We start from the raw sequence: 72,089 nt of genomic DNA, 5'->3' as shown, positions 1-72,089 counted from the left end.
TAACGCCTCGGGTTTGGAATCGGCTTCGGTTTTAACCCAAGATTTACCTATTTTATTGAACAACTTTCTTGTTATCGTCCTGGGATTTGGCTTGGCTTTTGGATTGGGATTTTGTCACTACCAAATATGCATAGGCAAAGCATCATATCTATCTTTTTCCAGAACTTTGGTAATCGAATCTAGCTATGTTTGGACACTCTTGGTCAAAAAATTCCTAATCTATTACTCAAACCCACAGCAGCTGAGTCAAGGTAAACAACTCAACTTGTCTTTTAGCTATATATGTTCTAAATTTTACAGGAAAACCAGCCAAATCCCATTATCCATCAAGCTCATCACTTAGCATATGCACGCATCACCACAAGAGACAGTGAAAGTTCATCAAGGTGCAACAAGCTATTTCACTAGCCACCTGAACAACATAGTACTTGTAACTCAGTTTCAACATAAAAATTGGATAATATATCTTAACTACTTGAAAAACAACAAAAGAGTCTGATGGCACCAGAAAGTGGATAGCAACAGCAAACTGCAAAACACACCCGTGATACATTTTCAAATTAAATCCTGCAGCATTTCCCCCCAACCCAAAAGCTGGAATACTCACCCCATTATATCCAGTGGACAACACCCAATTTTCCTCCTCCTCATCTCCAAAATTAGATATCTTTCAAATATGGCTTCTTCCTAAAACACCACCACCCCTACCATCGAAAATATTGTTTCAAAGATGAAAACAGCCCTCACTATCCCTGAGGATCTCTTTCCTAAAGTCTTCATCAACCCTGAAAATGTCAGAACCAAACAACCCCTTGACTGGAAATGGTGCTTCATTGATAAACTTTGCAATAATATTTGTTTTCAAACATCAAGAGTCAGTAACTTCATCAACAATTATTGGGAACTTCAAAGCAGAGTTGAAATGGAAATATGGAACAGAAAGAGGAATTACTATGTTCTCAGGCTTACTCATGAGGAAAACGACTCTACTCTGAGAAATGGAGGAACAAGAGGAGTCTTTGACAAACTAATGATTTTAGTTGGAGTTACTACAGGAGGTCCAGATTTGATCCATGAAGAACTGTTCTCAAAGGTGATGATTTGGCTTCTCATCAAAAGAATCCCAACCCCTCATTATCCCTGATATTCAAAACATCCTCTGACCTGTTCGAGTCTACCAAACTGCAAAAAAAACTTATAGGACATATAGATATGAAAATAACTTGGAAGTAAAACTAACAATTGATGTTACCAGACCACTCAAGTTTGGAACAACCTCTCACTGGCTGGAATTTGCTTATGCTCTAAATGGAATAAAGTTCTGTAAAGTTTGTAGAGTGTTGGATAATCCAATCCCCCCCTTCCTCACACCTTCAACTCCATCTCAATCCCACTACAATCATCTTCCAACCCCCCAACCAATTCCCCCACCACAAACCCCCCAACAAAAAGGTGTGCAAGATGGAAGGAAGGTCATCCACAGATCCTATTCATATGTTGATGCTGCAGCTAAATTTGAAATCAAAATGAAAAATGCAAAGAAGCTGGAACTAGAAAAAGCAATAGCCAACATTGCTTCCACCTCAAATGATCCTATAACCTTTGGTGCCTCCGCTGCTGTGGAGGATGACTCTTCTCACCCTGATGTTATAGCTTGTCAAGTAAGAAACAGAAAACTTGAACTATCAAAAAAAGTTGCCAACAATTTAAAGAAAAACCTGCCAAAGATGAAAGCTGTTGCAAGATCCAAACATACTAGTGTTTGAGGGTGAAAACTGTTTCTGCCGGTTTTGGTAATTTCGTGTGTGTGGATGAGAAACGAGTCTAGATCCTAAACAATGCACTGCACGGGAGTACTTTTGATTCGAGAGATCAATCTGTACAATCCTGGCCTAAACTAAGAAATGGTCGTTCCAGGCTTGCTTCGGTCACAAAGTGAAGGAGAAGGGTTGGTCTTAGGGATGGAAGCGAATAGAGTGTTGAGACCAGAATCGTTGATTCTGAAGGTGTGGTTGTTTATGACTTGTATCTGAAAGTGGAACTGGATAGCAGAATGGAAAGCTACCATGTGATTTCTTGATATTGTATTATTGTCGACCAAAACTTGTTCTTTGGTGAAAATAGGTTAAGCCTATTTATACAAGTCATAGTGAAACGTACTCTGGTCTCGTAGAAAGTGGAAACGATTGAGTGGTGGAAGAATAGAGTAATGTGTAACTGTCGGTCATTATGCTTCCATGATGAAGGAAGTGAATTCGTGTAACCGTCAGACATTATGCTTCCATGATGAAGGAAGTGAATTTGTTTACACCGTTACTTTTCACCACCACTAATTATCCCGCTTTATGACACTTTCTTATAACGGGCGCATTGCACGCCGCACGCTGTAAACCGCCAGACCAATACCCTGATGAGCATCCTCCAGTTTATGACATGTTTGATGTCTCGAGTGTTTTCGTGGAAAACATGTAGCACTTTGCTACGTGTGGCAAGTCAAAGTCAAGGGACTTACCGCAGGAAAATAACATGTAATGCTATTAGGCTCGTTTTGGATAGTCTCCTAAAACTTTCCACAGGTTTGTCAGTTCGGTGGCGGACTTCGATGGCTGAGATCGCATCTCATGAAGGAGGGTAGCCGTTGATTATGGCTACCTTATGTTGGCGCCTGATAATGGAGAGGTGGCGTTTTGGTGTACGCCAGTGGAAATGCGGCATGGATGGCATGGTTCGTGCATGCCAGTGGCACGATGGTGCAGGTGGCGCCTGGCGTAGCCATGGCCACTAGATTTAGGCAGCTGGTCTCCTGAAACTTTCCACAAGTCTTTCAGTTCAGTGGCGAACTTGGATGGCTGAGACTATAATTCAGGAGAGAGAGTGGCCGTTGATTATAGCCACATTCTGTTGGCACCTGTTAATGGCATAACGGCATAGCCGCGCCTGTGACGTTGTGGCATGGCCAAAGCTAGGATTTGGCTCCGTCGCCAAAATTAGGGATTGGTGGCGTGGCCAATGCTAGGATTTGGCGCCATGGCCAAAATTAGGGATTGGCGGCATGTCCAAGGCTAGGATTTGACGTTGTGGCCAAATTTAGGGCTTGGCGGATTGTCCAAGGCTAGGATTTAGCGTCGTGGCCAAAATTAGGGCTTGGTGGCGTGTCATAGGCTAGGATTTGGTGTCGTGGCCAAAGTTAGGGCTTGGCGGCGTGGCCAAGGCTAGGATTTGGCGGCGTGGCCAAAATTAGGGATTGACGCCGTGGCCAAGGTTAGGATTTGGCGATGTGGCCAAAATTAAGGCTTGGCCGCATGGTCAAGGCTAGGATTTGGTGTCGTGGCCAAAGTTATGGCTTGGCGGCGTGGCCAAGGATAAAGTGGCTCGTGGCATGTTACTGCGGCATAGTGGCATGTTACTGCGGCATAGTGGCATGTTGGCATGCCGATTAATATGTTAATGTGGCAAGGCTCTTTTGGCTTGCCAGTTAGTATGGTGGCGCGGCAGGGTGCGTTTGGCCTTTCATGTATGGTGGCGAGTTTAGAGCGACTTGATTGGTCAAGAAAAGGGTCCGGCCAAACACGAGTGGCCACACTTCTAATGTGAGTGTGGCAAGTTTAGAGCGACCTGATTGGTCTAAAAAGAGAGGGTCATCCAAGCATGGGCGTGGCTACACTTCTAATGTGAATGTGGTAGTTTTAAAGCAACCTGATTGGTCGATGGAAAGGGGGACGACAAGCATCATGGAGACGGACTCATTCTAAATGCATGTGGCGCGTTTAGAGCGACCTGATTGGTCGATGGAAAGGGGGCCGACAAGCAAGGGCGTGGCCACACTTCCAGTGCACCGTGGCGGGTTTAATGCGACTTGATTGGTAGATGGAAATAGGGCCGTTTGGGCATGGGTCGTGGCCAATGGAAAATGGCGTCGGTTTGGCCTAAGGCATGGCCACGCGTCCCTTTTTTGTTGTTCTTATTCCGCGGCTCCTTGTTTTCCGATTCTGGGCAAGATGTTGCACCTGATAATACATGGCGGATTAATTACCTAGTTTCCCTAGGTTTAATTTCGACAAGCAAGGTTTATATACTGCACAAGGCGCAAATACCTAACTTTTGCAAATTAGTCAGAGTAATTGATTGAATTCTATGTGTTGACACAGATTTCTTTAAGTTCATTGCCAGAGAGCAGCATGCTTTCTAATTGAATACCTTGTGCAAAGACCTTATCCTTGATATTTGGAAATTCGTGCTACTCTGTTGCGAGTGAACACAAATTTTCATGCCATATCAACGTTAAGGGTTTCAGTCGGGGAATATTATCTTTGATACTTGGAAATTCGTGCTACTCTGCTGCGAGTGAACACAAATCGTCATGTCATATCAACATTAAGGGTTCAGCCTGGGAACATAGCACATAAAGCATTCAAAGAAACTTATATTAATTGAATGTAGGAAAGGTGCCAAAATTTACAGAATACCTGGGATGGTTGCTACATGCACCAATATGGATAAATTTCGTGTAAGTATATTGAATGGCTCAATAAGTGTGCTAGTGAAGAGGTTAACACTCATGGCTCCGTTTCCTTACAGAGTGACGTCACATCAGATGCAAGGTTTTACAATTGTAACCCTAAGATAAAAACCACCATCAACATTAAGTCCCCTGCTTAGCATGTAACAGTGGCGTTGTTGCGGGGTAAGCATGAGATGGTGACAGACAAGAGTAAAATCGAAAGGGAAAGACGTGAAGAGATCGCCAGGGAAATTCGACTAACCTTTGGTGGAAGGCATGAGGAATCCGTGATCCTTGTATTGACGATTTTGCATAAATTCGGCTTGTCCATGGGGTATTGGCATCATTGCTGCAGCTTTGGCTATTGATAGGCATAGGTGACATTGCAACTTGGTACGCGGAAAGGGCGCTGGTTGGCTAGGAAAGGTAGATGGCGTTGTTGGCTTTGAATGATGGATGAATGATGGACGGCTGCTTGCTTGGCTACATCCATGGAATGGTGCTGCTGGCTAGATCCGCGGAGCAGCATTGTTGGCTAGGTCCGTGGAGCGGTGCCGTTGGCTAGGTCCGTGAAGCGGTGGATGGCACTTGGCTGGATAGATCACAGAGAAGCAGAGATGGCACGTCTGGCTCCTGATTCGTGGAACGGTGGATAGCGCTGCTTTGAACGTCCAAGATGGTGCTTCTTTGGATGGTGGAGATGCCGCTGCTTTGAACGGCTAAGATGGCGCTAGCTAGGTCATGGAATGGTGGAAAATGGCTTCAGTCCGTGGAATGGTGAAACTGGCTTCAGTCCGTGGAATGGTGAAAATATGGTGCCAGAACTTTGGCTACCAAACGGTGATGATGACACTGGAACTTTGGCTACCAAGCGGTGATGATAGCGCTGGAAATTTGGCTTCAAGTGGTGATGATGGCACTGATGGCTTCAGTCCATGGAACGGTGGAAATGACACTTGGAAGGCTTGCTGGATGGATCACGGAATGCTGGAGCGCTGGCGCTAACTTAACCATAGAGTGATGGAGTCATGGAGAGTTGTCTTGACCACAGAGTGCTGGAGCCATGGAGAGTTGGCTTGACCACGGAGTGCTGGAGCCATGGAGAGTTTAATTGACCACGGAGTGCTAGAGCCATAGAGCTTTTGTAGGTTGAGCGACTGGTGTTCCTCGTGTTGGCGTGCTGCTGGTTCGGTCATGGAGCGGAGATATTGGCACACTACTTGTTCGACTATGGAGCATGAGTGTCGTGTGCCTAGTCACCTATTCCCGTTCATGGAGAAATAAGGAATCCTTATTCTGTTCAAACTCTAGAAACTGCATTCGTATGAAAAGGGGTATCGACCCTCTTCTGTTTTTTTTGTTCGTCCGTCTCAGTGCTTTCATGTAGCATATGGCTCCTCTTCGTCATTTGTTAGCGGTGGTAGAGCGAGCATTAATGGCAACAAAGCAATCTCCAATAGTGATAATCAACGGCAAGGAAATCCAAGAGAACTCAAGGTATGTGCTCTCGCATGTATCCACCAAACAGTACCATCGATCTTCTCCAGAATGTGTAATAAGGCTCTGACTCCAGAAGAATGAGTATCTAACATCTCTAGTGGGTTTCAAAATTTACCAAAATCCATTGCGATCTTGGGATAAATGGATGAAATATATGCTCGGCAATGATCATGTCAGGGATAATCTTGGAGATTGTGGTTGCGTTGTTGGTTCATCCTTGATTTTAGGTTATTTGGTGCATGGACTTTCTGATTGCGATGATGATATGATGTGGATGCTTGCATGGTCGAAATCTTCTGGAGCCATTAGGTGAAGTAGACGAGCTGAGAGCGTTCCGTTTCCGATGTACTGCTATCAAGTCTTTAAGGACTTCGTTCCAAGCGACATCCTTTGAACCATCTTCTGAATATTGGCCTATTGCATGGAACGGGATGCGGTGAGCAGTCCCCAATTATACTTCTGTTAGATCTGAAGGCATGTCCGGATATGTGAATGTATCTTTGTGGCGTACTTTTGGGGTCTTTGATGCGCGTGTATGGCTTCATGTTGAGAAATTCTTGCGGCTCGTAAAACTTCGACAGTGATGATGTTGAAATCGTAAATAACCTGGTTGAGGGCAGTGAAGGCATCCCATTATGGTAGTCCCCATGTGTAATTATCCTGAACCTATTTTCTCGTGGAAGATGTGCTTCTGCTGCATTCACTGGTAAGGTGGTGACTGCGTTTAATATTCTAAACATGAAAGAGGCTTCAGTCCCCAAGTGTAGCCTACTTTAGTTGCATCTCCTTGAATCCACACCAATGAGATTTGATACAATCTTATCATACTCTCCTGGATGTGATGCTGGGATATTAAAATATCACATGGACAAAACATTCTGGATAACGAATAGGTAGAAGTGAGGGAGTTATGTCGTTAATCGTGGCTCCCTGTCTCTTTAAGAAAAATGTTTCAGCAGCGTCTCTGGAGTTATCTCATAAATGCTTGATTTTTGTCGGGGATGGACCGTGATGATCAGTCCCCAGTCGCACTTCTCTTTGGTTACTGAAGTTGTTTTCTCTGAGTAGGCTTGGGATCCTCCGCGGCCTCGTAAAGAGTTGCAGGTACCTTCTAGATAGAGAGCTGATGATATTCTTACGTTACACCTTTGAAGGGCGGATGACCTTGTCGTGGATATGATTTTTGGTTGTCCGTGTATTATGAGCTTTGACAGTGAATGGATCCCGTGTAGAGCCTCAGTCCCCAAGTGTGGTTTACATGTTTCTATCTTGTATGGTCGTTGAGTTGACCATGATAAAGACACCATCTTGCATCCATACTGGTGACTCTATTACTTCTTCCACGTGAAACTAAAACGTGGAAAAGTATGAATTACCTTTGTAGTGGTTGTTGCTATGGTAAAGCTCTGAAAAACGAGCAACAACAGTTCTTGGAAGCAGATGTGATCGGAAGAAACTACATCGTTGTGGGAACCAAAATAGGTTGGCTGAAATTGCATGGGCGTCCATGGAAACAAAGGGATTGGCTGGATGTGTAAGCGAGTAAACTTCCCACGGCCACGAGGTTTGGCGGGATGGATCAAAAAGTGGCCACAACTACGAACCTTGGCTGGCTGTGATCACGATCCTTGACAGGGAGGAGCGTCAACTTCTGGAGAAAATATTGAAGCGGAGCGGATCTTGGAGAGAAACGTTGATCAGGAGCAGCTTCTGGAGGTGAGACGATGAATCGGCTCCTGGAGCAAAAAGTTGAAGAGGAGCGGCTTCTGGAGGTGGGACGTCGAAGCGGCTCTTGGAGCGAAACGTTGAAGCTGAGCGGCTTCTGGAGAAAACGTTGAAGCGGAGCGTCTTTTGGAGCGAAAAGTAGAAGCGGCTCCTGAAGCAAAGTTCGAAGCGCCAACGCAACACGGCTGAGAGCTTGAAAATATATCTCGGCGCTACACCTTGGAGAAATAAAAAGTTTCACACACATCCCCCGTCATAGATTACATGGTTTTGTGAACAGAGTCCCCAGAAAGCATTAATGCATAACTCCAACAATCGATGTTCGGTCACATTTGGTTTATGAAAATCCAGCGCCTGAATTCTGAATCCCTTGACTAGTCATTCAGATGTTCATTGTTTCGCTCCTTTTGAGTTGTGGCCATGTCTGTCTGAGCCTTAGAAAAACTTCTTGTATTTCCATCAAATCAGTAATGGTAATAAGGGATCGACTTCCTTTGGCTCCCCCAGTCTCTCGTCCTGATGGTGGAGTAGCAGCGGCTCTGGTGACTGTTGGAGGTGTCATACTTGAAGAAGCGTTGGGGGTGGCGGTAGCGATAGCGGCTCTGGTGACTGGAGGTGTAACGCCTGAAGGAACATTTTACGCGCCGCTGTTGTTGACAGGTGGCGTATTAATTCCACTGGATGAAACGTTAATACCAAGTGTAATCTCAATGCTAGTGTTTTCAAGGCTTGTTGTTGATCCGTACCTTAGTTCTACCATCTTGAGATTGGGATTGAAAAATGAAATTGGAAATTGGTATTGCAACCGAGAGATTAATCTCCCGGTGTGGTCGCCAATTGTTTGAGGGTGAAAACGGTTTCTGGCGGTTTTGGTAATTTCGTGTGTGTGGATGAGAAACTAGTCTATACCCTAAACAATGCACTTCACAGGAGTACTTTTGATTCAAGAGATCAATCTTTACAATCCTGTACTAAACCAAGAAATGGTTGTTCCAGGATTGCTTCGGTCACAAAGTGAAAGAGAAGGGTTGGTCTTAGGGAGGGAAGCGAATAGAGTGTTGAGACCAGAATCGTTGATTCTGAAGGTGTGGTTATTTATGTCTTGTATCTGAAAGTGGAACTACATAGCAGAATGGAAAGTTACCAGGTGATTTCTAGATATTGTATTGTTGCCGACCAAAAATTGTTCTTTGGTGAAAATAGGTGAAGCCTATTTATACAAGTCATATTGAAACGTACCCTGGTCTCGTAGGAAGTGGAAACGATTGAGTTGTGAAGAATAGAGTAACGTGTAACCGTCGGTCATTATGCTTCCATGACGAAGGAAGTGAATTCGTGTAACCATCAGACATTATACTTCCATGATGAAGGAAGTGAATTCGTTTACACAGTTACTTTTCACCACCACTAATTGTCCTGCTTTATGACACTTTCTTGTAACAGGCGCATTGCACGCCGCGCGCTATAAACCGCCAGACCAATACCCTGATGCGCATCCCCCAGTTTGTGACATGTCTGATGTCTTGAGTGTTTTCGTGGAAAACATGTAGCACTTTTTTACGTGTGGCAAGTCAAAGTCAAGGGACTTAACGCAGGAAAATAGCATGTAATGTTATTAGGATCGTTTTGGCTGGTCGCCTAAAACTTGCCACAGGTTTGTCAGTTCGGTTGCGAACTTCGATTGTGTTGGCGCCTGATAATGGCGCGGTGGCGTTTTGGTGTACGCCAGTGGCAATGCGGCATGGATGGAATGGCTCGTGCATTCCAGTGGTACGGTGGTGCAAGTGGCGCCTGACATAACCATGGACACTATATTTAGGCAGCTGGTCTCCTGAAACTTGCCACAAGGCTAGGATTTAGCGCCGCGGCCAAAATTAGGGCTTGGCGGCGTGGCCAAAGTTAGGGCTTGGCACCGTGGCCAAGGCTAGGATTTGGCGTCGTGGCCAAAGTTAGGGCTTGGTTGCGTGGCCAAGGCTAGGATTTGGCGATGTGGCTAAAGTTAGGGCTTGGCGGCGTGGCCAAGGCTAGGATTTGGCGTCGTGGCTAAAATTAGGTCTTGGCGGCGTGGCCAAGGCTAGGATTTGGCGTCGTGGCCAAAATTAGGGCTTGGCGGCGTGGCCAATGCTAGGATTTGGCGTCGTGGCCAAAATTAGGGCTTGGCGGCATGGCCAAGGCTAGGATTTGGAGCCGTGGTCAAAGTTATGGCTTGGCGGCGTGGCCAAGGATTAAGTGGCTCGTGGCATGTTACTGCGGAAAAGTGTCATGTTGGCATGCCTATTAATATGTTGTTGTGGCAAGCCGCTTTTGTCTTGCCAGTTAGTATGGTGGCGCGGCAGGGTGCGTTTGGCCTTTCATGTATGGTGGCGAGAAAAGGGGCCGACCAAACACGAGTTGCCACACTTCTGATGTGAGTGTGGAAAGTTTAGAGCGATCTGATTGGTCGAAAAAGAGAGGGCCAGCCAAGCATAGGCGTGGCTACACTTCTAGTGTGAGTATGGCGGTTTTAGAGCAACCTGATTGGTCGATGGAAAGGGAGCCGGCAAGCATCATGGGGCTAGTCTCATTCTAAATGCATGTGGCGCATTTAGAGCGAAGTGATTGGTCGATGGAAAGGGGGGCGGAAAGCAAGGGCGTGGCCTCACTTCCAGTGCACCGTTGTGGGTTTAATGCGACCTGATTGGTCAAGGGAAATTGGGACGGTTAGGCGTGGGGCGTGGCCGATGGCAAATGGCGTCGGTTTGGCCTAAGGCATGGCCACGCCTCCCTTTGTTGTTGTTCTTATTCTGCGGCTCCTTGTTTTCCGATTCTGGGCAAGCTGTTGCACCTGCTAATCCATGGCGGATTAATTACCTAGTTTTCCTAGGTTTTATTTCGACAAGCAAGGTCTATATACTGCACAAGGCGCAAAAACCTAACTTTTGCAAATTAGTCAGAGTAATTGATTGAATTCTATGTGTTGACACAGAGTTCTTTAAGTTCATTGCCAGAGAGCAGCATGCTTTTTGATTGAATACCTTGTGCAAAGACTTTATCCTTTATATTTGGAAATTCGTGTTACTCTGCTGCGAGTGAACATAAATTGTCATGCCATATCAACGTTAAGGGTTTCAGTTGGGGAACATTATCTTTGATACTTGGAAATTCGTGCTACTCTGCTGCGAGTGAACACAAATCGTCATGCCATATCAACATTAAGGGTTCAGAATGGGAACATAGCACAGAAATCATTTAAAGAAACTTGTATTAATTGAATGTAGGCAAGGTGCCAAAATTTACAGAATATCTGGGATGATTGCTACATGCACCAGTCTGGATAAATTTCATGTAAGTATATTGAACGGCTCAATAAGTGTGCCAGTGAAGAGGTTAACACTCATGGCTCAGTTTCCTTACAGAGTGACGTCACATCAGATGCAAGGTTACAATTTTAACCCTAATCTAAAAATCACCATCAACAACTAGATTCTGTAACAAGGATCAGACTCAAGCTGTTGATCCTACTGGTATTTTCCCATCCATCCCTCCTCAAAGTCTATCCCATTCAACACCCTACCAACCCTTGCAAAAATTAAGGAAAGGATGGAAGATGAAATAGCAAATAAAAAGAGGGAAGCTTGGCATGCCAAGAACAAGAGTCATGTCTTTGAGGAACCAAGCTCTCCCTCTCTTGAGGCCAATAAAACAGAACCAAAGAGAAAGAAACCTGCTCCTGCTGAAGATTCTATGGATACTACCCCAATTGATTCTGACTGCCTCAAAAGATTCAAGGATCATGAAGATCTCTATGCAGAACCACTAGACTCAAGCATCCCCCTAATGGCTAACGGTGATTCTGGCAATATCTCTACTGATTCTGAGGTAAATTTCTATATTCTCTCCAATTTTATCACTTTCACTTTGATTGTCTTAAACCATCATATTAGATCAATGTCTTACTTTGACCCTATTGTTAGAAGACCCACATCCAAATATCCCTTTGTATCTTATTTCTGGCAATTATTTACCTCTCTGGCATGGAATTGCCAAGGATTGGGTACAAAGAAATCCAAAAATTATCTCAATGATATGTTAAATAAACTTAGCCCTGACATCTGCTTCATATCTGAAACAAAACAGAAACAAGAGAAACTTAGAAAAACTATGCAAGATATCAATGTCCAGAATTATTGGTTTGTCAACCCTGGAGGGGCTAGTGGTACCGCCGAAGGATTAGTTTTGATATGGAAAAGCAATCTTGAAGTTAATATTCTAGACTGCTCTTAAACCATATTAATGCCATAATCAAACCTACCAGTGGTGCCTCTTGGTTCTTTACTGGCTAATATGGTAGTCCTTATGATACTAAGAGCAAAATTGATTCCTGGAAAGTCTTAGAACAAACTGCTATTACTCATTCGTTCCCTTGGTTGATTATTGGAGATCTTAATATCATCCTGCATGATACTGAGAAATACAGTACTCAACCATTGGATATCAATGAGGCAAACATCTTTAACACTAAATTTTCTGATTTAGATTTAATTGATCTGGGAAATATTGGCTGCCCTTTCACTTGGTCTAACAAGAGAAGTGGTCCTGCTCTCACTGAACAAAGGTTGGATAGAGGATTAGACACTGAAAGATGACTGCTCCTATATCCAAACACTACTATCACTAATATGCTAGCCATTGGGTCAGATCACCATCCCATTCTACTTAATTCCAATCCAAGCTGGCAAACTGGTAAAATCCCTTTCAAATTCTTTGGTCCTTGGCTAGACCATAAGGATTGCAAGGAAATCATTGTTGAATGCTGGAAGAGAAATCTCTCTGGTTCTAGTGCTTTTCTTATAACCAGGAAACTCAAGGATATCAAGCTGCAACTCAGGATTCGGAATAAAGAGATTTATGGCAATATCAAAACCAACATAGAAGAATGTAAACAATATCTCTCTTGGTTGCATGACAATTACTTTAGAGTTGATAGAAGCGTTGTTGTCAGCTTAGCCAGGCAAAAATTAATTGAATGGCAAGATATTAAAGAAAAATTCTGGTAGAGTAAAAGCAGGGATCAGTTTATCAAGTTAGGTGACAAAAATACCAATTACTTCCATAGAGCCACAAAATGTAGAACAATGAGAAATAAGATAGACACAATTCAGGACAGTGAAGGCAATTGGATCTCTGACTATGAAGAATTGAAGACCTGCTTTACAGAACATTTCACTAAGATGTCAACAAAAGAAACACCTACCATAAACTCTGAAATAATCAATCTCATACCTACTACAATCACTAATACTGACAATACCAATCTAAATAGACCACCTGATTCCAGTGAAATCAAAGTTATACTCTTTAGTATGGCAAAAGACAAAGCACCAGGGCCAGATGGTTTTCCACCAAACTTCTTTCAAGCCAATTGGGACATTGTTGGAGATGACATAGTAAAGATAGTGAAACATTATTTCATATATGGTCACTTACTCAAAGAGATGAACTCTACTTTCATTACCTTGATCCCCAAGATTGATAACCCAACCTCCCCAAGCCACTTCAGACCCATAAGCCTATGCAACACTACTTACAAAATCATATCCAAGTCGTTAGCACAAAGAATGAAACCTTATCTGAACAAAATCATTTCACCCTACCAATAAGCCTTTATCCATGGAAGACAGATCTCTGATAATATTGTTATAGCACATGAGCTCATCCATTCAATGAGATCAAAAAGAGGAGTCAAAGTTGAAAAGGGAAGCATGGAAATAAAAATTGATATGGAAAAAGCTTTTGACATAGTAGACTGGAACTTCCTCGATATCATTATGTCAAAGATGGGATTTAATACTTCTTGGTGCCAAAACATAATGCAATGCATATCTACCACCACCTCAGTTGTTCTGATCAATGGTTCCCCTCACTACTTCTTCACTCCTTCTAGAATCCTTAGACAAGGAGACCCTCTATCTCCTTATTTGTTCCTGCTATGCATGGAAGCTCTCTCAAGAACCCTTATTGATGCTGAAGATATTGGCATAATCACTGGCATAAATATATGAAAGGGAGCACCCTATATCAATCACCTCCTGTTTGCTGATGATTGCATGGTCTTCTGCAAAGCCAATAAAACTGAAGCACATAACCTCAAGGATATTCTCAATTTTTTTGGAGATACTTCTGGCCAACTAATCAATTTCAACAAATCTGGTGTTTTTTTCAACAAAAATACTGACCCATCTCTTAATCCTATTATCAGCAACATAATGGGAGTTCAAAACTTATAGATGGATGATAAGTACTTAGGATCCCCCATGTTTACTCATAGAAGAGAGATAAAGTCTTTCAGACCTGGAGTTGACAAGATGAAACTGAGACTCTCAAGTTGGAAAAATACTCCACTAAATTCTGCTGGCAGGGAGATTCTCATCAAAACTAGCACTTTAACAACCAGTATCTATCAAATGAATTGCTTCAGAATTCCTAACAAACTTGTCAAGACTTAAACAGACTTCAAATAGACTTCTTCTGGGGCAAAAATTTGGAAAATCCCACTGGTTACTACCCAAAAGCCTGGACAGCCATTTGCAAACCAAAGGATCTTGGGGGTTTAGGCTTCATGAACATGGAACTCTTCAACAACTCCATGATTACCAAAATAGGCTGGAGATTGGAGAAGGACAAGGACTCTCTATGGTATCAACTAATGGATGCAAAATATTTACTGGGAAAAAATGTCCTAAACATGGATGCAAAAGCCAAAGATGGAGACTCTTGGATCTGGAAAGGTGTTCTTGAAGGAATACAAAATATACAACAATTTTGCTCCTGGAGAATAAGCAAGGGGAACAGAATAAGGGTTTGGGAGGACTTATGGATTCCTAACTCAACTGACAAACTACTAAAACCAATACATTTTCCACAGCATCGTGAGTTGCTCTCTCAGCTCATGACACCACAAGGGGAATGGAATGTTCAGCTAGTCCATCAGATATTCTGCTCAAACACTGCTCAAATAGTATTGTCCTTGGAAACTCATCCAGGGGAAGAACACAGCATGCACTGGAACTTAAATAATACTGGAAAATTCTCTGTGAAATCCATGTACAAGGTAAAGATAGACAACTTATACAAGAATGATACCACAACAAGAAACTGGGAAGCCATTTGGAGGATGAATGTGGCTCCAGTCATAAAAATATTCATTTGGAAATGTGCACATGAAATTCTCCTACAAATGCAAAGGCAACAAGTATTCTACACTATATTGACCTTATATGCCCAATTTGCAAAAGTGGGGAGGAAAATGTGACACGTATGTTCCTAAAATGTCCTGCAGCTACTGAAGTATGGCATGAAGTCCTTGGAGAATCCCATGGAAAGTTTGATCATACAACAAACTTCATGGACTGGTTCAATTCCTGGTTCATTTATATAAGCAATTCTAAAAGATATAACACTTATCCTACCATTTGTTGGTACATTTGAAAGGATAGATGTGATTTAGTTTTCCAGAGCATAAAGCCTAATGCAAAGAAAACATCTCTTAGCATTAAACAACATCCCTGTGACTTAACAGAGTTCATCATAACACTTATGCTAAAACCGCGACATTTGAAGCATTAGATTTCTTCATTATCTTTTGATACAACATCTTTCATTTTGAGTGAAGGGTATTGTGTATATGATGATTTGTTAAAGATCTGCTTATCTCTCCTTTTTAGAAGATCTTTAACTCATTGCGTTAGAAGAGCAATTGTTGAATCAAGCTCATCTTCAACAAGTGACTTTTGCAACATTCCCCAGCCCAACATATATTGATTTCTCTGAAGATTGATCATTATTATTTGAGGCATTATATCCAACAGTCTTGTCTTTTATCAAACTCTTGATCAAAGATCTTTAACTTTCCAACAAGGGAGCTTCGAGAAAGTGCAGAAAGATCATTTGCTTCCATGATAACATGTTTCTTAGACTCTTATCTGAATGGTAACGATTATAGAATCTTGCACATTATATCCTTTTAAGAAATAACCTTTCCAAGAGAGAAAGAGACATTGACAATCTCAGAGAATTTTACATTAAACTCCTCAAAAGAATCGTTATCATCCATTCAAAGGTTTTCTCACTCATATGTGAGAGATTGGAGTCTAATTTCCTTTTCTGATATGTTACCTTCAAATACAGTCTCAATAGTATTCCAGGCTTCCTTGAAAGTTTCACACGTGGAGACATGATGCTAAAGATGTCGACTCACTACATGAATTATGACATTCAAACCATCTGAATTCTGCTTGGCGAGAGTCTTTTCTTCAATTGTATAGAATAATAAGCGTTTATACTCAGTTTCTGAATTTTCCATTTTCGGACGTTTATACCCTTCAATGACTAATAACCGAGTATTAAAGTCGCGCGACTGAAGAAAAGATCTCGTAATATATTTCCACCACAAATATTTAATACCATTAAATCTTGGAGGTACGTTAACATAAATTGATTCGTGTGAACTCGAGTTCATGTCTTATAGGTTGGATCGCACCAAACATAGATTGTTAGACCTTTTCGTGTTTTCCCTGCTCTGATACCAATTGAAATGACGCGGGTACCAAGTACACCACAATTTTTTTGATATCAACATATAAGTCTGATACCTTGTGTGGCCATATATGGACAAAGTCGAGACATTACAACAACAAGGTGGTCACTTTATAATAGTTATTGTACAAGACCGATATATTATAGGATCAATATCAAATGCTTTGGATTAATGTACAGTGTATTTACTTTTACCTATAAATAAACCAACAATTATAATTTCGGAAAGTAAAAGTAAAGAAACAAAAATATTTGGTTAAAGAAGACATCGTAAATGCAGAAAAACCCCCGGACCTAGTCCAGTTTTGAATACTCTCAGAATTAAGCCGCTATTTAAAAAACACTACCAACTTTGTATAGTTGAGACCAAGTAAACTATCCCTAGTTACCTATTGTACTTAGTATCCCTGCACCTACAACCAATCTATCCCACGTACGTGAATCCTAAGATAGAGTCCACTATCTTAAGTTGTTTCAGTCTCTCTGAAGACTTTAAGCACTCAAACCTTTGGATCATCTTTCAAACATTGTTAGGGCATAGCACGGTTGAACCCACCAAGCGTTGGTATATCAAGTTTGGTTGTCATATTTTAGTATCAAAACTCATCTAGAGTCGCTTGATTAAATACTAGAGTCAACTTCGTTTAGGTTATACTAGAAAGTCTAGGAATGTTGAGACATACAAGTATTACTCTGAAGACCTGAAGAATGAGAAGAAGTAACGACTACAACGAAGAAAACATCCTTCCACTTGAGGTTAGTAATATTGATTCATCTTGTTTCCATTCCTAAAGTTTCTTTCAAGTCGTGCTATATTGAAAAACATAACATATGAAGCTGTATATAGTTGTATATGATACTCTAGTGATGACACTTGGTCATAACAGTATGGTCAAAGTATCAAGGAAACATATTACGGAGTATAAACGCTTACCTTATGGAACTTCGTAAATGTGACATTGATAGACACATTTTTGTGTCCGATTTGTCTCGATTCTATATATTTTTAGGGCTCATTTTTGTACTTATTATGGTGTTTTATTTATTTGTAGGTATTTTTGGCCAATAAACATTTTTGGAAAAACTTGGCTCGAAAAGTTGTCGGAAAGCACCCGGAGGACACTTGCTATTCGGACCCCAGGTTTGGATAAGGGGCACCCCCAGGACACCCCCAAGGCATCTGTTATTCGCACCCCCACTCTGGATAGGGGCGACCACCTTTTTTCCCAAACTCAAATTTCAAATTGGCGGGAAAATAGTGCAGACGCATGCAGATTTAGGATTGGAGTTTTGAGCGATTTCTATGGAGATTCAATGGCTTATTTTCGTTGGAATGGACCTGTTAGAGCTTGACAGGGTTGGTGTGTATGTTTGGATCGAGTATTTTGGGCTGGAGAACCGTGTTGGAGTGAAACATAGTAGGTGGAAGTTTATTGAAGTTCTGTTGATGACTAGGAGCAGATTTAGTCGGAGTTTGACGTGGATATTTGTTGGGATTCACTAGATTCATCAAAACAGGGATGGTAATCCCTCTAGATTCGAAAATAGAGGAGGAAATCATCGAGTTGTCTAAAACAGGGAGGTGAAGATTTTCACGGGATTTTGGTTGATATATGGAAACTATCAGGTAGATAAGGAAATAAGATTCTCTGTTGAAGTTAAGACTATCTTTGAGAGAGTCTGGGACGTTGGATTATACTTGGAAGACGCGTGAGAAGCAAAACAGGGAGTGTTTGAAGCCGCGTATGAGGATATGGAAAGAATAGATAAAACCCGTAACTTTCTCAAAAAGAAAAAGGAGATTTCTTGGAGATTAAATCGACCTGTGGGCTATAAAAGGAGTTGGGATAACTCATAGAAGGACGACGAAGCCTTTCAGAGAAGTTTAGAACACCACAGGTCTCTAGAGATCGAGTTGCAGAAAAATACAATATTCTGCTGTTGCTGCTGAAGAGGAAGAACACGAAGAACATTGACGCACAAGTATCTGTCGCAGAACACTATCGTTATTCAACAGCAGAACCCATCTATCGTTTATCAACAGTAATTGCATTTTGTAACAGAGATTCTGCAACACCTTCACACTGTTGCGAATCGGCTGTGTTATCATTTTTTCACCTCCTTGTACACTTTTGAGCTATAAAAACATATTTTGAGAACATGGTTAATATGAGGAGCTAAACCCCATTGCTGAGGCGATAGAGGAAGCTATTTTTCCAACAAAAAGTGGTATATTCTTATTTATTTATTTATCGCAATTATTTTTATGATTGTTTTGCCTTGAGTGAAAATTGTTTGAATGATTCTTGCTAAGCAATTGTTATTTCTTTTGATAGAGCATGCTTGGACCTAGGTTTTTGATGTTCTATGCTTCGGATTTACACTTGTTATTTTGAAAATCTACTTGTTGCAATAGTTTAGAATCAAATTGAACGAAAAATTGCGTGAATATAAATATTGGATTAAATCACTTTGAACTTGGAAAATACTGGAATCTTAGCATCAGTGTTCTTTTAATATTGATATCAACTCTGATTGAGTTTGCTATAATTTTTAATGAGTTTTCTATTTTAATATTAGAATTTAAGTCTAATTAATATCCTTCACAAGTCTGAGAATCGAACCACTTTTACCACTATCTACAAATCACATCAATTTTTGGCGCCGCCGACGCGGACTTGTTTTTAGGGTTTTAGATTTATTTTATTTTTATTTTTTATTATTTTTGTTCTTTTTTATGTTTTTGGGTATTTATCTTGTGTCTACAGGTTCTGGATCATAAAGAAAATTGAGCCAAAGAGTTTGGTGATTTCATAAAGACTTGGAGCTAAAGATTAAAGCAAAAAGAACAGAAAAGAAGACAATTTTATTTTAGACAATTTTAGTTTAGGGTTTGTTTATTTTCTTTAAAAAAAAAATTGTATTAGGGTTTATTATTTTTGTAATTTTTCTTTACTTGGACTTTTGGACTTTGGGACATTATTTTTTTTATTACCCTACGGAAGGGTATTTTAAATATAAACTGTTTGCAGAGAAGGAGGACAATTACGATATTGTATCTGCACCTTGGATTCGTACACTAGACATCGGATCCCCCGTCTGGAACGGGAGGTAAGATTCTAAACACTCGTGAATCCCCTGTCAGCGAGTTACTGGACTCCTTCGTATGCATCTATGTTGAGGACTGAATACGGACATTTATTTTTCTAGTAAAGGGAAAGGCATGGCCATACAAGATAAGGGTTCGGATTTCATCACCGTTCTCTTCTTGCCCGCTTTAGGAACACGTAACCTACGCGAACCTAAGCCTAAAATTTTGACTAGAACGAGACCGATAGGGTAACGAGCTTAACAAGAAAGTCATTCGAAAAATATTGGTTACTCTTTTAAGCATACTTTGAAGTTCTTGACGGTTTCTGTAAGTTGAATGCATGACTGCGCCGCCTTGTAATACCGGTGAGGCCTTGGGTATCAAAGCTCCACCGAGCTTCCCTCGCCTCTATTCAACTTACGTTAACTCGGATTGATTCCAGAGGGGTTTGCTTAAATTGTAACGAATTCCCGTTCGAAGGATTAGAAGCTGGTCTAGAAACAATCTAAGTGGATCCATCATGATTTTTGTTTGCTAGAAATCAATAGGTTTGATTTGGTTGAGTCGGCCTTGATCTGTGTTTTCTTACCCTTCCAATTTATAAAATTTTATTGTATGCCTGAACGTAAAAGAGACGCACTAGGTAGATTTGTTAAAGAGAAACCTAGTAGTTCGAAGCGTCTCGATTACCTTAATATAGAGAGTTCGACTTTTGAAGAGTCTGTTTTTGAACGTCCTTTGACTGAGGAGAGAATCCATGTTACTCCGATAGCACCAGAAATGGAAACTTTGAAAGCTTTGTTGAATCCAACTAGGACTACTCGTCCTTCTTGTATTAAGTTAGCTGAAACGGAGGCACCCTATGAACTGAAACCTGGGACCTTACAGATGCTCCCAATCTTTTTAGGAAAGAAAATGAAAACCCTTATTACCATGTTAGGGATTTTGAGGAAATTTGTAGTACTCTAAGAATTAGAGGCTTAGATGATGATGCTTTGAAACTTAGGTTATTCCCATTTTACCTGAAAGATAAGGCCAAGTCGTGGATATATAGTTTGGACTCCGAGTCAATTGAAACATATGAACAACTTACATCTGCCTTTTTCAATAAGTTTTTCCCTAGGCACAAAACATCGTCTATTAGTACGCAAATATGCACATTTTCACAACAAGATGGAGAATCTTTATATAGGTATCTGGAAAGGTTCAATGATTTATTATCCCAGTGTCCTCATCATGGTTTAGAAAAGGTTAGGCTAGTTCAGATCCTTTATGAGGGTTTAGATTATTCCACAACGATCATGGTTGAGTCTCTATGCACTAGTGGATTTGAAAACCAAACTGTTGATGTGGCGATGGAATTTTTTAATGAAATCGCCCAAAAAACCCAGCAATGGGAAAATAGTAGGGCACCCCAGAAAACAATTCTTTTAATTAGAGGAAACGTTAATAGGGTAGAAGGAGGCTATGAATCAGATGCCAAAATTGCTGCTATAGCAAAAAGGTTAGAAGCCTTAGAAGTGGGCCAGACTAGTGGTAGAGTGGAGCCTTTTTGGGAAGGCCAGAATATTGAAGAGCAGCCAATGCTCTTTATAATAACACTAGATTTGATAACCGTCAAAAGATTGACCCATATTCAGAAACCTATAATCCTGGTTGGAGAAACCATCCGAACCTTTCGTGGTCTAAGGGCCAAAGTCAAGGTCAGTTTAGTAATTCTAATGCTCCCCCAGGTTTTGGCTATACTAAGAATCCTTCAGGACTAGCTCAGTTTCAGAATCAGTCAGATAAGAAAATCCTAAGTTTAGAGGAATCTCTCGCCTTGTTAACTCAGCAAACTGCAAAATTTCAGTTATCCGTAGAACAAGTCTACAAGCTAGTAACAGGATAGGACAAGAAAATAGTCAGGCTATTTCCGAGTTAAAAACCCAGGTTGGTCTGATAAGTGATTCTTTGAGAGAAAAAGGTAAGTTTCCTAGTCAAACACAACCCAACCCTAGAGGAGTTCATGAATTAGGTGCAAAACCATCGAATCAATTGAATGCTGTTAGAACCCTTAGAGTGGTAGAGTTGTAGACAATAAGGTAACCATGCCCGATAGTGAACATACTGTAGTTCACCCCTCAGAATCTCACCTCTCAGGACCAGTAGCTGAGGAGACTGATAAAGTTTCTGATGATGTGAATTCGGTTCCTGAAAGGTGATTTTATGCCTAGAGCCCCATTTCCTCAGCTATTAGTACCAACAAAGAAGGAATCGAACTTTAATGACATAGTGGAGGTTTTTAAGCAAGTTACCATAAACCTTCCTTTATTAGATGCAATTAGGCAAATTCCTGCTTATGCCAAGTTCCTTAAGGATATGTGTACGCGAAAGCGAAAACTTAGCGTCCATAAGAAAGCCTTTTTAGCTAGTCACGTAAGTTCAATCATTCAGAACACCACAACTCCAAAGTACAAAGACCCAGGTTCTCCTACCATTGCTTGCACAATAGGTAACTTCCGGGTAGAAAAAGCTTTACTTGACTTAGGAGCCAGTGTGAACTTACTGCCATTCCATGTATACTTACAGCTAGGACTTGGTGAAATGAAACCTACTCAGATGACACTGCAGTTAGCTGATAGGTCTGTTAAAATCCCTCGAGGTGTTATCGAGGATGTTCTTATTGAGGTCGACAAGTTTATTTATCCAGTGGATTTCGTGGTCCTAGATACCCAACCTGTCCCTGACCCAGAGAACCAGATACCTGTGATTTTAGGTCGCCCATTTTTAGCTACGTCTAATGCGATCATTAACTGTCGAAATGGTGTGATGAGTTTATCTTTTGGTAATATGACTATGGAGATGAACATTTTTAATGTCAGTAAGCAACCTCATGAGCTAGATGACACATGTGTTGAAGAGGTGAACATGATAGAAGCCTTAGTTCAGGAGTCATTACCAAACATTTTGTCTGAAGACCCATTAGAAAGTTGTCTATCCCATTTTGGTTTAGATTTTGACGACGATAGCACTATTGAACAGGTGAATGCTCTATTAGATTCTACCCCTGTGTTAGACACTGATAGATGGAAAGCTAGGTTCGAACCGTTACCAGTTTCTGAGACTACCCTAATTCCTTCTTTAGAAGAGCCCCCAAAGTTGGACCTTAAACCACTACCCGATACTCTAAAGTATGTGTTTTTAGGCCCATCTGAGACTTTACCTGTGATTGTAGCTTCCGATTTGGATAGTGATCAGGAAAGTAGGCTAGTAAATGTACTTCAAGACAATAAGGAAGCTTTAGGGTGGACTATAGCAGACATTAAGGGTATAAGTCCTACTGTGTGTATGCATCAGATTCATTTAGAGGAAGACTCCAAACCTTCTAGGGAGATGCAACGTCGACTGAACCCTAACATGAAAGAGGTAGTTCGAAAAGAGGTGCTTAAGTTGTTAGATGCGGGTATTATTTACCCAATTTCAGACAGTAAGTGGGTCAGCCCTGTTCAGGTTGTCCCCAAGAAATCAGGTATCACTGTAGTCCAGAATGATAATAATGAATTAATCCCAACCCGAGTGACCACGGGATGGCGTGTGTGTATTGACTATAGGAAATTGAACAAGGTCACAAGGAAGGATCACTTTCCCCTTCCTTTTATCGACCAAATGCTAGAGCGATTAGCTGGACATAGTCACTATTGCTTCTTAGATGGCTACTCCGGTTATAATCAGATCGTTATTGCCCCAGAAGACCAAGAGAAAACCACTTTTACCTGTCCCTTTGGTACCTTTGCGTATAGACGCATGCCTTTCGGGCTATGTAATGCCCCTGCAACTTTTCAGCGTTGTATGATGAGCATATTTTCTGATATGGTAGAACGGTTCTTAGAGGTCTTTATGGATGATTTTTCAGTGTTTGGTTCATCTTTCGATGAGTGCTTGCATCATTTGACATTAGTGTTGACTAGGTGTAAGGAAAAAAATTTAGTGCTTAATTGGGAAAAATGCCATTTCATGGTTAAATCAGGAATTGTGTTAGGGCACATCGTTCTTCAAAGGGTATAGAGGTAGACAAAGCCAAAGTTGACCTTATTAAGACTTTACAGGTCCCAAAAACCGTAAAAGATATTAGGTCATTCCTAGGGCATGCAGGTTTTTACCGTCGATTCATTAAGGATTTTAGCTTGATTTCTAGACCTCTTTGCAATTTGCTTGCAAAAGATGTTAAGTTTGTCTTTGATGATGCTTGTTTAGAGGCTTTTGAGAAGCTTAAAACTTTACTCACTACTGCCCCGATAGTCCAGGCACCTAACTGGAACCTACCCTTTGAAATTATGTGTGATTCTTATGCTATAGCGGTGCTAGGTCAGCGAGAAAACAAATTACTCCATGTGATTTACTATGCTAGCAAAACTCTGAATGATGCCCAAATGAACTATACAACTACCGAGAAGGAATTGCTAGCCATCGTGTTTGCCTTGGATAAGTTTAGATCCTATTTATTAGGTTCTAAGATCGTAATCTATACTGATCATGCTGCTTTGAAATACCTTTTGTCTAAGAAGGATACCAAACCTAGATTGATTAGATGGATCCTTTTGTTACAAGAATTTTTCCAGACATTAGAGACAAAAGGGTGCAGAGAATGTAGTAGCAGACCACTTGTCTAGGCTAGTTGTTAGTTCCCCTAATTCCCTTCCTATAAGGGACATTTTCCTGATGAACAATTGTTCTCTGTTTCCCAATCACCTTGGTATGCAAATATAGTGAATTATCTTGTTACTGGTCGAATGCCTCAACATTGGGGTAAGCAAGATCGTTCTAGGTTTTTAGCCGAGGTTAAGCATTTCTTTTGGGACGATCCTTATCTGTTTAAGTATTGTCCGGACCAGATTATTAGGAGATGTGTATGAGAGTGACCAGTCTAGTATTATCTCCTTTTGTCATGAACATGCATGTGGGGGTCATTTTAGTGCTAAGAAGACTGCTGCTAAGATTTTGCAGTGTGGATTTTACTGGCCTTCGTTGTTTAAAGATTCCCATAGTCATTGTGTTTCTTGTGAGCGTTGCCAGAAGTTAGGAACCATTTCCCGTAGAAATATGATGCCTTTGAACCCTATTTTAGTGATTGAGGTCTTTGATGTGTGGGGCATTGATTTTATGGGTCCATTTCCTATTTCGTTTGGTTATCTTTACATACTTGTCGCTGTAGACTATGTGTCTAAGTGGGTTGAGGCGGTTCCGTGTAAAACGAATGACCACAGGGTCGTAGTCCAGTTTTTGAAAGAGAATATACTTACACGTTTTGGTACGCCGCGAGCTATAATTAGTGATGGAGGTTCACACTTTTGTAATAGACCGTTTGCTCTTTTAATGAAACAATACGGTATTACCCATAAAGTAGCAACCCCATATCACCCTCAGACTAGTGGTCAGGTAGAGGTTTCCAATAGGGAAATTAAACGTATTCTAGAGAAAACAGTTAATCCAAATAGGAAAGACTGGTCGTCGAGGCTTACTGATGCCTTATGGGCTTACCGTACTGCGTTTAAGACACCCATTGGAATGTCACCTTATCGTTTAGTGTTTGGCAAGGCATGTCACCTGCCTGTTGAGTTAGAGCATCGAGCCTATTGGGCTATTAAGAACTTAAACTTTTCACTTGACAAGGCAGGAGCTCAAAGAAAGCTCCAGCTCAATGAGTTGGACGAGATTCGTAGAGATGCATACGATAGTGCTAAGGAGTATAAGAACAAAATGAAACTTGTGCATGATAGGAATATTTTACGAAAGTCATTTTCTCCAGGTCAAAAAGTTCTTCTGTATGACACTCGTTTGCATCTATTCCCCGGGAAGTTGCGCTCTCGGTGGACCGGTCCTTTTGTGGTCCGTACTGTTTTTCCTCATGGCGCTGTTGAGATTGAGACACCAGATGGTAGTAGTTCTTCGAAGGTTAACGGTCAGCGATTGAAGCCCTTTTTAGAGCCTTTTCCTACAGGTGATGTTGAGGAGGTCCCTCTGGAGGACCCTGTTTACCTTGATTGACCATCGAGGCGATTTTGTATGTTGTATAATATTTTTGTAGGTTTTTGGTTACACTTCACCCAGGTACTATCTTTCCGACTTCTCTCTTTACTATTTCCTCATGTTACTTATATTTTTGGTACTGTTCTTTAATTAGAAACATTGAGGACAATGTTAGATTTAAGTTTGGGGGTGGGGTAGAACTTTTTGTTACCTTTTCGTTGCAATAATAAACTCCAGAGCCTAGAAATTTATCCCTATTAAGGATGGCACTAACCAATCTAAGTGGATGGAAGCATTTTGGTTGTAGGAGTTGAGGAACCAATCTGACTAGATGGCAACATCTAAAGAGTCTATTCATAAAAGCACAGAGCTCAGGTGTTAGAAATAACATGATAGTTTCACCATATCTCGTTGAGTCCTTTTCACTTCTGTTTTTATTTTGTTTTGTTTTTAAACTATGTTTCTCTAAGTGATTAGGTGGGGCTCACGATTCAAGTTGTTACCAATGCTAGGGTGAATTAGAGTGATTGAGATACAAAAAAAAAAAAAAAAAAAAAAAAAGAAACTGAGACCAGACCATCAGACCAACCGGAATAAATTCAATAAAGTCGACCACTGGAACCCTTGTTTATGCCAGTTGTGTTGACCTAGAGTTAGGATTATCAATCACTGGTTCCTTTTTATATGCCAGTGTATTGATATTAGTCAGACTAGTATCTCAGTCCATTAGGATAGGTTCATTTTGGTGGAGGCCTTCAGATAGATATGAGAAACACTGTTCACCTAGTAAACATCAAAACCATCTATGTTTTTCTCTATATCCATCTTCTTGATCTACCCATGTGATTAGTTTTGACTCCGGATATTGATGTCCATAGTGCGACTATCTGAGTAGAGCTCTGTCACTTATATATGAATTTTAGTATGCTTGAGTGCAAACTCGTGTACAACAATTGGAATTTCGCATCAGGGTACTTCCTCCAGTAGTCAATAAGTATGCCAACCAAGGAGATTTTTAGTGCCTTCCAAGGTTCTGTGTAGATAGTTAGAGTCTGGAGTATAAAGGTTTTGTGGGTATACCTCTGGTAAGCCCTCCGGAGACAACACTCCGCCACTAGAGACACCTAGGGGTTTAAAGGCTTATTGCATACGCTAAATGCAATCGACGATGCCTGCGACATCGAGTTAGGATTTTATTTCTATTTTATTTTTTCTCGAGGACTAGCAAATAATAGGTTTGGGGGTATTTGATAGACACATTTTTGTGTCCGATTTGTCTCGATTCTATATATTGTTAGGGCTCATTTTTGTACTTATTATGGTGTTTTATTTATTTGTAGGTATTTTTGGCCAATAAACATTTTTGGAAAAAATTGGCTCGAAAAGTTGTCGGAAAGCACCCGGAGGACACTTGCTATTCGGACCCCCGGTTTGGATAAGGGGCACCCTCAAGGCATCTGTTATTCGCACCCCCACTCTGGATAGGGGGCGACCACCTTTCTTCCCAAACTCAAATTTCAAATTGGCGGGAAAATAGTGCAGACGCATGCAGATTTAGGGTTGGAGTTTTGAGCGATTTCTATGGAGATTCAATGGCTTATTTTCGTTGGAATGGACCTGTTAGAGCCTGACAGGGTTGGTGTGTATGTTTGGATCGAGTATTTTGGGCTGGACAACCGTGTTGGAGTGAAACATAGGAGGTGGAAGTTTATTGAAGTTCTGTTGATGACTAAGAGAATATTTAGTCGGAGTTTGACGTGGATATTTGTTGGGATTCACTAGATTCATCAAAACAGGGATGGTAATCCCTCTAGATTCGAAAATAGAGGAGGAAATCATCGAGTTGTCTAAAACAGGGAGGTGAAGATTTTCACGGGATTTTGGTTGATATATGGAAACTATCAGGTAGATAAGGAAATAAGATTCTCTGTTGAAGTTAAGACTATCTTTGAGAGAGTCTGGGACGTTGGATTATACTTAGAAGACGCGTGAGAAGCAAAACAGGGAGTGTTTGAAGCCGCGTATGAGGATATGGAAAGAATAGATAAAACCCGTAACTTTCGCAAAAAGAAAAAGGAGATTTCTTTGAGATTAAATCGACCTGTGGGCTATAAAAGGAGTTGGGATAACTCATAGAAGGACGACGAAGCCTTTCAGAGAAGTTTAGAACACCACAGGTCTCTAGAGATCGAGTTGCAGAAAAATACAATATTCTGCTGCTGCTGCTGCTGCTGAATAGGAAGAACACGAAGAACATTGACGCACAAGTATCTGTCGCAGAACACTATCGTTATTCAACAGCAGAACCCATCTATCGTTTATCAACAGTAATTGCATTTTGTAACAGAGATTCTGCAACACCTTCACACTGTTGCGAATCGGCTGTGTTATCATTTTTTCACCTCCTTGTACACTTTTGAGCTATAAAAACATATTCTGAGAACATGGTTAATATGAGGAGCTAAACCCCATTGCTGAGGCGATAGAGGAAGCTATTTTTCCAACAAAAAGTGGTATATTCTTATTTATTTATTTATCGCAATTATTTTTATGATTGTTTTGCCTTGAGTGAAAATTGTTTGAATGATTCTTGTTAAGCAATTGTTATTTCTTTTGATAGAGCATGCTTGGACCTAGGTTTTTGATGTTCTATGCTTCGGATTTACACTTGTTATTTTGAGAATCTACTTGTTGCAATAGTTTAGAATCAAATTGAACGAAAAAATTGCATGAATATAAATATTGGATTAATCACTTTGAACTTGGAAAATACTGGTATCTTAGCCTCAGTGTTCTTTTAATATTGATATCAACTTTGATTGAGTTTGCTATAATTTTTAGTGAGTTTTCTATTTTAATATTAGAATTTAAGTCTAATTAATATCCTTCACAAGTCTGAGAATCGAACCACTTTTACCACTATCTACAAATCACATCAGACATCGATATAATCTATTGTATTTAGTTACTTGATTATGTGTGCATTATATAGGTGTGATTTCATCCTAGAAAACTATGTATTATTACATTAGTTTAAGGAAGTAGATGTATGAACTTGTTTTCATAATCAAAAGGAAAATCATGATTGGTCTTGTTCTTTATTGAATATCTTTTAGAAGACCAATGGAAGATGACAATGGTAGAACCTATTCCACAAAAGACAAAGTCCACCGTAAAAATCTGCAGCGTCAATAACAATAAAGCGAGAGTACCCCAAAGATTCAATAATACTAGAACCATGTTCTGAAGTAACACGAGTCTCAACAATGACAAGGATAGTAGGATGATAAGTACGAATTAAATCCTTATCCACTCTGGTAAAGGATGCTTTAGCAGCACTCATATAGTTCCACTGCAGTATAATCATTAGGAAGGCTTTTGTCATCCCTAGTAGCTGAGGCAAGCACGTCTGGGATAGGTAATTTTGGTGTATCCTTTGTATGATGGAGTGCAGGTGTATTTTTAATGTTGTTGTCCATGTTAGTAGTTTGTACTTGTACTGAGTAGTTTTTGGGGAGATCCGATGGTGGTAGCGAAGGATCTCTATCCTCAATAGATTGCTTGGGATTCTTAGGATTGATAGACTACTCACCATTAAAAGACCATTGCGTTGTCCGCGAACTATATTCTTGATTCGCATCTGATTCTGTGATTTAGCCATGCCGCCGGTAGAAAAGGACCTTATTGGAAGTGAAGCCAAGTTCTTTGAGGTTGATGAAGGTAGGGGCTCCTTCTGAGAAGCAGTTGCATAATTTCCTTGGTCTAAAAGTCGTTCACAATCCATATTTGCACCAAGGGTGATGGTGAGACGCTCAAAAAGGGGACAAGGGGAAGAACTTGATTCACCATAATGATGACGAGATGAGAAGTTAGGAGTCTGGGAAGAAAATTGAAAAGTACTTCCATCCTTGTCATGTCTATAACTATCACTAAATTTAGTTCATGTACTGGATGGCATCAATTTCTTGGGTTTGTTATATTTACCAGTCGTAACTCGTCGTCATTGACTAGTATTCCTTTTGTTCAGAGACACCTCAGTGCTTGAGGTTGGTTCATCATAATGAATAAGAGACTTTTCCTCTCTTGAAACTTGAGAAGTATCAAAAGAAGGTTGACTCTAACACCATGTTTGTTTACTCTTGACTCATCTGAGTCGTCTGGATCTGAGTGAAATCACCTGACTCATCTGGATCTAACTCAATATATTTGTTTTGAGTCAGATATGACTCAATTGACTCAAAAATATGTGAGTCAGTGGTTTAGTCCCATGAGTCAGGGGTATTTTATTACCTGACTCAAACGGGTCCGAGTCAGAGATAAGGTCTGAGTCATAGGTCGAGTCGGATCTGACTCATAATAGAAAAAAAACTATCTGACTGCTGAGTCATGGGTTTCCTTAGACCCAAACGCCGAGTCAGCTGCAAACAAACAAGTTGTTAGTGTTTCTGCTGACATTTGATTCAAAGTCTTTGGTATTGTCCAACACTTGAAATTTATTTTTAGAAGGGGTAACAAAAGAATTCGACATCCTCTGATGAGTTCGGGAACCGCTGTGACTCACATTCCCCTGTTGAACGTCTCGGAAACGTAGGCTAGAAGAATCATTCCGACGTGATTGCCGACCAAATGCTATCATCCATGGACCGGAACCAGACGAATTCATTGGGGGGAGAATGTTGTGACCAATGGAAACATTGATAGGAATAGCGGAAGCAGTACTTGGATTCTGATTCATAGGAAAATTTGACTCCCGGTGATTCATCATGCCACATTTAAAATAGATACTAGTAATATTTTCATATTCAAAACGGTGTAAAGATATGCCCACTCGAATAATAGGTTTCAGAGTCTGGTTGGTAGGTCTGTAAACAAGCCTACGACTATGTCTAACTGCAAGTGCACAACGCCTATAGTAGACAAAGCAAATACAGGTCGATCCCACGGAGACTAGGGCGATGTAAAGTTGAGTTCTAAGTATTTATATACTGATTCAAATAAGAAGTAACCAAAAGGGATTTTGTGTGTGTCGATACGACAAGATATTGGCAGTGATTGAAATATTAAAGGAGAATGTAAAACAAGATGCAAGAAAGATTGTAAACAAAGGGTTAGAGAGTACTAGGGCAGTTGAATCCACCTCCTAATCTTATGCTAAGGAAAAACTCATTCAAGTATACTCTTGTCCCTTTCCAGAGAGGTCACAAATGGATGACTTATCAACCAATATTACTAACTCACCCCTAGTATTAGCTGTCTTCTTACAGTATAACTAATCACATGCTATGCTGAACAATATGTAAACAAAATTATATTATGAAAACTAGTTGATCCAACAAATATTGGATTTTTTTTTTGTTACAAAGAGAAGAAAGCGCTATTTATACAAAAAAAATTCCTTAATCCTACTTCAATTCAACGGTGAAAGAATACCCACCCACAAAATGCGTTTTCTGGCAGTTCTTATCTTCAATTCGTCCCTGCAAGCCTACTCAACCAGCTGTTGAAGCTAACCCTAGTCTTATCTCTCTCAGTCCTAGCTTCTAGGGTTATTGTTCTTGACAAGGGAAAAGATAAGATTGAATGAAATAGAGATTAAGAGTTTAATTGCATTAGGGTGGCTATGAGCAGAGATGGTCGGAGATGGATTTAATGGAAGGAGGTGAAGTGAGAGTTTTGCAGAGTTTGGAGAGAAGATGAAAACGATATGAAGGTGATGTTTGTGGTCAAATTTTTATAGTGGTAAATAGAGTTGTCGTTCACTCGGAATTTGTTGATATTGATTTAGGCTTAAATATACAAAATACTAAAAAAAAAAGGAAAATATACAAAATAAGGTCACAGGATGAAGAGATACTAGGACGCACGATTTCACTACTTTTCATATTATTGTGGTTCAATCATTAAATCTAAACAATATAGCTCAAACAAAAGAAGTTGTGAATCTAATTCTTTGCCAAAAATAGATTTCACAAAACATTAGTTGTAAGTTGTGAGCATGACGCATCAAAAGTAATTAAAACCAAGCATGTGACATCAAACAAAATAACAAATAATTAGTAGAAATCATAATGCAATTAAATCTATGCAAAAAGTCATATAAAGAATTAATTCATTTACCACAATCATGAAAAGTTGCTTCTTCCGTTGTCCCAGTAATGGGTTCTAGCTCCGCATGGTGAAAACACACTCAAAGGAATTTTTCATTGCTCAAAAAGGTGTTCACAATAATGAAATGGTAGAAAAATAATAAAACCGGGTTGTAACACTTATATTTGTTACAAACTCAATTATTACAGAGAACGATAACTATTAACTGTCACTGTCACTGTAGCAAAACGACTGCTCCTCGGCGTCTTATGTTCTTCGTTCTCTCCTTTAATGGCAGCAGCAGAGACAAGCTCTGCAACTCTGATTTCTCACCCTCTTCCGTCTCCTAACTCTCCATCCCCTTCTCCACAGTAACTCATTTGTAATCAACAGGCCCTTCGAATCACAACAATAATTCCTCGGTGATCTTCTTTCCTTTCTCAGAGAGACACGGGAATAATATTCCGTTTTTATCTGGTGCACGCGTCTGCATGTATTCTATACACTCTCAACAACCTTATACACACTCCATAAGAAGTTTAGCACGCATAAAACACGCACAAACCTTCGCAAACTAACTCAGAAGTTTCCCGAGAATATGTGCTTGCCCTGTTTAGTCGAGATTATGTTAAATCTTCTCGTTCAATCGAATTTAAATCTCTTACCAATCCTGTTATGGTTAAACAGGTTGATATGAGTCCAATCCCGTGTAAACCTCCAGCTAAACTCGTCTTAATTCTTCCCAAGGATTCACGCAGAATACGTTCTCCCCCTGTTAAGCCAAGCTTGGTGAACTGGCCATATTTGATTGATTCTGTTGGACTTACTAACCCTGTTCAGTCTTAATAAGACCAAACCAAACAAAATCTGTGATTGAATCTCCTCCGAACTGTCCCAAAACTCGAATCAAAAGTTACACAGGTGACTCTTAAGTTTCCCGCCATATTTGATAATTCAAAAGGTGGAAGATGGAGTTCCCCGATCCAAAACAGGGGTGCCTTTAACAGCTGGGGTGCCCTGGGGTGGCCCTTAACCAAAATGAAGGTGCCTTTAGTACTTTTTTTCTGGGGGGGGGGGTGCCCCGATCAACTTTTCGAGCCGAATTTTCCAAAATGTTTATTTCCCAAAAATACCTACAAAAACATAAAACACCATAACAAGTACGAAATCGAGTACCAACAATACAGAACATTGAGGACAAATTAGACACAAAAATGTGTCTATCAAATACCCCCAAACTTATTATTTGCTAGTCCTCGAGCAAAACTAATCTAGCAAAATAAAATCCTAAGTCGCTAGGTGGCCCTAGCGACCGAGTTAATCTCGGGAGGGTTTACCAGAGGTGTACCCACAAAACCTTTACTCCACACCCTAGCTATCTACGCAGAACCTCGGAAGGCACTAAAGAATCTCCTTGGTTGGCATACAAACATTGACTACAGGAGGAAGTACCCTGATGCGAAATTCGAATTGTTGTACACGAGTTTGCATTCAGCATACTAAAATTCATAGATAAGTGACAGAGCTCTACTCAGATGGTTTCTGGACATCATAACCGGAGTCAACCAATCAGATGGAAAGATTAAGAAGATGGATAAAGAGAAAAGTAGATGGTTTAAAGTGAACGGTGTTTCCCATATCTGTCTGAAGGCCTCTGCCAAGATGAACCTATCCTAATGGGATGAGATACCGGTCTGACTAATATCAACACAACTGGCAAATACAAGGGAACCAGTGGTCAATAAACCTAATTCTACGTTAACACAACTGGCATATACAAGGGAACCAGTGGTCGACTTTATTGAATTTATTCCGTTTGGTCAGATGGTCTGGTCTCAAATTTTTTTTTGTGGTATCTCAATCACTCTATTTCACCCTAGCAATGGTAACAACTTGAATCGTGTGCCCCACCAAATCACTTAAAAAATAAAAACAGAAGAGGATTAGGATTCAACGAGATATGGCGAAACTACCATGTTTTTTTTTTTAATTCTAACACCTGAGCTCTGTGCTTTTATGAATATACTCTTTAGATGTTTCCATCTAATCATATTGGTTCCTCAACTCCTATAACCAAGATGTTCCCATCCACTTAGATTGGTTAGTGCAAACCTTAATAAACATAAATTTCTAGGTTTTGGAGTTTATTTATTGCAACTAAAAAGTTTCTCCCATACCCCCAAACTTAAATCTAACATTGTCCTCAATGTTCGAAAGATAAAATTAAAAGCATGAACAAGGAGAAACTGTTATGACTCGAAGCAAAAGAGTTAAGGAAAGATATTACTGTGTTGCATGAGATTGGGTTACCTCCCAAGAAGTGTTAAGTTTAAAGTCTTCAGCCAGACATCGGAAGGAATTAATCACCTCATAGAATCATAAAGCAGTATTCGGAATAACTGTGGGTCATCTGGATCAAAAAGTGCTCACCACAAGAAGAGGAAACTGCAACAAACCAAGAAGATACCGAACATACCCTTGCTTAAGAAAACTACATCTAGTTGTGGTTCGGGTTCAGGCTCTATAAAAGGGTCTAAATAAAAAGTTTTCACTGGTTGGATTTCCTCCAAGGCATTCTGAAGATCAGGCTAAAGAGTCTGGAAATACTCAACTAAGAACTTAGAAGCGCATAACAAAAGCCTGAATAATTGGGGATCCTCTAAGTCAATCATATTTGACTCACACAGTTGACCACAATGAAAGAGGTGGTCTTCCTTAAACAAATGTGTCGACCCTAATCTCCTAAAGTAATTAGGTTTAGTCTCAAAACTCAATAACTGACACATTTCAAATTCAAACGTTCCCACAATTGGAATAAAAGTTTTTGGTGGGAAAACAAAATCAATCTGGGTATCATAGCCTGGGTAAACCACATCAACCAGAGGATGAGTTTCTAACAACTGAACATCTTCCTGGACATTATTAGGTTCGGGAAAACGCGTATGAAGATAATCTTGTAAAATGGTTGAGGCACATATGTCAAGTCTCAAGTGAGAGACCGTCCTAAGAGTTAAAGCACATGGAGAATAATGATCACCCCCAAACTTAGATTTTTCAGTGTCTCTAGAAAGACTAGTCACAACTTCTTTAATTTCTAGGTGATCATATTCCTGAAAATGGTCAATTGATTCTTCTAAGTAAGGTTCATCCTCACTCATCTCTACGAGTTAATTTTCTTCTAAGAGTAGAGTTTCTAAATTTCTAGACTGAAAACAATATTCTCAGGATAAACTAATTCCTCTAAACCATCATTGGCTTCGTAATCAAAAGGAAGTACAACTTCGTCCAAAACAGTATTATCTTTAGTCAAATCCCCGTCCTTTTGAATAGGTGGATGATATTTAAAATTTTCGGGATTTGAACCAGAAATATCATTGTCAAGCTCAATAGAAGTAACAAATTCCTGATCACCATGCCTAAATACTTCAGATTCTCCATCAACATTGTCCACATCATACTCATCATTATCATAACATGGAAATGCTTGAACCTCATCTACACAAGGAGTGTCACCAATTCTAACCTTGATATCTTGATTATGCAAATAACTATCATTTTCAAGAGTATTATTGGATACACTATATTGGAAATTCAAGTCATTTAGAGCAATACTTTCATTCTTCTCTAACTCAAGTCCACGTGTGGACTCAACTATCCTCTCAAGGGTCTCTTCTAAAGAAATCTCCCTAAGTGTTGGATCTAAGTTTTCACTTAACCTATTGAGGATATCTTCCAAAGAAGATTCAGTCGTTGCTGCAGTTGTTTCGTCCATAACTATGTTGTTCACCTCATCTAATTTGTATGTCGATTCAGCTAACTTACGTGATGACTCAGATAAATTCCTGAGAGACTCTTCTAGAGAAGGAATAGGAACTGAAGGATCATAAAAGGACTACTTTTCAATAGTTTGATTGTATCCTCCAAAGACGAAGAACTAGTATTATAATCTTCTGGCCCGTAAGACCGATGCGCGTGTGGATAGTAATTGAGCTCACCATGGTATGACCCAAAACCTTGAAAAGGTTGGCGTGCCCAACCACTATTCGCACTATGATCATAAAAAGAGTAATGTCCATGTTGTTCAGTTGGATAATTATTGTATTGGTTATACCAGTTCGACATCCTAACTGCAAGGGAATTCTAAACAAACACAAAAAAGGATGACTCGACCACAACAAGCCTATTTTGTCTAGCAAACAAAAAGCATGATGGCTCCACTTAGATTGTTCCTAGACTAGCTTTTATTCTTTCGAAAAGGAATTCGATACAATCTGAGCAAACCTCTCTGGAATCAATCCGAGTTAAAGTAAGTTGAATAGAGAAGAGGGAAGCTCAGTGGAGTTTTGATACCCAAGGCCTCACCGGCGTTACAAGGCGGCGTATTCAACTCACAGTAACCATCATGAAATTCAAAGTATGCTCAAAAGAGTAACCAATATTTTTCGAACGACTTTCCTAATAAGCTCGTTACCCTATCGATCTCGTTCTAGTCCAAATTTTAAGGCTTAGGTTCGCATAGGTTACGTGTTCCTAAGGCGGGCAAGAAGGAAACGGTGATGAAATCCGAGTTCTTATCTTGATTTGGCCAGCCCTTACCCTTTACTAGAAAATAAAATCCGATTTCAGGTCCTCAACATATATGCATACAAAATCATCTAGTAAACCCGCTGACAGGGGATTCGCGGGTGTTTAGAATTCTTACCTCCCGTTCCAGACGGAGGATGGACCGTTGAAGTCGACTCGGGCCACGAATGATATGTCATGTACGAACCCGAGGGGCCGAGGCGATATCGTAATCTTCGTCCTTCTCTACAAACAGTTTATTTAAAACTACCCTTCCGTAGGATTTTAAAAATAAAGTCCAATGTTCAATGTTCAATGTTCAATGTCCAAAAGAAAATAAGAAAAAAAATGTCCAAAAATAAAATATTACAAAAATAAAAACCTTAATTACAGTTTCTAAAAAAATAAAAATAAAAATTATTTACAAAATCTTCTTCTTCACTCCTTTTGGATTTCTCTTTTCTTTCCTTTTTGGGATTTTCCTTTCTTTTCAGCACTTTCTCTTTTTCCTTTAGCTTAGCTCCAAATATGAAAGCTAACAAAAATACCAAAACGCGTAAAAAAGAACAAATAAAATAAAACCTAAAAACAAATCCGCGTCGGCGGCGCCAAAAATTGGTCAAATTTTTATAGTGGTAAATAGAGTTGTCGTTCACTCGGACTTTGTTGAGATTGATTTAGGCTTGAATATACAAAATACTAAAAACGAAGGAAAATATACAAAATAAGGTCACAGGATGAAGAGATACTAGGACGCAGGATTTCACTACTTTTCATATTCTTGTGGTTCAATCATTAAATCTAAACAATATAGCTCAAACAAAAGAAGTTGTGACTCTAATTCTTTGCCAAAAATAGATTTCATAAAACAGTAGTTGTAAGTTGTGAGCATGACGCATCAAAAGTAATTAAAACCAAGCATGCGACATCAAACAAAATAACAAATAATTAGTAGAAATCATAACGCAATTAAATCTATGCAAAAAGTCATATAAAGAATTAATTCATTTACCACAATCATGAAAAGTTGCTTCTTTCGTTGTCCCAGTAATGGGTTCTAGCTCCGCATGGTGAAAACACACACAAAGGAATTTTCCATTGCTCAAAAAGGTGTTCACAATAATGAAATGAGAGAAAAATAATAAAAACCGGGTTGTAATACTTATATTTGTTACAAACTCAATTGTTACAGAGAACGATAACTATTAATTGTCGCTGTCACTGTAGCAAAACGACTGCTCCTGGGCGTCTTATGCTCTTCGTTCTCTCCTTCAATGGCAGCAGCAGAGACAAGCTCTGCAACTCTGATTTCTCACCCTCTTCCGTCTCCTAACTCTCCATCCCCTTCTCTGACACCATAGTAACTCATTTATACTCAACAGGCCCTTCGAATCACAACAATAACTCCTCGGTGATCTTCTTTCCTTTCTCAGAGAGACACAGGAATAATATTCCGTTTTTATCTGCTGCACGCGTCTGCGTGTATTCTATACACTCCCAACAGCCTTAGACACACTCCATAAGAAGTTTAGCACGCATAAACACGCACAAACCTTCCCAAACTAACTCAGAAGTTTCCCGAGATTATGTGCTTGCCCTGTTTAGTCGAGATTATGTGAAATCTTCTCGTTCAATCGAATTTAAAGCTCTTACCAATCCTTTTATGGTTAAACAGGTTGATATGAGTCCAATCCCGTGTAAACCTCCAGCTAAACTCGTCTTAATTCTTCCCAAGAATTCACGCAGAATACGTTCTTCCCTTGTTAAGCCAAGCTCGATGAACTGGCCCTATTTGATTGATTTTGTTGGACTTACTAACCCTGTTCAGTCTTAATAAGACCAAACCAAACAAAATCCGTGATTGAATCTCCTCCGAACTGTCCCAAAACTCGAATCAAAAGTTACACAGGTGACTGCTTAAGTTTCCCGCCATATTTGATAATTCAAAAGGTGGAAGATGGAGTTCCCCGATTCAAAACAGGGGTGCCTTTAACAGCTGGGGTGGCCCTTATCCAAAATGAGGTGCCTTTAGTACTTTTTCGGGTGGGTGCCCCGATCAACTTTTCGATCCGAATTTTCCAAAAATGTTTATTTCCCAAAAATACCTACAAACACATAAAACACCATAATAAGTACGAAATCAAGTACCAACAATACAGAACATTGAGGACAACTTAGACACAAAAATGTGTTTATCAGTTTGGTTTCTGCTCGATTAGGGGATGAGATAGGAGGCTAGGATGTTGGGAGGATGTATCAGACTTTGATGTACCGTGTAGAGATGACGTTGGATGTTGAGCAGCTTTTGGATGTTGAACGGGTTATCAGGTTTGATATCTCGGGTTCGGAAAACAGGTTTGAGTTTTGGGTTCTCTACCAAGCCCATATCTTCTTCAAAGATAATATCTCAAGCCCACTACTAATGTATCTCTTGCAAGCGGCTTGTGAAATGAGTGCAAGCATATTTTTGCACGATATTTCTTATACACTTCTCACAACCTTTACGCCTCTGGCTACCAATTTCCTGCTCTCTTGGCTTCTCAATTCATCCAAGCTTTATTTAGTACCTAAAAACACAAAATTAATTAGTAAAAGTAATCATTCTTGAAAACAATGAAATACATAATTTGGGATAAAATGGAGAAGTAAAGCACAAAAGATGAGATAAATGCCAATAACAAGATATAAAATTATGCAATATTTGGCACTCATTACTGTTCTAAGTCAATCTCAATACATAGACGATCAAATTTATCACGAGTCATACTTTCAGTAGTAACATCAATCTTAATGGTTTTTCCTAATAAATTCCCAATTTCATAGAGGATATTCTTGTCAAAAAACTCAATTGGAAGTTCTGGCCAATGTGGTTAATCTCGCTTCTCGGCTTGTCTCGTCTGGATCCGAGACAACAGTGTCTCGCCGAGATACTCGACCGGAATTTCGGTGCACTAGTAATCGTTTAAAGTGGACAGTTTGCACATTTGTACCCTTAGAAACTTAATATAATTACATGTGGCACTTAACTCTCATGTTACCGTGAGATCCTCAACATCCTGTATACTATTAACTTTCATTTGAAACCAAGGTTGCTAGCACCTAGCAGTAAGAAAAGAAGAGAGGAAAGAGAAGATAGAGTATGCCATTAACTTTCTCATTTTTTTCTAAGAATTGAATTTCTCTTTCTCTCAAATTTTTTCATGGGAGTTGTTTACTCAAAGCTTTGAGCATGTTTGATGGATAATGATTTTGGAGAAAATTAAAAAGAGAAAAAAGGAAATCAGTGGTGAGATATTTTTAGTGTTAACAGGGGTGATGATGGTGTTAGATTAGAAAAAAATTCCTCACTAATTAGAGAACCAAACATATGAAACTTTTGTTCTACAATGGTGGTCTCTGACTCTCTTGTGATCGATCCGGTAGTGGTGATACTGATTTGCGTATGGCGTTTCTGTTGCTTGTTTCTGTTTGTCTCTCTCAAGAATTAGTGTTGTTTGAATTTTAATAATAAAAAGAGAATCCATATTATAATCGATGAAAATTGAGGAGTTTCAATTGAATGAGAACTTTGAAACAGATAAAACCCAACGAATTCCGGCCGAAAATGCAGTCGAGATTGAACAATTCCGGCGATTTTTCCAGTGAGATCTCGTTGCGGCGAGAATGTAGATATCGGCTCCCCTAAGTCCGAAACCGGAAATATCGCCGAGATTCCGGCTGTTTCGGCCGAAATCGACTACACTGGTTCTGGCAAAAAATTTGCTTCCGAAGGTTTAAACTCCGGAGTCCACCGTCTCAAAAAAAAAGGTAATTGCCATTGATGAACCAAGGTTCACTAAATAGGGCAGTCTTGAGATATTGAAAATTAGTATATTTAAACAGAAAAAAATCCTTACCAAGATCCAAGATTTGAATTTTATCGATGGGTTTCCACATCTGGAGTATGCGATCCTGCATATACCAGTAAGCGATTGTTTTTCCCATTACTCTGACGATGATATACTTGGTCCATGGTTGACTAATTCTCTGTCTAGTTTCATGATCAAGAACAACTGGAATGGATATCTCTTCAGCATCTTCGTCATCAACAAATTCCAAATCAAATTTATCAAGATCACCATTGGGAATATTTAGAAAGTATGATTCCGTCCAAATATGTGAAGCAGAGAAAGCTCCTACAGCTGCATCCAAAAAAGAAACTGGGTATTGGTTCTTTTTAGATGGTATAAAAGAAACAAGATGAGAATTTTAAGAATTTGGGTTATTGTTGAAAAATCCTCCTCCATTAAATCCAACGGTCTGCCAAGATTTGGGGAGTTTTCGTTATTCAGAAGGTTTGGGTCGCTAGAGTGCACAATTCCCAAATTACTCGACATTTAAGGGGAACAATGTCTCGTATTATATTTTCAACTCCTTCGAATGAAATAAGGCCGACCAATAGAACTAAATGCCTCGTGTAATTTTCCCTTTTTGTTATATGAGAAGTTTAAAAAAAAATAAAAGGCTCTGATTTCTTTGAAATTGGACATCTTGAACTCAAAAAATTTTGCTTCCGAAAGGTTTGCACCAAAACTTTTGATGTTTTTCTTCACTAAATATTTCTTGCCAGTCGGGTGAAGTCCATTATTAATTTCGGGTGAAGTCCATTATTAATTTCCCCATTCCCATGTTCAGAATTTTGAATAAACAAAAACAAAAGCTTTAGACCTTAAATTTGCTTAGGATTTATTTATGTAAAACGACAGAATAATTGGCCGACTGTCAAGGAGACCTTCTATACGATGACTTCTTTGTTATATGTCCGTCACGAAAACTGTCTCAGGAAATAGAAATAAGTTTTCCATTTTTCATGAAAATTGAGACGCAATTTTAGATAAACTATCAACTTGATGATCAATATCAATCAACTACTATCAAACAAACAAACTAACAGTTAAAAGTTCAACAAATCATCCATTATAAATCGATCACAATAGATCAATTTGGGTATCTTTCTCATAAAAAATAAAAAAAACAATTTCCAATTTTTCTTGATAAATTCAGCAATGGAGGCAATATAATCAAATTCTACTTAATATTATTACACACATAGAAATTATAATCTCCATTCTGGCGTTTTAAAAATACTTATAAAAATGTTAAAATATTCCAACCGAACTTTTTATTCACCGTCAATCTTTTTATTCACCGACAATTGCTGAATCTGCTTAATTTATGGGTGTACTAAACTCCGCCGGAGGTGGTTCACGAGATGGACTAGTTCTGTCGCCTTTCACTACTGTAGCAGTCATCGAGACGGACTAGTTATATATCCACAAGACAAGAGGAGTTGGTTTGTGCACGTTTGTGCTCCAGCAGTTGCACGAAAAAAGACAAGAGTTAGATCGTGTTGTACCAATTCTTGGAACGGACCAGAATGTAGATGCTTGCTCCCGTTGCAATGTTTAAATTTATTTTACCCTCTATATTGTGAGCACAAATGGGAATTACAAGCAAGCTGTCTTCGAGTGTGATGATAGGATGAGAAATTATGCTGACAAGAATCCCTTCTAGCATCTCCATTCTCCAGTGAGAACCCATTCTGCCAAGTACACGTCAACTCGGGCTGCTTACTTGTATCAGTAGGAAAGGTCTTCAACTGCTTGAAGTCACTGGTTGCAAATCTTGAAATAAGGTTGGCAGCTGTAAGAAGTCTCATCGTTACTGTGTTAACCACTTGAATACTGCGTGTAGCTTCTAGTACCGTTTTCTCCTGAAACACAGCCATCTCCGTTATCTTATCTATACATGCCTGCAGATGTTTGGAGTCTAGTACTACAGCTTCCAATGGAACTTTAGTCGTGACCCTGTGTACAATGGAATGTTGTAGCTTCATCTCCATTCCATTAGATTCCGGAAAGTGACAAGCAACATATTTGGCTGTAGCCCATTTTTAACCTTTAGCTTCGTACAAAGAACCTCAACCTGACCTGGAATGCACACAAGTACACTATTGAGCTGACCATCACAAGTTGGTACGAGTTGCTTTAGCTTGTAGTTGCAATTTCCCCTGTGATCACAACTGCTCCAGAATCTGAAAGTTAAATCTAACCAGCACCTTGGATGTCCATTTCATTGTCCACCACAGAACCTTACTTGCACAAGCCATTGACTTTGACACAGCTAGAGTGTGCATCACAGTGTATAAGAGTTGTACTACCTGCTTTCTTCCATAGAGCTCAAGCTGGAGATAGCCACTTGGTGGACATACCAAACATGACAAGCTAGTATGACAAAAAACCAACACAAAATTCCCAGATGCTTGTACTACCAGAGGTGACAAAATCAGTAGGAGAAGTGTGAATAAACTTGTTAAAAGCATCAGAATAATGTGGAACTGTCCATGCCCATTTACTCCCATACTAACCTTCAAAAATGTACCAAAGCAGTCCTTTTGAGCAGTAGAAAAAACATGAGCAATCCAGGGAATATCATCAGCACCACTAATCAACCTCCCCATTACACTCCCAACTAATATACCAAACAGCTTGTTTGCCCAGAACAGACCAGTAGGAACAAACTTGGTTGTAAGCCCAAAATCAACCTTTAGCTCAGTAAACAGCTTCATGGCACATGTAGTAAACAGCTTCATGGCACATGTGGGCATTATCAGAAATATGGGAGTAGAAAGTTGCTGGAAAGATGATATAGGTGCAGAGCCATTAGTAGCTTCAAACTGATTAATCCTTTCCCACAGAGCGCAAATGAGCTTGGCAACAAAGTTTGCAGTAATCTGAGTACAAATCCCAGCTTCACAGAACATATTACTCCACCACCCAGTTAAAAACAACTTGACTTTCCTGCTCAAGTACTCTACCCACAGCAGCATATTTAGACTCTGAGTTTCTTTTGCTTGAGATACGGGACTCTGCAATCTATGACAGTAAAAAAGTTTATGTTGAAGAGCCTGTAAAGAGAAAGGAACAGCCATGCTAGTAACTATGAGAATCTTCCTTTGGGCATAGTAATGAAATCTAACACAACCACCAACTGAACTTGAAACTCGAATCTCCTGGGTAGATAATACAGTTGCTTGCATATAGGCTTTGTTACGAAGTAGCTCAAAACCAACACCCACTCACCAAAAATGAAAAATCGAAATCCCAGCTAGCAACCCATTGTTCAACTGCAAGATGAATGAACCACAAAAACTACACCAACCACTGTGATGTAGTCGATCAAATAATTCCCTTACAGTACCAGATTCAATATTACCTGTCACTTGAAGTATCAAAACAGAGCAGAGAATAAAATATTGCTTTGGCATTTCATTAACCAGCTGACTAGCATCATACATACGCCAAATCCTGACATAGCATCTTAACGATGTACCACTGGCACCACTGCCACCCTTGTCGACCAACACAAACATGATCAGACATAGAAACTGAAATTTTGTCTGGTACTCAAGCTTACAGACCAGCGTAAGAACAAATCCTCTATAACATTCATCGACTAAATGTACACCATGAAGAACAGTTCCAAATGTAAAATCCCGTTTCAGAAAACAAGAGGACTACACATTGAGTTCAATTTCCTTTCCCCGGTCGAATAATGCACGAGTATGATCAAAAGAAAGATAAAAACAGTCCTTACCGAGCAACTTGCTGTTGAATAACATCGCAGAGCTTGCAAGTTGTTTTGCGAGAGGATGACGAAGATGCACTGGGCATAAACTATGATAGGAGATAGTTGAAGCGCATTGCAAAAGAAAATTTATTGCTCTCCATATCTCAACCATTTGAAACATCAACTGACAAGCCATCTCAAAAGTAACTACTCTAGCCAACAAGAGAAACACAAATCTAATTCTCTTTGAAAAGTCAGCAACCAAATTCCATCACCACCAAATTCAGCAACCTTGAAAACTCTAAGACCCAACGAATTCAGAAGCTGAAATTTAAACGGACACTCATGTCTTGGTAGCAGCTCAAGAACCAAATTCTCATTGTATATTTCCAGTAACACGGACCCAAGAAGAACAATCAAACAAGAACTATGATTATCGACATATTTAACACATACAAGAGCAAACGAATTGATGAACCTTAATTCTGAATTATACCCCGGGCTAAGAATTAACTGAATTATGAATTTACCATAAGAATTTGATGAAACAACAACACGCTTACCTCGATCGTATAACAAACGGGAATCAACAAGTCAGACTATATCAGTATGAATTTTGTGCTCCGAACAGACAATATCCATTAGAAGTATTTTAACAAATAGCTGTCAGGTGATACTAGAAACACTACCATTAGCCAACATACAAGCGATTTGACCTCGAACCCAAGAATCTGACCAGTACCCATTCTTATAATTCAGCTCATATACAGGATTTCTATCAATTTCATCCATTAAAATTGAGCAAACATATTGTGCAAAAGAACATGAAGTAATTGAATCGAAACCAAATTCATAGACACCGGCCAAATAACAAAACCTCTTAATGAGTTTGAAATCTTTTCCTGGATCAGAAATGATACGAGAGGAATCGAGAAGAATGGAAAAACACTTACGCCATTTGATCCGATCCTTCCTTTCAAAATTATTCACTTCAGTTTTATCAATTTCTGTAAACTGAAAACTCACAGCCTCGGTTGAATCATCAGTATCGTTTTCATCGAAGAAAAATGGAGGAATCAACTCCAAATCGAGAGAAGCACCTTCTTCAACAACACCAGTAGAAATTTATTTGATTTCCTCAGACGGAGAGACAGTGAAATCAACAGTTGAAATAGCAGAGTATTCAATGTTTGAAGTCGATTTTAAAAACCCATGTAAACCCTTAGCTGAATCGGTTTTAGATCCAGAAATTGAATCGAAATCTAAAGTTGAATCGGAAGTAGCATCAGGAAGATAATGGAGTAAGATCTTGACTGAATTCAGGTACCCATTCTTCAATGAAAACCTCTTCCTCCTCCTTCGTAGCTTCTAGATTCCCAACTTCATCAACACTTTCTGCTTCAGATTTTGGTAGTAGAAGTGATTCCCACTTGCTCTTGGCGATGGAGATGAGATATTCCATTAGCAGCAGATTTAAACCTCGAGTTGGTGAATTTACATCGTCCAGCAGCTCTTGACGTTTCCTCTTCAATTCACATAAATGGTTACAAGCTTCATTTCTCGCCACTAATTGAGCCAACAAATCCCTAACTGACCGAAGATAGTCCCTAGATCGGAACGAATCTGATACCAAATATAGTGTACCTGGATGTACTAGTAAGTAACCTCTTGATTCATAGTGAACCAAACCTAAATGCTAAACTAAGCTATTCTATTCATAAATCGTCTCATGAGAGTTTCAATACAAGATATGAGAGTATATAACTCAGGCACACACTCTCTCACTCTCTCCCTTAATATCCGACGATCACTAACTATCCACGTGGGATAATCTAAACCATCCATTACAACCCACTAGAAACTACTGAAGACAGACACAACTATGATATGGGCACTCCAGGTACATGACATGACACAGGGCCGGCCCTGAGATTTTGCTTCCCCGAGAAAAAATCTCAGTTGTTGCCCCCTACACAGTAGTTAGATAATTTTTCTGATCAATTGCATTCCAATTACCTGGATCAAACATGGCTGTATGTCCAAACATGGCTGTATGTCTCAATTCATCACTAGCTTGTCCAGCTGCATTCGGTTCTTCCTTTATGTTTAAATTACCCTCATTTTCATCTCCATTGTCACCGTAAATAGATTCAACACCTCCATTCTCCTTGCCTTCATTTGAATCATTTCCATCTCTATTGCCACTATCAACAGATTCAACACCTTCATTCTCATTGCTTTGAATACCATCTGTATTATCACCACCAACGGATCCAACACCCTCATTCTCATTCATATGATTATTAGTAGTATCATTATTATTACCCTCATTCATACCATTAACAGCATCAACATCATTCTCATTGTGCTCATTGATATCATTATCTGCAGTACCATCATCCTCATTACTTCCATTCTCAACTGTTGGCTGATTCCTAACTAAAAACTTCTCCAAAGAACCAGCAAGAGGTTTAGTTGATTCCAATTCTTCTCCGTTTTCTTTCTATTTTGACATCCAGAAGATTTCTTTCTTTTCAGACCCATATCTAGATCAAATCAAAAATCAGTAAACAACCAAAATCAGTGAGCAACGAATAATGAAATTCAAAAATAATTAGAAGTTTTGGATTAAAATTGGGGAATTGAATTAAAAGAAACACAAAATCAGTAAAAAGAAAAACAAACAACAAGCATTAGAAACTTAATGTTGTTGGGGATTTGAAGTTCTTGCCCTAATTTTTTTTCTCCCTAATTGAAGAGTCGGAGAACTCTAAAGATTAACTTTAATATAAATCATAATTCTTGTATATGTATATTGTTTATAATCTATTCTACTGATATTTTTCACTTACCATTGATTGATCGCGGTTGACTGGTCCACAGCTACAGTGGGAGGAAGAAGGGGATAGAGAGAAAACGATAAGGAGAAACATTGGTGTCTGATTTGTTTTTCTTTTCTTTTTAATTAAATTGGTGTTTTTTCTATTTTTTTGACCTTTATTAACCTGGTGAGATTGGGGTATACCCAATGAGACAAAATCTGGGTCATTTTGAAATAAAATAGGACACTCCTTAGACATGTATTTTCTAAATGCTTAATCTTTTCTTGTTTAATTAACACTAAAAAAATCCGATTAAGTTAATTAATTGAGTTTAGATTGATTAAATGAGTAGATTAAAACTTCTCAAATTATGAGTTTAAGGTATAAAATTTTATTTTTGATTGAACTCATGTGAAAAGATTTTTTATGAATTTTTTTGTTTGAGAATTTTATTTGCAACGGAAATGAAAGCACACTACCCCAAACACTTCTAAAAAGGGGATTGCAAAGTTGTTGTACGAAATCATACTCAAAATTAGATCAGAAATCAACGCTTTCAGTTATGAAAGTATGAAAAGTCGGCAAGGTCGACGAATGAATACCATGCCGACTGTATTGTTTTTAACACACATGAGACTGTTGTAAATGCTTCACTAGTCGGCAGGGTCGTTGATTTCTTACCCTGCCGACTAACTTCAAGTCGGCATTGTTTTAATTTCTCACCTTGCAGGTTAACTTATAGTCGGTATTGTTATAATTTCTCACCTTGTCGGCTAATGTATAGTCGGAATTGTAATAATCTTAATACCTTGCCGACCTTTGGGGTATACCCAAAAGAAAACATATTTTTGAAAGTTGTAATTTACTTTATTCATGCAACTTTTTTTACTACATTGATTGAAACATAAAATTTAAATCCTTGTCGTAGGAATAACGAATGCACTTAGCATGTGCATCAAGCCTTTGAACCCCTAGGCGATCCTAGTGGGCGAGTTATAATTTCGTGAGGATTTACATAGAGATATACCCACAAAACCTAGACAAAAACTTCTAAAACCATCAATATTCGTCGGAGGAATCCGAGCGATTCACCAACCATCATCTTCGGGGCATACTCCGGAATCTTGGTGTTGATGGTGGTTTTTAGCTTAGGGTTAAAATCGTAAAACCGTACAACTGACATGACGTCACTATGACCATTAGCACATTTGTTGAATCGATCAGCATGCCTACGTAAGAATTACCAGGATACCTTTTTTTTATGTGTCATGTTCCACGGCAGAACCCTTAACATTGACCGACACCATCTATGCCAAACCCTAATTCTCATGCTACCGCGCCAAGGCATGCCAACCATGCCAGCCACATCTCCGCGCCACGGCATGCCAACCATGCCAGCCGCACCACTGTGCCAATGGCAAACCTTGCCATCCACATCTCCGCGCCAATGCATGCCAACCATGCCAGCCGCACCACTGTGCCAATGGAAAACCATGCCAGCCACATCTCCGCGCCAAGGCATGCCAACCATGCCAGCCGCACCACTGTGCCAATGGCAAACCATGCCAGCCACATTTCCGCGCTAAGGCATGCCAACCATGCCAGCCGCACCACTGTGCCTATGACAAACCATGCCAGCCACATCTCCGCGCCAAGGCATGCCAACCATGCCAGCCTCATCACTGTGCCAATGACAAACCATGTCAGCCATATCTCCGTGCCAAGGCATGCCAACCATGCCAGCCGCATCATTGTTCCAATGGCAAAGCATGCCAGCCACGTCTACTGCGCCAAGGCATGTCAACCATGCTAGCCGCACCATGCGCCAATGGCATGCCAAACCCTTGGCCCCACCATGCCAAGCCAACCGCACCTTGCCTTGGCCCCAACCATGCTAGCCGCACCATGCGTCAGCGGCACGCCAAACTCTTGGCCCCACCATGCCAAGCCAACCGCGCCTTGCATTGGCCCCAACCATGCTAGCCGCACCATGCGCCAATGGCATGCCAAAACCTTGGCCCCACCATGCCAAGACAACCGCACCATTCCTTGGCCCCACCATGCCAAGTCGTCCGTACCAAACCCTAGGCCCCACTATTCCAAGCCATCCCCGCCATTGGCCTTGGCCGCACCATGCCGGCCTTCCCTATGCGGCTACCAAAACGAAGGTGTGCGACGATCAACGACCACCCTTCCATCCTAGATGCAAATCCTAGCCGTCCAAGGTCGCCAAACAACGCATGGTAATATTTGGCTCAAAACCCTAGTTTTGGCCACGCCAAACCGCGCCAAGGTATGCCACATGTGCCAATGGCATGCCAACCACCTTGTCGCTCCATACCATGCCGGCCTTCCCCATGCGGCTACCAAAACGAAGGCATGCGACGATCAACGACCACCCTTCCATCCTATATGCAAATCCTATCCGTCCAAGGTCGCCAAACAACGGATGGTAACCTTTGTCCCAAAACCGTAGTTTGGCCACGCCAAACCGCTCCAAGGCATGCCATGCCACATGTGCCAATGGCATGCCAACCACCTTGCCGCGCCATACCATGCCGACCTTCCCCATGCGGCTACCAAAACGAAGGCGTGCGACGAGCAACGACCACCCTTTCATCCTAGATGCAAATCCTAGCCGTCCAAGGTCGCCAAACAACGCATGATAACCTTTGGCCCAAAACCCTAGTTTTGGCCACGCCAAACCGCACCAAGGCATGCCATGCCACGCCACATGTGCCAATGGCATGCCAACCACCTTGTCGCGCCATACCATGCCGGCCTTCCCCATGCGGCTACCAAAACGAAGGCATGCGACGATCAACAGTCACCCTTCCATCCTGGATGCAAATCCTAGCCGTCCAAGGTCGCCAGACAACGCATGGTAACCTTTGGCCCAAAACCCTAGTTTTGGCCATGCCAAACCGCGCCAAGGCATTTCATGCCACATGTGCCAATGGCGTGCCAACCACCTTGTCGCGCCATACCATGCCGTCCTTCCCCATGCGGCTACCAAAACAAAGGCGTGCGACGATCAACGGCCGCCCTTTTATCCTAGATGCAAATCCCAGCCGTCCAAGGTCGCCAAACAACGCATGGTAACCTTTGGCACAAAAACCTAGTTTTGGCCACACCAAACCGCGTCAAGGCATGCCATGGCACATGTGCCAATGGCATACCAACCACCTTGTCGCGCCATACCATTCTGGCCTTCCTTATGCGGCTACCAAAACGAAGGCTTGCAACAATCAACGACCACTGTTTCATCTAAGATGCAGATCTTATCCGTCCAAGGTTACCAGCTAGCACATGGCAACCTTTGGCCCTAGATTGGTCGCGCGTAAACAAATCCAAAACCCTAACTTTTGGACGCGCCTAAACTGGGCCATATTAAAGCCATACTGATCATACTTTCATGCCACTGGCTACCAAACAAAAGGTTGCAATAATCAACGGCTACCTTCCTATTAAGATGCAAGATCTCGATCGTTGAAGGTCACCACCGAGCCGGCAAGTCTCCCAATCTCAACTTGCCAGACAACAAAAATATGCTACATGTTCTCCACGAAAACACTCGAGACATCGACACATGTCACAAACTGGGGGATGCTCATTGGGTATTGGTTTCGCGGTTTACAGCGTGCGGCGTACACTATGCTCGTTATAATAAAGTGTCATAAGGATGAGGCGGTTAGTAAATACAGGGAGTAATAGTGAAACGCTTTCTTTTATGGAACATAAATTCCAAGCGCTACCGATTACCACCTCCTCCCATTTACTCACCCGTTTTCCATTTCTTAATGATACCAGAGTACGTTTCACTTCGACTTGTATAAATAGGCATTACCTATTTCCACCGAACAACAAGTTCAGGTCAGGAGGATACAACACTCAGAAAGCATTTGCTAGCTTTCCATCTGTTAGCTTCCCACTTTCTGATACAAGTCGTGAAACAACTACTCTTCCAGAATCAACTATTCTGGTCTCAACACTTTCTTCGCTTCCCTCCCCAAAACCAACCGTTCTCCTTCACTTTGTGACCGAAGCAAGTCTGGAACGGCCATTTCTTGGTTTAGGTCGGATTTGTACATATTGATCTATCGAATCTAAAGTACTCCCTTGCAGTACATTGTTTAGGGTTTAAATTCGTTTCTCACCCACATACCCGAAATTACCAAAATCAGCAGAAACCGTCTTCACCCTCAAACACTTGGATACCATGAAGTGATAGCTTGCATCAAATGCGAATGCTTCCCCCTTTTCCTCCAAGTAATGCTCTTTCGCGACTTCATGCTACAAAAAAACACACAAACTTACTTTGTTAGTGGTGTTTAATAGGAAAATCAAACAACATGGATTACGTAAAATAAACCACAAAAATACTTACAAATTGTTCAATGGACAAGTTAAGGTGGGTAGCTTTCAAAATCCGATGTTGCATATCTAAATAAGCAAGTATGGAATTTTGTATGACTAGGTGCCTATCATGGATTTGTTGAACACTTCTTCCATTCGGATTCCCAAACTCTTGCATATATTTGTTGTATACCTTTACCCAAAAGGTTTCGGTATCTACCCTTTCGGAGGACTGATTTCTAACCCGATTTTCGGCGTACCATGCTTTGGTGATGGATAGATCTTCATTTGAATCAAATAATGTCATTGGGTGAGTTATAAAGAGTATATGATGATATGAGCTTTGAAGAGTATATGCAATATAGGTGTGTTTTTTTTGTATAGAGAACTAGTGTATTTATAGGATAGTGCCCAAATTTGGCCATTATGATAGTCAATCAGTGCAGTTGTACTTGCAAAAATTTGAATTTTGAACTCGCCGGCGAGGTTTTTGTTTCCCCAATATGCCGACTAACATACCGTCGGCAGGGTCGTAATTTTCTTATCGTGCAGGCTATAATAATTTTCATACAAAAGAAACATCATATTCAGCTGCATACAGTCGGCAAGGTATTTATTTAATACAATGCCGACGAACGGACCGTCGACATGGTCTTAATTTTTTACCCTGCCGAATTTATGATTTTTGTAACTCAGAAAAAGTTCATTTTATTCTACGTATAGTCAGCACGGTATTTGGTCATTAGAGTACCGGCTGTTATACAGTCGGAAAGGTCGTAATTTTATTACCATGCCAACCCTGAAAACTGCACCAATTCTGCTGTCAGGGCCGACAGTCTGCCACTTCACAACCTTGCCGGTCCTAGTTTATTCGGTACTGTAACTTAACAAAACATTCACTCAAGACCCTGCCGGCGAAACTATTGAAACTTAACATAGTTAAACAAGTCGTTCATTCAACAACTAGAAACCCAACATTTGTCCAAAATAAGAAAACATATGTCCCATAAACCTCAAAAAAAAACATTTGTCCAACCATTAACCTTAACATTTGTAAATAAATTAGAAGTGCATTCATTCACGACCACGACCCCGTTTAGCATTTCACAACCATTAACACTACCACCACCACGGGTACGAGCCCTCTTTTGTTCACCATTCCTCTTGGATTATGCTTCCCTCTTGGCTTGTACTTCCCTCTTTAGTTCAGCATTATCTTGCTGGAACATTTCGGTGGCATCTTCATTGTCAACATTGCTAAGATAGTCAATGTGCTTAGTTTTCTCTCCAATCGATAAATGCTCTCCTCTTTCTCTCGCGCAATACATCATCTTCACAAGGGTCTTCAAATGCTCCTTCTATTTTCAATTAAACAACAAACAATTAATAGAATGATTCGATAATGTAATCTTAAAACAATAAGAGAAACTCTAAAATGCTTACAAAGTTCTTAAGACTTGTAGTTGGGTCTTTCGGTGGCATCTTCCTCTTACGAGCCGGTTGTTCAACATTTTCTTACCTAATCACAGTAGGACGAGAAAAACACAAGTACCACATCATTTAATTTTTATGAGCTTCATGACCTTCGGTCACCTGGTCCAGAAGACTCGTATCGATTTTACGGTCACTTCTATCGTCCCAATGAGAAATTGTTGGTGGTGGGGCATAACGGACGTCAATACTTTTTTGGGATGTTCTGCTCTCCTCCCTTACCACTTTAAAGAATGGCTTTTCACCGGTATGGGGTTCTTCTTGGACGTAACCCGCTCATCGCATTACCCGATGTTGATCGTACATTGTAAATCCTTGGGGGTAAAACAAGGGACCGTAGTAGAATACAACATCATCTCTCCTTACGATTATACCTTTAATTCTATCATCTCGATAAGGATCAAATATTACCTCATCCGCAGTCAATTTTCCAAGGCGACTCGCATGTTGATAAGCTGCTGTGGCATATCCTTTTTCTGAGCACCAGTAAAACTGTATCGTTGTCCTCTTAGCTTGTGACTCGCAAGCTTAGTGTTCACTTTGATGTGAGGGTTTCCTTTCACCAAAGAAGGGAAGTGCTCATATACCCAAACCTATGCAAACACAAAGTTTAGTAAGAATTTTATCTTATAACCATTTTGCAAATATAAATGATTTAGACAATTGAATTACCTGGATGAGACATAGATTTTAGTTAACTTGCTTAGTGAGAGCCATTGAACCATTTTTCAAATATGCATTCAATAAGGAAACCACCGTAGTACCCCAAGAATACATATGAATCTCATGAAAGGGATGCAATAGTTGAAGATACTTGGCGTCGACCAAGCTTCCGGAACTGTCGAGGAAGATACAATTTCCCAAGATGTATAGCAAATAAGCTGACGTAGTGGAATTGATTCGCACCATGGACACACTTCCTCCCATATCAAAGATTTTCTGGGTCTCAGAGTATGTGTCCCTCAACATCTTCAGACTTAACTTCCTTCTTATATAACCATCCTTCTTCACAGACAAAGACTCTGACTGCTTCTCATCCAAACCGAACAAGATCTTGGTCAATTTGAAGATCTTCACCCAAGAAATATCATCTTCGTAGCCATCACTGAGTGATTTTCTCTCAACCTCGGGGCCTAGAATTTGATGAGCTTCATCGGGAGTTACCGCCATCTCACCGAATGGGAATAACATTGTATCAGTCTCTCCATAGAACCTCTCACATAATGCAGATAAGGTAACTCTGTCATACTCAACAATCGAACTCTCCACCACATGTCACAACCCGGAGTTCTTGACAATCGCTTGCACCTCGGTACATTCCCATTCAAGTGGCCATTTCTTCATCGTAGTGTTTGAAGCTTGGCGCCTCATAAGACGGATGGCATGCTTGTGATCCTAAGTACCAAAAACACAAAATTAAAACAAATACAAACACTTGAAACAAATTTAAGATAGATAGATACACTTGAAATTACTTAAGGTAGTATTATGGATTTCACATGCCCATGTGTCTTTGTATCCAAAAAGAACATGTCCACCATATTTTGGGGTCCCGAGTGGAGGCTGACCTGGTTCCAGTGTGACCTTCAAGTGAGGGGGAAGCATGTGGGAATCAGCTGGTTTAGTGATAACCGGCTTCGGTCTTCCGGTTGCGATTGCAGTTCCAATTGCAGCTTCAGTTTGTTGATCATTACCTGTTTTTTATCCACCTTATTCTTCTTCCTCTTCTTTATCCTCTTCCTCTTCAAAAATTTCATCTTGTATATCATTATATTTATCTCCATCATTGTTATCACCATCACCTCCTCCAACAGGTGGCATGTCTTGATCATCATCATCATGCTCATCATCTCCTCCAGCAGTCGGAGTTCTTTCAACACCATCATGATCATTACCTCTTCTACCAGATGGATTTGATTGGTCTTCATCTAGAGTTTCATCTGAATCACTTGGTTCTGTTGGTGGTTGAGAATCATTCCGTTCACGGATCTTGAGCGTTCCCGGCTCAACTAATACCCCTCGATGTGTTGCAGTCAAAAGTTTTTCACCAACACGAGGAGGTCTTGAAGGAGGAGTAACATTTTTCTTTTTTCCCTTTTGTAACCTAAACAAGAACAGTTAAAAAAAATTCAACAGTCGGCAGGGTCGACAGCTATAATCTTTTCCGGCAGGGACTATAACTCTATTCTATGTCGACTAAACAATACCGTGACGGCTTATAACAACTCTGAACACAGTATATACAAGGATTTTCCACACAACTAGTCAGCAGGGTCTATAATCCATACAATACCGGCTAAATTGCAGCCGGCAGGGTGGTTTTCTAATACCATGCCGACCTTTTGACTTTAGGCATCAGGAGACACCAACATTTTTAAAAACACACAGCCGGCAGGGTCAAAAATTATAACCCAGCGACTGTAAAAATAATATATCGCCGGAAAGGTATTAAGGTTGAATACCTTGCCGACCCTGTAAAAATCAGTTACAGCTATTCAACATCCGACATGATATTCAACCTAAGAGCTTGCCGACTAACCCTAAATATGAAAAGTCGGCGGGGTCGTGAATCAGAGACCCTGCCGGCTAAGTAACTGCAAATTCAGAAAATAGATTTTTATGACCTAATTTGACATGCAAACATAAAATTGAAGTACTGGAGTGAGTTTAAGTAGACCCTTACTTTCTCAATCGCGTTATTTCTTCGTTTTCAGCGGCATTGATTTCTTATTCTTCGGTTTTTTTACTCCATTTGTGTTGAACTAAATTTGCAATTCCAGGGTTATATTGATTGGGTTTTCTATTTGTTTTTTCTTTCATACGACTAGCCCTCACGGCGGCTTCATTTTTGAAGATTAATCGACAATCGAATCGACAATTACGATGAATTAATCGACGAGTTTTCGATGGTGGTATGATGAAGAAGCATGTATGGTATAAAAGTGTCTCGCTCAGTTATTATTATCACCCCTCCTCAAGTATTTATTTCTCTATAAAAGTGTCTCTTTCTCTGCCTTTGCGTGTCCACATTTCTGGTTCTTAGCTTAAATTTTTAAGGGAAAGTAAGAGGAGGAGAAGAAGAAAACGGTGTTTCTTTATATATAGTGTATTTGAGTTTCTTCCTCAATTTGTTCACCGATTTTATTTCAGTTTCTTCCACAAAACGAGTCATGGGTTGAAAAATGGTGTTATATGGGAAGGGTGGTGGTGGGAACTCAAAACCCCCCTTTTGAACTGATTCAAAGGCATTATGATTTTTACTTTCAACAAGTAAAATATAAGGAGTAAAATATGAGAAGGAGAAATGTACTCGCTCTGTACCACATATATAGGCGGATAGTTAAAATCTTTTAGATTAAGAATTCTTTTTTGATTTCATAAATATCTATTACTTTTCCTGTTTTACCCTTTATTATATTCCCCATGTTAAAGATATGAACTCAATTGTGAGGATAACCAAGCAACATAAATAGAGGTAAAATGATTAAAATTCATCTTGAAATTGCTACTCCTCTTATGATACAAGGAAAATGCAATATTCTGCCCATATAATAGGTACGGAGGGAGTAGTATACTTGGGAATCGGGTGGTGGTGATTCCATTATATAGTCCTTGTAGTTGATGACTTTATCTACCCTTTATTGATGTTGAATCAATAAGAAATCTCATGCCAGTAAATTTGGTTCGAGAAAGAAGAGAATTATTTTAAGAAATTTTTTGAATTTGGTGACTGTAAAATGGGATATCTTTGTGTTTGGTGTTTAATGTGGTCTAAATTTGAGTTTAGTGCCCAGTGGGTTTTGGTCAAACGGTTGAGTGAACAGAAGACCAATTGACCGTTGATGATTTAATTTTTATCTTAATTAATAAATATTTTAACGCCGTTAATGGCCGTCAGTAACATGGTCATGTAGAAATGCTAATAAAATAGATCCAACTGTTAGGATTGTCTGATTTCTATCGAATCAATTTCTAGCACCTGCACAAACAATATCAAGTTCTCCACATAGACCAGATAGAGTATCCAAAACATTTCAATCTCATGGAGTTTATGAAAACATAAACATTTTAACAGAAAACATTTAAAACCACATAATACAATCTCCACCACCTCTCTAAACACCACCCCCCCTACGAACCTTACCACCTCTTCCAGTTAAATTTAGTACCTAGTACCTACACCAATCCATTTTCTAATGTGCAGAGGTAGTTGTAGCAGCAGCACCTCTAAAAGAGAAAAAGTTCCTAAATTACAGCAAAAAAAACAACAAAATTAAGTTATTAAACTATCAGTCGTTGTATTAATTAAACAACATGAATATCCATCATCAAAGCCTAATTTAAGAAAATCCCCAATATTTATTAAAAATTAAAATTTTCTCTTGATATACCTTTTGGGAGTTCTTATCTTATATATAAGCATTTATTAGTTATCTATAATTTTATTGATTCTGCAAATATTTGTATCGGAAAAATAAACTTCTATAATATAATAATTACTCTAATAAAGATTAGATTATTTCCACAAATACCTTTAAATTCTAGAGATTCTTTATTTGACCTTTGTAACCGTTTTTCTTCCTCTCATCTTTGTTCACATACTTACAGCAGTTTTTCTTCCTCTCATCTTTGTTCACATACTTACAGCGTCTATGAAGCTCTATTAAATTTAGACAATGAAAATAAGTTTATCTTTGAAAGAAAATCCTCCTTAACCCAGACCCCAAGATCAAAACATAGCGTATAACCGATTTCCATCCTAAACCGATCCAAATCAAGTCTGTTCAAACCATAGATTCATCTTAGAACCCTAAAAAAAAATCTCAAACACTTACCAATTGCAATTCTTTTTAATCTTCTACCAGTGTCTTTCGATTTGCTCGTTCACCTTGATTATCAACATAATCAATCACATCTGTTGAGATAATTTTAAAGTCCTTAACCTTGGGAATAAATCGGGAAATTAACTATTTTGCAACCATGGTTCTAATCTTGTTTATTCATTTTGCATAACAACAAAAATGGTGATGTTATTTGGGTTTTTGAGATTCTCCCGAGATCTATCAATGCCAGAATGGTCGAAGGGAAGATTCTTAGTGATTATAAATAAGGATATTTTTGGAAACTTTCTCGTATTTAATGAGTAGTTTTTGAAAAATTATATTATTATAATTCCAAGAAAAAATTGGTGAAAACAATAGAAAATGGGGGAAGTTAATAAATGCTTATCTTGTGCCCTGGTATACAGGTTAACAAGACCCATACCTTTTTGATGACAAATTGACACCAATTTTAACTCCATCTGCTTGGACATTAATTATCCTTCTTTGTCATGTCAATTCACAACTACCTTGAGTTTTAACCTTAGCTTTGCATGATCGAATTAACTCACCATCTTTACTTTGTGCCTTAGTTCTCTTTCTCTCGATTTCAGATAGATGGAAATAATAATGGTGTGTGAAGAGATTAGGTCGACTGATATACCCACGTTGGAGTTGATCTTATTCATTTACTATCTCGCGGTCAGATGTTAACCAACGTCTCTAACTGGGCAAAGTTAGTAAACAAATCAAAAGTCGTATTTTAGTTGGTCATTTCATAGTTTAACTCTAAAATGGATGGTTAACACGGTCAAACGAAGTCAATCTATTGACTGGGCACCAAACTCAAATCTGGACAAAGTTAGGCACCAAACGCAAAGGTGTACCATTTTATAGGCATCAAACTCAAAATTTTCCTTATTTCAATTGGAGAATGGAGAAACCTCTCAAACTTTAGAAGTGGTGGAAGAAACCAATAATCTGTCTCAAAACCTCAATAAAGAAATAGTCAAGATCAATGAAATTCACAATATTGTTGATCTGATTATGGAAGTTACAAAGAATATTGGTGCTAACTTTGGCAATCAAGAATATAGGGAAAGAGCTTTATATGCAGAAAGTGTTGCAAAAAATTATTCAGCACATCCAAATATCAGTAACATCAACAAGACACCTTTAACAAATGAAGTCATAGAAGTAGTAGATACAATTGAAAATTTTACAAGAAAATATTACAATAATTACAAGATGGAGAGTTGGAGGTCTTTGAAGATGCAGTTAATATAAGAACACTGCTCGGTCGAACTCGCAAGCATTGCTATCTCAAGCTTGTTTGCCAAGTTTAGGTGATTAAAACTAAAAGTCTTGATTTCTAGTCTACTTATAGCAATGTCTCTGATTAGGATAGAATGTATAGTTGAGCTTTAGACTTCACGGGTTTCGTCGATTGAAGACGAAGATCTACTAAGGAAAGCTTGGAGGAACTTCATCAACAAAAGGTATGTGGAGACTAAAACTTATCTATCACTCAGAAGTCTATTCTATTCTATCTCCTAATGATACTAAGTCGTATATCTATATAGATTTTTACATTATACACATTTGATATTTCGGTCCGAGTTTAACTCGCTTATATATTTCTCGAAATATGTGTTGGAAGGATTTTTCTTTAGCTACGTTCATCATTATTCTTGATGAGTTTAGTTGGAAACAATTTATTTGTTGGAAACTAAATAATAAGTTAAAAGATGATCATGTGAAAATTGCCTTGAAACATCTTACATGATTTTTGTGAGACAGTCATTTGATGTCGACAAGGAATGTTTCATATTGATCATTCGATCACTTCAAAATTACTTATAAGCTAATAGTTTGTGTGAGACAGCTATTGTCGTCTTCTAAGGATGTTTCAATGATTGAAATGGGAATTCAGAAAAATTAATCTTTGTCTGGATATAACACAGTATGCATACAATTATGCAAACTGTTGTGGTATGATTCAAATCCGGAAACCAAGTTTGCATACTAGTATGCGTACCCGTTTGCAAACTGCTGGACAGACCAAAGTTCGGAATTAAAGTTTGCGTACCCTTTTGCAAACTTAGTGGTTAAAGTTCTAAAATCGGTTAAGTATGATCATGAATTGATTCTATTATATGTACTTTGTTTAATCATGAATCAAATACGATTTTGCTTAAATTGTGTCTTGTATACCTCTATGAGATATAAACAATTGAACAACTCTATGAGTATCACAATTAGATTCATTTGATTATATTTCATGATTGATTGATCATCATATTTAATCTATAAGTGTTAGATGAATGTGGTTAATACAAAAGTGTTCATATGGCTAACTTCGGTTAACTATTATTGAGCCAACTCAATATAAACATTTAGGTACGGTTACCCATATCTAAATGAAGGTATATTTCATTTGTGTGTAACAAGCTAAGACCATCTAACTGTGGAGAGATATTGCTTTGGTTTTAAGCAAACTTAGATTGAATCTTAAATCAGGTTTTCATCTAACGGTGAATATTGAATGCTTTGTTTCTAAGATAACCTAGCTTTGATTGTAACCAAACCCTGATTTCAAAGATTATATAAGGGAGAAATCTAACAACTGGAGAACCTGATCCTGACAATTTCATGTGTCCTAGTTGTGACTGGAGTCGATTCTCCTTTAACCTAAGTTATTTCAAAACCATTATAGGTTGACGACTTGAAGACTTCATTTGGGATTCGTGAAGCCAGACCCAAATATTTTCTCTTTAGTTACGTGTTCCTATCTTACTTGTTCTATCATATTGAGTACTATCTTCTCTAATATTTTCTCGAGATCTATCTCCGATAGGTAGGATATAAAAATTAATCACAAAGCTCTTCGTCTCGTTCTTTGTGATTCCACAATAACTTCCTCTACTACCGTATAGTTAAGTTATTGTGAGGTGATTGATATTTCTAGGATGTTCTTCGGGAAAATAAGACTGAATTATCAATTGGTTCCTGTTCACCTTGATTTATAAAAAAACGGAACAAAAACTTCATAGGTACTTCTGTGGGAGACATATTTATCTATCATAATAGACTTATCTATGGGAGACAGATTTGTTTATAAGTCTTCGAATTTGGGTCGTAGAAACTCTTAGTTGTGGGTGAGATCATCTAAGGGAATCAAGTGCGTACAGTCCTGCTGGGATTCAGAGACGTAAGGAAAGCGAATGTACCTTAATCAGTGTGAGCCTTGGTTAGGGATCAACTACATTCCAGTCCGAAGTTAACTTATAATAGGCCAGTGTTTGTAGCGGCTTAATACAATGTGGTGTTCAAAACTGGACTAGGTCCCGGGGTTTTTCTGCTTTTGCGGTTTCCTCGTTAACAAAACTTATAGTGTCTGTGTTATTTCTTTTCCGCATTATATTTGTTTATATAATTGAAATATCACAGTTATTGCGTAGTTCAATCAATTGGTAAATCCAACCTTTGGTTGTTGATATAGATTTATTGATATATGGGCATTAGTCTTTGGTACGGTCCAAGTTATTTCTCATATCAATCAATCTCACATATTTCTATTTGTTCGATTGCAGATTGTATTGAGAAATTGAGATATAACTCTTGGATATTTTTCCTTGATTGAGTCTGACCGTCTAGTTGATTCTCTTGGAATTATATTGGAGTTAGTCCATACAGATTTCCAAACGAAATATTGGACGTGGATGTTAGACCCACGCTTTTTAATTGGTATCAGAGAAAGAAAACACACTAAGACCTCATAAGTCTGTGTTTGTAGCAATCTGACTCTATGGACAGAAGTGCTATCTCTATAAACATACTGCCAGTCTTCGATGCCTCGAATTGCTTATGATGGAAATTGCTATGCGTACCTTTCTAAAAGCGTGTGATTTTCAATCATTGGTACGTGTTGTTAATGGCTATAATCCTACAACGGTTATAGTAAACGGTGTAACTTCTCCAAAGGATATTGGTGCGTATGAACCTGGAGAGATTCTCGCTGCAAAGCAAAATTCTGACGGTTTAAATGGGATCATCCATGCCATTACCCCAGATCTTCAGCACCATGTGACCACATGCAAAATACTAAAGATGCATGGGATATTTTAGAAACCGTATTTGAAGGGAATACCTCTGAAAAGGAAGCTAGGCTTCAAAACCTAAATCCTGATTAGGAAAACCTTCGTATGGATGATGAAGATTTATTTGATGAGTTTAATCACAAAGTGTATGAAATTGTTAATGTTTTTTTTTCATTAGGTAAGACTATTCCTGAAAAGGAAATTGTGATGAAAATTCCAGATCATTGCCAGCTAGATAGGACTCTAAGAAACATACCATCGTTGAGGGAAATAACCTTTAAACACTTTCCATAAATAATCTTGTTGGGAAATTAAAGATCTTTGATCACGAGCATACACCCAAATCTGGAAAGGATATTTCTTTCAAAGCACAAAAGAACACTAAATTACTTGATAAAAGTAAGAGTGTTGGCAACTTTGTAGTTGATCCCATTGAGACTGATTCATCAGAAGATCTTGACAACTCATTCTCACTGATCACAAGACAGTTTAGAGATCTTCTTTTGAAGAGAAGTAAACGGTTCATCAGAGATAAACCCAGGTCATCAATTAAACCTCATGATCGTGCCCCTCATAAAAACAGGGATACTGTCGACACTGATGATGAGGACATGCCCAGTGCTTCAAGTATATAGGTTTTGGTCATTTTGCTAATAAGTGTGCAAATCGTAGAAAACACACTGGTAACAAAGGTCTTGCTGCAACTCTTGATGAAATGTCTGATCACTATGATTCAAATGAAAATGAAAAATCAAGTGTAACACTCGGCGAAAATATTAATTTTTATAACTGTAGAAATACGTACATCAATCTTGATATTCGTCCTTGAGAAACTTCTTCGACCACTTTGGAGGATAAAATGGATTTTACCCTGTCTGCTGAAAATTCTATCTCACTTGTTTCAGGTACCTCAATTTGTTTAGCAGCATGTTCGGCTATGGTGCCTGAACCGTCCTCTTCTTTGACATGTTCTTATTGTACTATTAAGGGTCATGAACTCTCTAATTGTTTCAACTACAAACGTAAAATAAGATATGTCAACAAACTTCAATGGAGAGCAAATCGATTAGCAAACAAACTCAAACTTGTTCTGAAGTCGAATTCATCTGAGGTATGTAAATTTAAATCATCTCCGAAGATGTTAATTTCTAAAGAAAAGGATAGACCTCTACAGAAAAGAACCGGGTCTAAATGATCTATGAAAAAGGGTACAGAGAATTCCATACATGGATTACATGGTGGACAAATTATTGTTCACCCCAACATAGCCTAATTGTGTTGAAAGTGCATCTTGTCTCATGTGCCCGATTTCAAAGAGACAAGAGTTATGCACAAATCGGGTCTTAGGAAGAGAAATTTTTTTGTTTATTTTTTCTTTTTGATTTATTTATGGAACTCTGTTGATCTTTTCATATCCTAAATTGATATTGAAAAGGTTTTTTATGATTGATCATTAAACAAGGGTTAATGTAGAAAATTCTAACTTTTTAGGGTTGAGAGTTGTTTGTACGTGAATCCTACTTACTTTGTATATAGGTTCTGTAATCCTGCATTTCTTTTTCCTTCCCTGAAAACTCTTTTTATCAAAAGATTTCTTGTGGAGCTAGTTTTGTGTATTTCTCTCACAATTCCATATTTGAATGGAAACTCCAAGCATCATATCTTCTGATGAAAAAGATGTTAATATGATTGTTAAGCCATCAATCATGAAGGAAAAAGATAAATCTCAGTCATTTACAACTTTGAAGATAAAAATGAAGAATATGAAGAAACCAAGGGCTAACCCCTCAAATCTTCAGAAGTTCTTTGGTGTTCTTGAAGAGTTGAAAGAAACAAGGATGAAGATTCAACAAATAAAGGTTATTGTTCTAAGATCTCTTGAAATTCAGAAGACCCTGGTTCGACATCAGTCTAGAAGGTTCGTTAACCTTATGTTCCAATGTCTGTTGACGACAAGGAGTTCGGGGACGATAAAGAATTTTTCAAGAATCTTAATGTCTAGGAAACTTCTTATGAGAAATTCTTGTGTTTAAGAAGGATAACTAGGGTTTGGAATAGCAAATATTATGATTACACATAGCTATTGCCAACGATTTTCATCTTGCAATATTTTAGATTTATTTATTTAAACAAGGTCTTTTTTTTTTGTCCAAATGGACCGGCAAGTTCATCAATAGATTTTTATAAGTGATTTCTTGTTTTCATTCAATTCCTTGAAGTATTCTTGTCATGTATTTTTCTCATTCTCACATGTCCATATTTGTCTCTCAGACCTAAAATCTTTTCAAATTTATTCGTTCAAAATTTTCTGATTATAATAAATTTGGATTTAACCTGCCACAAAGCTTAACCCACCAAACCTCAATGCTCACCATGAAGCAACCTAGCGAACATCTCCATCTTACAATCTTTGAACACTTTAAAAGCCTCGTTCATTTTTCCGCATGGTGCTGACTTGACTGTTATAGAGTGTGATACTGATAGTCTGATACTCTATAAACAAACAAAATGTGTGTCTTGGTATGTCTTCATAGGTATCTATTGTAGAGGCTAATCCTTCGTATGCAACTCTAATGGTAATCTTCACGATTTGAACTAATTCTTCCTTTTAAACTTTATATCATCTTTTTGTCCATTATGCTGCGGGACATCCGCCTGGGGAAAAAAATCGTAAATAAGAGAAGAGGAACATATACATAACAACAGGTCTCCGGCCGGTTGTTCTCTTTTTCAGTTTGTATGCTAAAGAAAGAACATGACAAAAATGGGCCAAATAAGTACAATACTTGGTTAAGCATACCTGCAGCCATAAAAAGAAATGACCACTTGCATAATTCTTATGATGCCTTGAAAACAAAGGCGAAAAGATTAGTTCCATCAATCTATGTCTTTCAAACAATTTGGATGCAACAGAGGATTTTATATCGTCTATTGTCTAATCGGCAATTAAATTAAGTAATCTATCAAACAAATTGAATATATGTATCCAAAAATAATCTAAAAAAGAGCAATTAAAAATTATCGAGCGTTCTTAAATGAGTGTCATTAAACAAATACTCAGAGATTCAGATGATTTTTGTTCCGTCCATTTGGTACTCTTTTGAAACCTTCATTCTATTATCTCCAACAAAGAAATTTAAATGAAACCTTCATTCTATTATCTATTAGCGTATACGTGAAATCCAACCATAAATACATACGAAAAATACGGACTTACTTTCTTCGTGGCGTTTCTTCTATAAAATCAACCTTTCAAATTTCATCTTTGCAATATATGATTATGCGAAGAAAAGAAGAAGATATAAAAGAAGAAGAAGAAGAAGAAGATGGAGCAAAAAAAAAAACGAACGGCATGAACATATGTATGTTCCCGTTCCCAACTTTCAAACCATGTTGGCATGCTGCACACACTTTTCTTGTGATAAGTACCCTTGCTGCTATTAATGGGAATCAATGTATGGTCATTGCTCTTCTTTAACAAAAAGCTTTTGTTGCCTTGACTACAACCTGATGTCTCATGGGAAGTGGCATTTAGTCCGATCTCGTAATCATGAATGGGTTCTTGTATTATCTTTTCGTAGTTTCCTTCACTGTTTAGTTGCAGCATTAACTCTTTAACGTGTTTCTGACGTTTACAAATAAACCCATCTGACCCCTACGCCTATATAATACCATCTCAAATGTAAATCAAAACACTTATTGACTAAGAAATGTGATTATTATTTTTACATATTCGCAAACAAAAATGGTCGATCTTTTGGCATTCCATTGTTAAATCCTAGATGGGAAGCAAGAAGTGGAGATACGGATTCTCACCAATATAGTAGGCTGCAACATGGACTGAATAGAACTCTAATTGGATTGCAGAAGTGCCCATCTTGATCTTCTCAGCAATAGATCCCGAAGTTGGGACAAACTTTGTTGTTCACTGCCAACTCTATTTCATTAGACAACTCTATTGATAATTTTTTTGGGATTTATCCGCGAATAAATAATTTTCCAAGTGAAGATTCGTAACCTTTGAAAAAGTACTGCCAAATGAGAAATTTTTTTTATCAAGGAACACCATAATATCTATCTGAGAATAATCGTAGCTTTTCATATGTGGCAACTCTTGGCCAAACGACTCGTCCATTAGCACATGTTGTAACTTTCGACCAAAAGACACATCTATTAGCAAACAGTAACATACCTCTCTTCAGGGCTTTTCCTAAATTTAATTTGCATGCCACATGGCTCTCCACTTTTGTGGTAAATATGAGAATCCATGTGGTGCTGACACGTCAGCTCCAATCATTCTCCTTTATATAATAAATAATTGATTCTAAGTTATTTGAAAGATGATTCTGCAATATTAATCTTTATTGGTTTTATATATATTGCAAAAATATTTTATGAGATATGTATGTTTACGTCCGTGAACTATAAGTATCTCATATGTGTTAAAAGTTAAGTCTATTATGTTTTTATGCAAATATTGATAAAAGATAGAATGAACTTTTGAATATTCCGCAGTATTGATCTTTCCCTGATCCACTTCTATGTGAAAGTATTGTATGGCTCTGTAAGTTTTCTTATGTTGAGAAATTCACGACTAAATTAATCATTAAAGTCTTCTTGTCGTTAATTTATTCGAGTTTTCTGGATACAAATTCATGTTTCATGTAATTTGTTAATGTCCAAAGAAATCATTACTTCTTGTAAAATTAAGTTCGCTCTTGTTGTTCTTTCGGAAATGACATTTTATGGGAGAGAGTTCTTAATTGAACTTGTGCTTAATTGCGAAATCTTTGTATGGAGTGTGGCTGTCAAATATTGTAGGAGTTATTTTGTATCTTTATGAACTCCTTAATGAATACACTAAGTTTCGACTATGTGAAATCATCGAAACCAAGTTGATATGTTCTCTTTTAGCCATGAATAATCTCTTTGAGAATTTCATTATGATCCCGCTAGTTTTCGTACCTTTGCCAATTTATATTGACAAAAAGGGGGAAAATTATTTTGTAGTTCACACTACATACACATGGTTTACGGATCATTATGTAAGGGGGAGTGGTTTTCATTGTGAGATGAAGTATTCATTAAGGGGAAGTGATACATATCACCGTAGTATTATTGTCAAAGTTGTGATATAATTGAACTTTGATGTTGTGTAATAATACTATGACACTGTATAACAATGATTGAGAACAATTGTTTTCTTATTGTTATGGCTTCGGATCTTCAATAACAATGATGCTAAGTTGAACACGTTCATAATCGCTGAAGCACTTGAAGTGACGAAGAATTCAAGGATTGTTGAAGAACCAAGGAAATCAAGCATGTTGGATAAGAATCTACAAAGTTTATTTATTTTATAATCCATATGTATTGATAGTTAGTCACTAAAATTGACAAAAGGGGAGATTGTTAGAGCACTGCTCGGCCGAACTCGCAAGCGTTGTTATCTCAAGCTTGTTTGTTAAGTTTAGATGATCAAAAATATAAGTCTAAATTTCTAGTCTACTTATATCTATGTCTCGGATTAGGGTATATTGTATAGTTGAGTTTTAGACTTCAGGGCGTTCATCGATTGAAGACGACGATCTACTGAGGAGAGATTGGAGGAACTTCATCAACAAAAGGTATGTGAAGACTAAAACTTATCTATCACTCAGAAGTCTTTTTTATTCTATCTCCTAATGAGACCAAGTCGTATAGCTATATAGACTTTTACATTATACACATTTGATATTTCGAGCCGAGTTTAACTCGCGAAATATGTGTTAGAAGCTTTTTTCTTTAGCTACGTTCAGCATTATTCTTGAAGAGTTTAATTAGAAAAAATTTATTTGTTGGAAACTAAATAACAAGTCAAAAGATGATCATGTGAAAATTGCCTTGAAACATCTTACATGATTTGCGTCAGACAGTCATTTGATGTCGACTCAGAATGTTTCGTATTGATCATTCGATTACTTCAAAATACTTATAAGATAATAGTTTGTGTGAGACATCTATTATCGTCTTCTAAGGATGTTTCAATGATTGAAATGGGAGTTTAGAACAATTAACCTTTGTCTGGATATAACATAGTATGCATACAAGTATGCAAACTGTTATGGTATGATTTAGGTCCGGAAACCAAGTTTGCATACCAGTATGCGAACGGTTTTAACTGTTAAAGTCCGGGAACCAAGTTTGCATGCCATTATGCGAACGGTTCTACCTGAGTTAAGGTCCGGGACATTAGTATGCATACCCGTTTGCAAACTGCTGGACAAGACCAAATTCCGGAACTAAAGTTTGCGTACCCTTTTGCAAACTTAGTGGTTAAAGTTCTAAAATCGGTTAAGTATGATTTTATACTCATGGACACAGATTAAATAATGCAATCTTTGCGAACCGTGGCTCAATGTTCATGAATTGATTCTTGTATAAGTACTTTGTACAATCATGAATCAAATCCGATTTTGTTTTGTGTCTTGTATACCTGTATGAGATATAAACAATTGAACAACTTTATGAGTAACACAATTAGATTCATTTGATTATCTTTCATGATTGATTGATCATCATATTTTATCTAGAAGTGTTAGATGAATATGGTTAATACAAAAGTGTTTTTATGGCTAATTTCGGTTAATTATTGTTGAGCCGTCTCAATATACACGTTTAGGTATGGTTACCCATATCCAAATGAAGGTATATTTCGTTTGTGTGTAACAAGCTAAGACAATCTAACGGTGGAGAGATATTACTTTGGTTTTAAGCAAACTTATCTTGAATCTTAAATCAGGTTTTTATCTAACGGTGAATATTGAATGCTTTGTTTCTAAGCTAACTTAGCTTTGATTGTAAGAAAACCCTGATTCGAAAGACTATATAAAGGAGAATTCTAGCAACTAGAAAACCTAATCCCGACACTTTCTTGTGTCCTTGGTTTTTCCAAAACCATTATAGGTTAACGACTTGAAGACTTCATTTCGGATTTGTGAATCCAGACCCAACTATTTTCTATGTAGTTGCGTGTTCTGATCTTACTTGCTCTATCGTATTGAATACTATCTTCTCTAAGATTCGCTCGAGATTTATCTCTGATAGGTAAGATATAAAAAGTAATCACAAATCTCTTCGTCTTATTCTTTTTGATTCCACAATAACTTCTTCTACTACCATATAGTTAAGTTATTGTGATGTAATTGATATTTCTAGGCTGTTCTTCGGGAATATATGACCAGATTATCAATTGGTTCCTGTTCACCTAGATTTATCAAAAGACGGAACAAAAACTTTATAAGTACTTCTGTGGGAGACATATTTATCTATCATAATAGACTTATCTGTGGGAGACAAATTTGTTTATAAGTGTTCGACTTTGGGTCGTAACAACTCTTAGTTGTGGGTGAGATAAGCTAAAAGAATCAAGTGCGTAGATTCCTGCTGGGATTCAGAGACGTAAGGAACGCGACTGTACCTTAATCAGTGTGAGACTTGGTTAGGGCTCAAATGCATTTCAGTACGAAGTTAACTTGTAGTAGGCCAGTGTCTATAGCGGCTTAATACAGTGTGGTGTTCAAAACTGGACTAGGTCCCGGGGGTTTTCTGCATTTGCGGTTTCCTCGTTAAAAAAACTTCTGGTATATGTGTTATTTCTTTTCCGCATTATATTCTTTTATATAATTGAAATGTCACAGGTTGTGCGTAGTTCAATCAATTGGAAAATCCAACCTTTGGTTGTTGATATAGATTGATTGACACTTGGGCATTGGTCTTTGGTACCTTCCAATTTATTTCTCATATCAATCAGGCTCACATATTTTTATATGTTCAATTGCAGATTGTATTGAGAAATCGAGATATAACTCTTGGATATTTTTTCTTGATTGAGTCTGATTATTTAGTTGATTCTCTTGGAATTATATTGAAGTTAGTCCATACAAATTGCTTAACAAAATATTGGATGTGGTTGTTAGACCCCCACTTTTTCAGTTAACTTGGCTTCAAATGGTTTAATTGGATACTAAAGTGTTGGTTTGGAAATGAGAGGATCGACGGCAACAGATAAAATGGATGCTATGAATGATGTAATAAAGAAAGTTGACCAAATGTTTGTCTAATTCAGGAGACACATATGATGAAGATGAATGATTAGTGGGTCAAACAAATTTGGGGGAATGATCAACATCAGTGGAAAGACAATCCAGGTCAAGGTCTCTCAGGAGTACTATTAACAATATGGGATGAAAATCTTTATGAATGTGTAGATAAATATTTAGGACCAAACACTTTATCTCAAAAATTCAAATGCAAGAATGATGATTATAAATGGCGCATTACGAATGTGTACTCTCCATGTACCCCGAAAGCTTTTGACAATGTCGGTTGTTACACCATCAGTAATGTCATGAAAAGCTCTGAATTTGGAGAGAAATGAATAAAATGGATTGAATTGTGTAAATCTTCTGCAGAACACTCCATAGTAACTAATGGAAGTTCAACAAATAAGTGTAAACCTCAGAAAGGGATAAGGCAGGCAGATCCATTATCTCCTTTCATCTTCATTTTAGTTGCAGGAATATTCTCCAAACTTATGAAGAATGATGTGAAACTAAATCTGACTTCAGGTTTTAATAAAAACTCCATTCAAATCCCACATCTCCAATATGCTGATGACACTTTAGTTTTTCTCATTTCTACAGAAGAGGAAGCTGAGAATTTAGTGATGATTCTGCAAATCTTTAAAGCTATCACAGGGTTGAGGGTAAATTTCAACAAAATCTCAGTAATAAGTATAGATGCATATCATAAAATTGAAGCAATTGCAGCAATACTTAAATGCAGAATTGAATCTCTTCCACTGAAGTATTTAGGGATGCCAGTTGGAGCTATCTTTTGAAACAGTTCTATTTGGGATGCAGTGATAGAAAAATTTCAGAAGAAGCTTATGGTGTGTAAATGGGGTTGCACACAAAACTTGAAAGTATACAAGGCCAAGCTTTATAGTATAGGGATGAGTAGGGGTTAGTCCACAAGGAGTGGGAGCATACAAGAAGTTTTCCTAAGATAGCAATGGAGACAAGGCACTATGGCAGTGAGCAGTGATGGATGAAGGCAGTGAAACAAAGAACTAAAACAGTTAACAAAGCAAAGCAGTTAACACACGATGGCAGCACAACAAAGATTAAATGGCAGAGGATATAAAATAACAATAGCAGGGAACCAAGGCTGTAAGCCAAGGGCAGGGGGAGTTTGTGCACTGATTTCAGTGCACAACAGCTACAAATTGCAAGAAAAACAGTGAAGGAAGGTAAATTTAGCAGGGAACAAAATAGAACTGAAATTAAGTGACTGTAAAAGGGATTGTGGCTAAGCTAAGGGCTTAGAATCCACCTTTGTGTCCTAGCCAAGCAGTGTGATCCTAGGTTGAGTTGAAAATCCTATGCATACATCTAGAATGGGAGGAAAACTAATTTGCTCACTAGTTTGCCCCTAGCATTGACTGTCTTTTGACAGAACAATCAATCACACAGGCACTATGAGCATCAATCTCTTCCCATTGCTCAATCAAACAGACAACAGGATAACTATCCTAGCAATTCACCATTTGACAGTGCATAAGGCTTCAACTGATCCTTAGCCTAATGCAGTTTAGCTCATGCTAAACATGTGAACAACAATAAACATCATACAGATAATTCAACACACACACACATAACATTAAAATAATCTGTGATAAAGGGACTGAATTTGTAATGTAATTAAAATTTCTTCAAATGTCTACTGGCTAGTCCAGAGATGCCCAAATTCACAACCCTTAACACCTATTTATACATATAAGCAAAATCCCCAAAAACCCCCAAATCAGTGAAATTAGGGTTTACCAAATATCCAAAATTGACTCACCTAACAACTCTGATTTTACTCAATTATCTTCACCCACTCTGCTATTTCTAGTTACAATCAACAATTCCCAAAAATCTTCAATTTGTAAAATTAGGGTTTTCTGTTGTGAAATAGAAATCAAAAATCGACTCACCTAATCTCTGATAACTGCTCCAAAGTGTCGACCCATACTTCAATTTCCTCTGCGTCTTCTCTTGTTCTTCCCATGCCCTAATTGCTTTTCTAGCTCATCTATTTCATCAACCCCTAACCTAGGGTTCCTGTGAGAGGAAAAGATCGAGGAATTGATGTTATAGAAAGCTAGAGGAGTAGGGAAGAGTGGGTTTCAGTTGGTAGGAGCTATGATGTCTTTGGTGAGAGTGGTGGTGGCAGAGGCGGACATGGCTGATGGCGGAGCAGGTGGTAAGGTGAGGCTGTTGCAGACGGAGGTGAGGGAGGTGAAGTCGATAGTTTTAGGGTTAGGGTGTGTTTGGGTTAGGGTATAGGTATCGGGTGCTCGGGTGTTGGGCGGTTGTAGCAAATTGGATGAACAACGAGGATGAGCCGTGGGATGTGGAGATGATGGATCGATCTAACGGCTAAAAGTGAAGCTGGCAGCGACCGTTGGATGCAGATATACAACGAAACTAACGGTGCCAGATGGAGTTAGGTGCTGTAGTGTTAGACAGGAGCTTCCATTTCGATGAACGACGATGAAGCGACCATTGGATGATGAGATGGATCCAATCCGACGGCTGAAGATGGAGGGGTTTGGATATTGGAAATGGGTTTGGGTGAGGGTTTTGGGCCTTGGGTATGCCAAGCCCATATCTTCTTTAAGAACAATTCTTCCTTCTTGAGCCCATTCCTAGCTTTTTGGACTTGTGCGCACCATTCTTTGCGGCTTCCTTGCGTAATTTCTTCCGGCTTTTCACTACTTTTCTGCTCTATTCCGCTCCGCAATTCATCCAAACT

At 38.9% G+C, this 72,089-nt stretch overlaps 2 protein-coding genes, 1 long non-coding RNA gene and 1 pseudogene across 3 annotated transcripts; 1 reads left to right on the top strand and 3 right to left on the bottom strand.

Moving 5' to 3' along the window:
- The first annotated feature begins 12,840 nt into the window (after positions 1-12,840).
- On the top strand, positions 12,841-13,767 carry LOC113334602. Its single transcript, XM_026580819.1, has 2 exons — positions 12,841-13,152; positions 13,387-13,767. The coding sequence occupies exons 1-2, from the start codon at positions 12,841-12,843 to the stop codon at positions 13,765-13,767; spliced, it is 693 nt and encodes a 230-aa protein (XP_026436604.1).
- A 6,767-nt stretch (positions 13,768-20,534) lies between these two features.
- Positions 20,535-20,634, bottom strand: LOC113335085 (annotated as a pseudogene).
- A 16,534-nt stretch (positions 20,635-37,168) lies between these two features.
- Positions 37,169-40,248, bottom strand: LOC113334351. Its single transcript, XR_003352722.1, has 3 exons — positions 39,947-40,248; positions 38,323-38,617; positions 37,169-38,155 (listed from the first exon to the last, which is right to left on the bottom strand). It is a non-coding gene; the product is annotated as an uncharacterized LOC113334351 (long non-coding RNA).
- Positions 40,249-41,020: 772 nt separating this feature from the next.
- On the bottom strand, positions 41,021-46,618 carry LOC113334901. The gene is made up of 2 exons (XM_026581124.1): positions 46,511-46,618; positions 41,021-46,204 (listed from the first exon to the last, which is right to left on the bottom strand). The coding sequence occupies exon 2, from the start codon at positions 43,126-43,128 to the stop codon at positions 42,106-42,108; it is 1,023 nt and encodes a 340-aa protein (XP_026436909.1). The 5' UTR covers positions 43,129-46,204; positions 46,511-46,618; the 3' UTR covers positions 41,021-42,105.
- Positions 46,619-72,089: the final 25,471 nt, after the last annotated feature.

This window comes from Papaver somniferum, unplaced genomic scaffold (genome assembly GCF_003573695.1).
Source record: "Papaver somniferum cultivar HN1 unplaced genomic scaffold, ASM357369v1 unplaced-scaffold_137, whole genome shotgun sequence".
Lineage (NCBI taxonomy): Eukaryota > Viridiplantae > Streptophyta > Magnoliopsida > Ranunculales > Papaveraceae > Papaver > Papaver somniferum.
The sequence above is the reverse complement of the archived record's forward strand: the minus strand, read 5'-3'. Positions and strand labels throughout refer to the sequence as shown.

What these genes read in the sequence shown, in the direction of transcription:
- LOC113334602 (XM_026580819.1), top strand. Translation starts at nt 12,841, where the DNA reads ATGAGAAATAAGATAGACACAATTCAGGACAGTGAAGGCAATTGGATC. An exon ending in ACATTGTTGGAGATGACATA is followed by an intron (nt 13,153 to 13,386) that starts GTAAAGATAGTG and finishes CATGGAAGACAG; the next exon opens with ATCTCTGATAATATTGTTAT.
- LOC113334901 (XM_026581124.1), bottom strand. Translation starts at nt 43,128, where the DNA reads ATGCAAGCAACTGTATTATCTACCCAGGAGATTCGAGTTTCAAGTTCA.